Genomic DNA, 58,138 nt, shown 5'->3' with positions numbered 1-58,138 from the left:
AGCTTTAAAACTGTGAGGTTCCATAAGCATTGGTAAAACTTTCTGCAGCTGGTTTAGTTTAATGACAGAGCCCAATCCGGTCTATATTATTCACTTTCTGTTGGAGGACTTTCTATACTTGTGTAGAATCTCTGTGAAGTGCAGTACTTCTGCTGATGAAAAATCAGATGTTACTATATACACGATGTAAATTGGCAGTATGCACTCTTTGAAGGAATTCACCCTGGTGACTGTAATAATAGAATCATAGAATCATAGAATCGTTAAGGTTGGAAAAGACCCTTAAGATCATCGAGTCCAACCGTTAACCTATCACTGCCAAGTCCAGCACTAAACCATGTCCCTAAGCACCACATCTCCCCAGCTTTTAAATACCTCCAGGGATGGAGACTCAACCACTGCCCTGGGCAGTCTGTGCCAGGGCCTGACCACTCTCTCCATGAAGAAATTTTTCCCAATATCCAACCTAAACCTCCCCTAGCGCAGCTTGAGGCCGTTCCCTCTCGTCCCATCACTTGTTACTAGGGAGAATAGACCAACCCCCACCTCGCTACAGCCTCCTTTCAGGCAGTTGTAGAGAGCGATGAGGGTTCCCCTCAGCCTCCTCTTCTCCAGACTAAACAACCCCAGCTCCCCCAGCCGCTCCTCACCAGCCTTGTGCTCCAGACCCTTCAGCTTCATTGCCCTTCTCTGGCCACGCTCCAGCCCCTCCATGTCCTTCTTGGAGTGAGGGGCCCAAAACTGAACACAGCACTCGAGGTGTGGCCACACCAGTGTCAAGTACAGGGGCACCATCACCTCCCTGGTCCTGCTGGCCACACTATTCCTGATACAAGCCAGGATGCCATTAGCCCTCTTGGCCACCTGGGCACACTGCTGGCTCATGTTCAGCCGCTGTCAACCAACACCCCCAGGTCCTTTTCTGCCAAGCAGCTCTCCAGCCGCTCTTCCCCAAGCCTATAGCATTGCATGGGGTTGTTGCGACCCAAGTGCAGGACCTGGCCCTGAGCCTTGTTGAACCTCATACAGTTGGCCTGGGCCCATCGCCCCGGCCTGGCCAGGGCCCTCTGCAGGGCCTCCCTGCCCCCCAGCAGATCAACGCTCCTGCCCAACTGGGTGTCGCCTGCAAACTGACTGAGGGTGCCCTCCATCCCCTTGTCCAGATCATTGATAAAGATATTAAACAGAACTGGCCCCAGTACTGAGCCCTGGGGACACCACTTGTGACTGGACGCCAACTGGATTTGACTCCATTCACCACAACTCTCTGGGCTCGGCCATCAGCCAGTTTTTGACCCAGCGCAGAGTGCACCCATCCAAGCCGTGAGCAGTCAGTTTCTCCAGGAGAATGCTGTGGGAGACAGTGTCAAAGGCCTTACTGAAGTCCAGGTAGACGACATCCACAGTCTTCCCCTCATCCACTAAGCGCGTCGCCTTGTCACAGAAGGAGACCAGGTCAGTGAAGCAGGACCTCCCTTTCATAAACCCATGCTGCCTGGGCCTGATCCCCTGGGTGTCCCGCATGTGCCGTGTAATGGCACTCAAGATGATCTGCTCCAAATGAAGTAATAGTAGTGCTAATGCTACTAAATGGAATACTAGAGTGACTTCTCTTTTTGTGCTAGTTTAGAGCTCCTAATGTGGATCAGACAGAGGAGGAGACAACTTGACTGTGACTGAAGAAGGAGGGCAGTTAAGATCCTACTGCTAGAATATGGTGAAAGAATCATGTGGAATACCTAGTGTGGAAAGAGCAAGTGGGCAGAAAAGAAATGGTTTCAAGATAAAATTAAGGAATCCATTGAGAATAGTTAAAAGAACACAGGGAGATCACTTGCTGTCATTCTAGACTGTACCAGGTGTCTCTGGAAATAAGAGAAAATAAGACCTGTAGACGCTGAGCTGCTTTACTGTAGAACGGTGTTTGCATTCCTTTTCTCCAGACGTAATTTCACCATTCCAAAACGCAAAGTTTTCAGCCAGAGGACATGAGATGCAGTGAGAAAAGTTAATGTGTAATTGCCACAGAATTCCTGTTCCCTACCTTCTCCCTCGTCCTAACCACATATTCTTGCTGCTGATGTTGCCAAACCTGTTACACGCTGGAGCCCTCCCTGCTAACAAGGCATAAAACTAACAAAGTAAAGTAAAAAGGAAAAAAAGTGCTATTTTCTGTTGGGTTAGTGAACTAACAGTCATGAAAACATGCAGGAAGCGCCAGTATGGCCACAAGAGAGGAGAAAGGACCTCACGGCCTCTTTCTGTGCTAAAGAATAGGGGATGCCCTTGTCCTTTCAACAGCATTAGATGGTTTTGCTAGGGAACCACACCTGAAATATTTGGGAATTACCATCCAGCATTAAAATACAGCCTCCTTGGGTTGGAATTCAGTGACTATGCAACTCACTGTAATACTAAATACTAAAAGAAATTTTTTACGATGAGGGTGGTGAAACACTGGAAGGGGTTGCCCAGAGAGGTGGGAGATGCCCCATCCTTGGAAACATTCAAGGCCAGGCTGGATGGGGCTCTGAGCACCCTGATCTGGGTGAAGATGTATGTCCCTGCCCATGGCAGGGGCATTGGACCAGACGACCCTTAAAGGTCCCTTCCATCCCGAAGCATTCTGTGATTCTATTTTATGATAAATAACTGTGGACTGAAAAATAATAGGCATGAGAGGAGGAGAAAGAGGCTGAAATTACTGTCACAGAATGTAGCTTCTTGAGCAGGAATTTGGCATTGGTTGCTGTCACTGGTGGGACCCACAGCGTCTCTTCTTGAGGCGCTCTTATGTTCCCGTTGTATAATGTTGCACTTTCTTCAGATTTTTTCAGTAAATAGCGGGGTGGGAGAATGGGGGAGGTGTGCCAGGCAAAGAGCTCACTTAACTATTTTATTGATGAGCTGTGCTTCAGAGAAAAGAGTACACTGCCATGATTGGTACTGGTCACTCTTTGAGCGTTGTGCTTTATAGCAAATGCCGGGCAGAATCCCACGTGCTTCTCGGCTCCTGTTCCCAGCCTAAGGTGCTCATAGTCTAAAACAAGTGTGACAAAGCCACAGAGCAACAATTCAAGTATGGAAGGCCAGAGAGAGATAACTTAGTAAGAAAAGAAATACGAAAGAAAAAAAATTAGTAAAATAAAGGCCGTTTTTGCTTGAAAACTAGATCTATAACAGCGATCCTTTTTTTGCTTCATTAGATATTTCCTGTTCAAAGGCAACACTGTTTGTTTCAGTGCTAGTTTTAGTGCTAGTTTTAGCACTAGTTTTTGCTGCATGTTGCTCCAGCCGTGTGCCATAAAGGCAGCGCACCTCAGAGGGAGGAAGCTGGATGTGGTTCTTTTTTCTTCCTCGGGAAAAATGGGTGTTCGTTCCGGTTACATCCGTGCAGACAGGCATTCACAGGGGGCAGTAAAAGAGCATTTTCTTTGTTACTTTATGAAAGCAAATAGACACATGAGCTGAAAAGAACGTAGCTTTTATCTTGGCGTGGTTCCTCAATGTGTGAGCTGTCGGTTTATTTAGTGATACGTACAGGTTTTACCCAGTTCTGGCACGGATTTGCATTTCTAATGGACACTGCCAAATTAGCAAGAGCACGTGATAATGCATTTCTGGTATGTGCCATGATCATGCCCTGTAGTATTGCAGTTTGTATGGCATCTGAATTGTTATCCTGGTACATTCTAGCATGGCATTGTGAAGATGTTTTGGATGTTTTTTCCTGTGGGGTGAACTATGGTTTCCAAGGTCAGCCATCAGCTGCAGGAACAGTCTCATAAAGAGCACCGTGCCGCATCACTGCCAGACCAGGCTGCTGTTTCTAAGTCAGTGCTGGGAAAGCAATTCACCACTTTTGCTTTCTCCTGAGGCAGCAGCAGTAGTGATACTGCAACTCCTATTGTTTGTAAAGGGGAACTCTGTTTTATCAAGGCTTCTGTTGCTGAGAGATAGCTTTCTTGTTCACTGTAGGCAACAAAACAAAAGGACACGCAATATGTGGGATTAAGTGTATGTCTGGTTGAACTGATGGCTTTGAGAGAATTTATTAATGGTGATAACTGTCTGCTTGTTCCACATCATGTCTGTGCTCATGAGAAGTGATGACTGGTTGCAAAGGGTCTTTCTGTGAATATGAGAAGATTGCCCATGAAGGGAGAATTTCAGGATAGAACGGTCATAGTTCATGGACATCTGTGTTGGACAGAAGTCATATTTGATGCCAAAGATGATCCATGTGATGGTGCCACTGTTTCTTGAGAAGAGTTGTCAAGTCTACAGGCTACTGGCAACCTCTGATTCATAAGACTGTTCTGTGAAGTCCTTTGCAGTTGAAAGATGTCAGAGTGATTCAGGAGACAGTGTTTGAAAAGCTCGCATTGACACTTGGTGCATGGGAGATCGTAGTTTTGGCTGAAGAGACTTCTTTGAATATATTGGAACTACTGATGAGGTATATATTCTTGTCCACTGCCTCCTCTGTTCCTCCCTGCTTCCTCCAAATTTTGTCTTGCTCGATTAAAGAACAGGATAATAGTCTCTTGTCAGAATCACCGTTATGTGACCTTTTACTTCTCACACTTGCAAGTGTGGCAGTGTGTGACACCCAGATCTCTCACAAGTTTCCAGTCTACACCTGGTTGTAGATCCATTGTTATTGACAGTCTCCAAGTCTCCATTGATATTGATGAAGTTTCCAAGTCTTCGATACATGGTGGTCCTACTTTTACCCTGATTCTCCTGCTCATCAAGCTAATCAGCAACAACTTTGACCATCATTAAGAGCTCCTAAATTTCTGCTTCAGCCACTGCTATGGGATGTACGTTTGGCCATCTGAAGAGAAGATAAAGGGCCTTCACGATGACAACTGACTCCTCTGCTTCCTTGGCAATATCATGTTCACCTGCTGTTCTTGAAATGATAGTTTCCAAGTGGGCGATAGGGCAGACTGAGGAATGTGTTGAGGTGGAGAAGAATTGTAGCCTGTAGGTGATTTGTTCAGGTTCCTATGAGCACTGTAAAGGCCAAATGATGCACTGATCTTTGTTGATACAAAATCCCTGACAAGTGTTTGCTTATATCGAGTACTACAGCTTTCTGCATCTCTTGCTTCCGCTTGCTGCTTTGCCCTTGCAGCCCTACCCTGAAGTGTCCTTGCATGGCAGCCCAGCTCCAGTGAACGCTGTTAAGCCTGTCTCACAATTTCTGAAATTCCAAACCTCAAGTACATGACAGTGGCAACATGAGTTTCTACCAGATCAACACACTTCCCCGTGAGGCTGGAGAAGGCAGCAATATGTTCATTTCCATGCAAACTATGTATGGCTTATTTAATGTAATTAAGACCAAAATATGAGTCATTAAAACACTGCTAGAGATCTTCTCAGAGGTGATTTTTTAATGCTCCTATTTTATATTTTGTTAATTTGCAGGCTGAATGTTTTTCTTACAGGTTGTGTTGAAACTGGTAGGTCAAACAAGAAGTGTAGAATCTGACTGTAAACATCTTGCCAAACAAAACAAAGACAAAAGCAAAGCTTCTTGTGAATTGTGGCTCTCTTCGTGGAGAAGTTTTGGCGAGAAATTGCTATAGTAGGTTTTCGTGGTAGGTCGATAACAGACAACTGAAGTGGAACAGCTTGAAGAACATACAGAAAAAGATGAAAAATAAAACCTGATATTCTCCAAATCAACGCTGGATGTATGCCTTTGGATGGGTCAAGGGAAAATTATTACTGGTTTGAGGTGGTAGATGAAATACTGGTATTATCAACAAAGAGGCTGTGGTTAGCGGATTCCCCATGTCTGACATTGCCTAAGCAAAACTTTGCAGGATGCGAGAGTAATTGGTTTTGTTGCTGTTCCTAAAGTCTCTGGTTTAGCTGTTGTCCCTTCTGTGTTCTCTCCATAGCATTCACACCAAGCTAGCTGGGGCTGGAGCGCTAACACAGCATAAATATTTACTGCCTAACAAATCTAATTTTACTCATTTTGGTAGCGTCCCACTATTGATTATAGTTCCGCCTTTCATTCCACGAATATATTTGTATCAGTTATATCAGTATATTTAACAATTCTTAATATTCTTTGAGAAGGAAGTAAACATCTTGCCCTCCTTTCATTATATTTTAGTTTGTACAGCTCTACTTGCTGTTAGAAGATTGCTGGATTTTCCCTGTTCTCAGTTTTATGTGTCACTGAAGCATTGCTGGCATTCTTTATTTCAGGTCTACAATTTATAGCAGTTTCGAAATTGCTGGTTGTTTCTTATTCCAGCCAAATGGTCACTTGCTGTCTAAGAACAGCTGGATGCTTTTCATCCCGTACCGATTTCACTGCAGTCTACTAGGATTTTTTTGTTGTAGCAGTTCAGCTGCCTGCAGTCCAGGAATTTTATTGGATTCTTATGATCCATAGTGCTCGATGCAGGCTGATTTTCCAGTGGTGCTCAGTTTTTTTGTCCTCTTAGTGCTATCCAGGCCAGTGAGGTGCTTAACAAAATCATCCACAGAATCATTTTTCCTTAGTTGTTCTGTCATTAAGTTTGATATGGAAACGCTATTTTGTGAGACACGTTGTCTGACAGTACTCCAAAAGGTTTAGGGAGGACTTCTCTGTAATAAGTGAACTGTAAGCCATAGGTTCAGTTTTTACTGCAGGGCTGATAGAATATATTATGTACTTTATAAATATATCTGCACCTATACTGTACAGCCCGTACATGCCAATTGGAACTGTGTCCTACTGTGGTATGGACTGCACAAACACAGTAGGCTCTGTATCTAGCCATTCACGCAAGCAAAACGTCCCCCACATTCGTCATGAATAGATTTTCTGGGTATTTATAGCGTATGGTTCCTAAGGGGTAGACATTTTCTTACTGAATATCATGAAGTGATTCTTTTTCAGACGTTATATATGCTAAGTATTTGTCAAAGCAAGGATCAGCTGTTCTCTGCTGTCATACATACTTAAACTCTTAGACCCTCCTTCTTCTTTATGTGTCCTTAATGGTTAATGAAGAAATGACCCATTATTTTGTCTCCTAATGCACTTTCCTGGTGGCCCGTCAGTGTGGAATAACTGGTAGGTGCTTTTTGATGACGTTCTCCTGAGGCATTAATCGTGAACAGTCTGCATATTGTTTGTTTACTGTCCCGATTCGAGTAAGTAATCATGTCCTCCCCTTCCCATAAATCAAGAAAGACGCTGTATGTCATGCTTTTCTTCTGCTGAGGAGTAACAGCAAGGCAAGGGGCAGCAAGGAGGCTGCTCTTGTCACGGAGGAACTGAACTCCGATTCGGGTAATCCCAATTAAATTTGCTACAAACCTTTTAGCTGGGACTTTAAGGAAATCCCTTGGCTCATCACAGGTCTCTTGGAGAACGAATTGTTCCAGAATGGGGACTGACTTGTGCCTTGCAAATCGGGCCGAGATCTCACTGAGCTATCCTGCAGCCTCCGCCGATGAAAAAAAGAACAGAAATTCTTTGCTGCAAAAATGTAATTTCACATTTCAGGGAGTGATGAAGTCTGAGAAATTAGCAGCACCAACTCCCTGCCCCTGCCATGTATTGCTAAGTGAAGTTTCATACCTGGGGCTATAGGTCCCATAGGGTTTCCCTAGCATTTTTGGGGCGCAGCGGCTTGCGGAGGCTGCCGGCTCCCCGCACCGCAGTGGATCGTGCCCTCCACACTAATAAGCAGCGGCTCCCGCTCTTAAAGGGGCCGCGGCGCCTTTCTCATGTCCCGGCAACCCGCCAGCAGTGTGCCCAGGTGGCCAAGAAGGCCAATGGCATCCTGGCTTGTATCAGGAATAGTGTGGCCAGCAGGAGCAGGGAGGTGATAGTGCCCCTGTACTGGGCACTGGTGAGGCCGCACCTCGAGTGCTGTGTTCAGTGTTGGGCCCCTCACTCCAAGAAGGACATGGAGGGGCTGGAGCGTGGCCAGAGGAGGGCAACGAAGCTGGTGAAGGGTCTGGAGCACAAGTCTTACAAGGAGCGGCTGGGGGAGCTGGGGTTGTTTAACCTGGAGGAGAGGAGGCTGAGGGGAGCCCTCATCGCTCTCTGCAACGGCCTGAAAGGAGGCTGTAGCGAGGTGGGGCCCGGTCTCTTCTCCCCAGTAACAAGTGATGGGACGAGAGGGAACGGCCTCAAGCTGCGCCAGGGGAGGTTTGGGTTGGATATTGGGAAAAACTTCTTCACTGAAAGGGCTGTCAGGCCCTGGCCCAGGCTGCCCAGGGCAGGGGCTGAGTCCCCATCCCTGGAGGTATTTAAAAGACGGGTAGACGTGGTGCTCGAGGACATGGTTTAGTGGTGGCCTTGGCAGTGATAGGTTAACAGTTGGACTCGATGATCTTAAAGGTCTTTTCCAACGTTAATGATTCTATGGTTCTATGAAAAGGAGGGGACTCCTGCCAGGGGAGGGGGCTCTGGGCTGCTGGTGTCCTGCCGCCAGGGATCCCCCAGCCCGAGGTGGCCTGGCAGGGGCGGCTCCCTGCCACCCCTTGTACTGCAGGCCGCTTTAACCCCTTCTGCCCCCTTCAGAATTTCAGGCCGACAGGAGAAGTTTGTGGAGAACAATTCCCAGCTGATTCAGAGTAATTAAGAGCAGCTTTATCCCTAATTCTGAAAAAGAAACTTACTCATCTGATTGCCTTTCCGTCCAGGCATTCCTCCGTTGTCCTCAGCCACACTGCATCCCTCCAGGTCTGACCTCCCTTCCTCCCCATCCCATGCAATCTTTCCAGCAGTCCCAGCGCCAGTTTGGAAACTCGTGGGTACATACATAGCACAAAAACTTTGCACGTGCACCCTGTCCTTCTGTTTGGATTAGACCGCTATTATTCCCCTTGTTCGAATACCATTTCATTGCTGCAAACTGTTAAACGTGTTGACCCAACCCAGGCAAGGCCAGTATCTTCATCTATGTGCTCTTCAGCCCTTCCTCACTCTAATAACTTGCCTCCCTGCTGTCAAAAACGTCTGTCCATCCTTCTGTTTTAACATGACCCTGGGAATCCTTTCACTTCTCTGCCTTGATTTCACATGTAATTCATGGACATGAAGTGGCTTTGTATATCCATATGGTATGGCTTTTGAGGGACTCAGCTGACTGAGAGTATAAAGAAAGTTTTTCTTTGTTAAAATTATTAGTTAAAGCCAATTATGAAGTTAATTGTGCAATAAAGCCCAGGAACTAAGTCCTTTCTCTTACGCATGATTATCATATAGATAATGCACTACTGTTCACAAAATATGGGCTTATTAGAGGGCCTTCCTCTGCTAGAGCTGTCCTCATATCTCATGTTTTCCATCCGCCTGAGTTCTCCTCTTGTTGGGCACCTGAGGTAGACTTTCAGGGCAAGACCTGCTGGACGCTACAAAATCTCTCTGATTTTCAGAGTGCTCTGACGTTTGCCAAGAAAATATTTACCTGCTGAATTATTAGAAAACTTGGTGACTTCTGGGTGGAAACTGGTGGTGAAGAATTGCAACTTGGTCATGATCTGATACACTGCAGAGCTTGAAGCTCTTATGTTTTGACCTGAAATAATGAACTTCGAGCTTCTGAACATTTCATGCCGCAGGTGTTCTAACATGCAGTGAGTAAAATCATAGAATAAGTCAGGACGGAAAGTCTCGTTTAGGTCAACTACCCTGCACAAAATGGACAACTTCAAAGCTAGAACTGGTTGCTCAGGGCCTTGTCCATGCATCTTCTGAAGATCTCCAAGAATGGAGATTACTCAGCCTCTCTTGGCACTTCTTCCCAGTACTGAACCACCGTCATAGGAGGAACCAATTTTTCCTTCATGTAGCTGAAATTTTCCTTGATGCAACCTGAATGCTACCTCTTGTGCTGTGCACATATGTGAGAACCTAGAAGTTGCTTCTGTGGAGGAGCTGCTTCCTCTTTTCCGAAGTGTGGCCATTCCAGTCATCTCTGAAATTAGCAAGTCCATCATTTCCATCCATATGAATATTCCCTGTTGACAAATATCCAGAGTTATACTGCCAAAATCTCCCCCAATTCATACAGTACTGATGATAGTCAGATAAATTAATAAATATTTCTCATATCATCAGGTTCTACTAGCAGGCAACTTTGCTCAAGGCTTGAAAATAAACTGAGTTGTTATCTAGGGGCTCTGCCAGGAGATTGATGGTGCAGGTTCATGGGCCAGTTCAAAATACTGTTGCTTGCAAAAAAGAGAGTCCTGCCATGTTCCATTTCCATCCCTGGCCACGTATTCCAGTCCCCTTCATTGCACCAGCAGCAGCATTCAGGATGTCGCTCGGAGCAGCTGGCTGATCCGAGTGGGACTGTCCTGGCATCCGTGTGGCGTGCAGGCGTCTCAGGCTCTTTAGGCAGCTGTACCGACAGACTGCCAGCCTTGCTTTCTTTTCCTGGCCCTGGGTAACGGAGGGTTAAGTCTCTCTCTGGCAGTTTATCCGTATGTGGAACAGCGGTAATAATGGGAACCACTATCAATAACGTATTGTGAGATCTTCAGATAAAGGTGGCAAAGAAACGCAAAGTGTTAGTACTTATATGGAAACAATTTAGCTAGATTCCTTATAGACAAATGTGAAGACCCAGTCAGTGTATAGTCTGAGGGTGATTTAAAGGCTTGTAGAAATGGCAGGATGTTATAATTTTATTAATCAGGTTATGAATAATACTAATTTCAAATTGTAAGATACCAGAACAGTGACACAATAAGTCCGGTACGAGTCTAATATTCAGAATAAAACGCACAAATTTATGCTTCTATATCTGTAGGTAGATATACAGATACCGATAGCTGCTGTTCACTGAAAAGCCAAACATGACTGCTCTTCTAATATTTACAATGCCAGTTTTCTTACTTTTATTGAGTTTTACCGTACTTTGTTCTCAGCCTACTTTTCTGGAAACAAAACATACTGTAAACAGTCTGTGTGGGTGTGTCTGTACACCATTATCCCTTGGTAACCTTCGGAATAGTAGATTATCTTCTACCAAAATTAGGGAATCGAGGTCTCAAAGGTGATTTGTTCATTTGCTAATTTTCTCAAAATTATATTTTGATAATTTGATGATTATCTCTCTGGTATATCTTTGATAATTATCTCAAAGAGAATGTGGTCTCTTATCTCAGATAAAAGGTTCCTATAAACTTAATTAAAATGGTCAACCAGGAAAAAAACCTCCCCGTAAATATCCCAAAAGAGGGAAAGGTTGCAAAGTGAACCTCATCAAGGTGCTGACTTTTTCTTTTTTTTAAAATAAAGCATTTCTGGCGTGCGTAAGTGTGGAGAAAAGCTTGATAAAGCTTGGTCTATGGAGTTTTGCAAACAAGAACGTAATTAAAACCAATTGTAGATACAAACAATCGCCGTGCCCTCTTAAAAAGAGTTGCCAGTTTTCAGGAGTCTTACTCACAACTGAGGTTGCAACACCAACAATCTTTTATTACGCACTTTATTTTGAATCTAATTTCAGGAAACTCTTTATTATGGTAAAATTCCCACAGATTTTTTTTTCAAAATGTGGGAGAAGTTAAATAGGGAAGAGAAGCCAAGGATGACCTACTGTTTGAGCACCCTAGTATGCTTTTTTTCTGTCTCTGTTGTGCCTCTGCCATGGCTATGGTCATGGGAGGAATTAACAGAAGGAATTACTGTGATGTTTGAGGTGACGTAGTAGGAGGCCCCCCAGCAGACTGATGGGACCAGAATGAGTCAGGCTGAGTTACTCCAGTGCAAAATGGAGTGGGTAATTTGGCCTGGGAATTAAACCTAATTTTGCTCTGAGGCAGATCTAAAGCACTCACCCAGTTGTAGGTAGTAGCCCTCTACAAAGGCAAAATGCTTTTAACGCCTTCACCTAGGTCTGCCAGAACTCATTTTACCGTTGCCTAAGACTGCTACCACACAGAAAATTCTTTAATTATCTGCAAGAATTGCGAGGGAACACTCATTCCAATCCACAGGTCAGTCATGACTCAGGATTATTAAAAGCACTTGCAGAAAGCACCATGTCATCCTGTCCCCTCGGGTCATCTTCATTCAGTGCCTTTGCTATGGGACTAAATCAGTATTAAGTAAGAATTTTTCAGATTTTTCCGGTCGGCTACTTTCGCTTCCTACTCTGAGCTATACACATGAATCTGCATGACTCAGTTCACTGTCACCAAAGAACTGTCATTATACTTGAGAGGACTAGAAAAAAAAAAGTGCTTTTCTGTGGAAAAAAAAACCCCAACTCTCATTTTTAAAGGTCATCCCTGCAGGTCTGGGATTAGAAGTGCAGGGGAGCAGGATGTGGGTGTACAGAGCTGCCCGTGCTCCTCCACCTACGGAGCTGCCGGTCTGACCCCTTCCCCTAGGACCAAGCCTCTCTGCTGAAGCTGCTCCACAGGCTGGCTGCTCAATCCACACCGATCTCTAGTTTCAAGTATGACAGCACCGGCCTGCTCGCTCTCCATTCATCCGCAGGTGGGGGCAGCGGAAGAGAAAGGGAGGGAGGGAGAGGGAGGGAGGACACTGCAACCTACGTGAATAATTGATAGTGCGAGGAAGGGAGAGCAGCTGGGTTCCCTGTCTCCATCCGCTCACCAGCTGGGGATGAGAGATCCTGGCTCAGGTAGGGGATGAACGGCTTAGCTGCTTTTATTCTCATCTTGCCTGCAATGCCAATTAAATATATTTTGCATCTAGAAGGAATGGGAGCAAAGACAGCTGGGGGAGGGTGGATCCAGATCTTCTCTGCTGCTTGCGTGGCGTTGTGTAATGGATGGACCTCGGGGCAGTTTCAGCCTCAGCAGGGAAAGTGGCTGTATGCTTTTTAAAAGATTGTGCTATACTGCATTGTGTAGGGAAGCAGTTGGAGAGAGAGAGAGAGAAACGGTGGAGGGGGGGAGAGCAGACCTCTGTGTAGGAAATGAGACAAACTGACGAGATGGAGGGGCATGAAAGAGGCTCTGTCCAGGCTCAGAGGAATCCCACCCGGATTCTGTCAACCTTTGCCATAAGATGATGAGCCCAAGGGGGCAGCGGGAGGTGCTGGCTGTGCACACTCCGTACTATATTTAGAAGCTGCGTGCATAGATCTGTGGAAACAGCTGATGGGAAAACATGTATGCTTCTATCTGTGGGTGCATCTATGAGCTTGTGAGGACCAAGTGTAATATTGTAGTAATACATAAAAAAAAAAAGGCAGTTTCTGCCCTAACGAGTTTACCGTTGAAGGATATGCTGCTGTTTATGTAGTACTGCGCAGCTTCTGTGGAGCTTCTGATGTTCTTCCGATGACTCAAATAATTAATAAAATTGCAGACATCAGTTTCTGTGTTACAGCTAATACAGACTTTTCCTATGTGAGCAAGATAAAATGCTAATGCCGTTACAAGAACAAAAAAATTCCGTTAACAAAAACTGGGAGAACACATAGCAAAAGGTATAGACAGCAATTACTGTAACACATATATTAACATACCTACAAGAACAAAAACTTATGTGCCAGTCCCTAAAACACACAATAACTATAAAACGCATAATGCAAATACAGACAAATATATGGGTTACAACATGAAACTATAACTACACGTAATTAGTCATATAAGAATGCAAGTATCAATAGGAATTGGATCTACTTAGTGCAACGAAAGGCTTATATTAAGTGATGTTGTTGCATCAGCTGTGTAAATAGTAAAAACTGTTAGCTTGATTATAAGTTGAGGAACAGTAAGGGAAAAGGGGGCCTGTGATTTGCTTACATGTGGAAGTGATTTATTCGTATGATTCTTGCTAAAGAAGGCTAATTAGTACAGTAATTAGGGTATTTAATAATTGTTTGCTGGTGGGTCTTCAGGGCTTTGTACACAACTGGAGTTGCACAGGAGGTGAGGTAAAGCTGCGAGGCAGTTAAATGAAAGCTGAGCCCAGCGTGGTTTTGTATGTGAACAAAGTTGGCTCTTGTGTGTAGTGGCAAGCTGCCGAAGAATGGCAGAAAGACCTGGGCCTCTCTGGATACTTTGCTTTCACCATGGCCAGGCTTGCTATTGATGCTGATAATGACCCTGGGATGGGGGAGGGCAGTAGTTACTGCTGGCAGCCCTCTCCAACAGCAGAAAATAATGTCTCTTCCTCTTTCCTGGCTGCAGCAGAAGTGGCAAGCTTGGCTCTTTGCCTTGGCCCAGCCACATCTCTGCTCAGAGATTCACATGAATGAGTAAGAACTTGTGCAGAGAGCAGCTGCTGTATTCAGTGCCCTGGACCCATCTGGGAGGCATTTGGGTTGGAGCGAGGAGGTATGGAATCATAGAATCGTTAAGGTTGGAAAAGACCTTTAAGATCATCAAGTCCAACCGTTAACCCAGCGCTGCCAAGCCCACCACGAAACCATGTCCCCAGGCACCACAACTCCCCAGCTTTTAAATACCTCCAGGGATGGGGACTCAGCCCCTGCCCTGGGCAGCCTGGGCCAGGGCCTGACAGCCCTTTCGGTGAAGAAATTTTTCCCAATATCCAACCCAAACCTGCCCTGGCGCAGCTTGAGGCCATTCCCTCTCATCCTATCACTTGTTCCTGGGGAGAAGAGACCGACCCCCCCCGGCTCCAGCCTCCTTTCAGGCCATTGCAGAGAGCGATGAGGGCTCCCCTCAGCCTCCTCTTCTCCAGGCTGAGCCCCCCCCAGCTCCCCCAGCCGCTCCTCCCCAGCCTTGTGCTCCAGCCCCTGCCCCAGCCTCGCTGCCCTGCTCTGGCCACGCTCCAGCCCCTCCATGTCCTTCTTGTAGTGAGGGGCCCGACACCAAACACAGCATTCGAGGGGTGGCCTCACCAGTGCCGAGGGCAGGGAGACGATCCCTGCCCTGCTCCTGCTGGCCACACTATTCCTGATACAAGCCAGGATGCCATTGGCTTTCTTGGCCACCTGGGCACACTGCCGGCTGATATTCAGCCAGCTGTCAACCAACGCGCCCAGGCCCTTTTCTGCCGAGGTAGGCTGTATGAGTTAGCCCATACTCCAGCATTAGATCTGCTGGGGAAAAAGAGGAAGATAGTTGGTAGACAGGAGGAAATGGCAACACCTGGCCTCCATGCACGGTCCTAAAACCAGCAAGTGGATCCTTTCAAAGTTGTCACCTACCTTGATTGATTCCTTACAGTCTCTTTTCCCACCCACAAACCCTTGAAGCCCCCATAATAATTTCTACCCAGGTCTCTCATGAGTAGAATTTATAGGAAGCATTAGGATTAAATTGCTGTACTTTTATCCCTAAAACTTTGATGTAGCTGCTTGCTTTCTCTATTTTTCTTTTTGCCCATCTATATCAGGTAGCTCATATTTTCTGTCTGGTCTCTGCATTCTGCTTTCACTCTTCCTTCGCATCTTTTCCTAGCTCTCTGGCTCCCCTGTCAAATTCTGTCTCTCATTCCGTGTTTCCCACTGTCCCCTTCAGGAGTTAGAACAAACCCAGTGTGAGGCTGACGCTTGGTGTAAGGTTGTAGCTGCTGCCTTTATAGGCCTTGATGTAAAGAGGAAACATTACATCATCCTGTGGGATGAAATTGGGAATCACAAGGAAAAAAAAAACGTGTCCAGAAGAGGTCTGTGTTCTTATTTAAACACAAGTGTGTATATATATATATATAGTATATATTGCAAGTATATTCTCTTGCAATGGAAGATTGTGTTCTCATCCTCAGTTTTTATCAGAAATGATAATCTATTGATGAGTCAATGCAAGCGCGTGTGGTTAACGGGTTTCCGACCCCTCAAAATTTGAGCTTCCCTAGAGAACAGCTTACACGTTAGATCGGTGAGCTGTTTCATAAGGGGATGTAGAGCCAGATCTCTGTAGTACTTGATGTACATCACCTCCAAATACCAAAGGCTAGTGGGTTTGGTATCTTTTTAGCCTTCCCTTGAAGGGAACGGGAGGCTGTGGAGGATTGGCTTGATGCTCACTTTTCCCACTGGATACCGAGAGCTTGGGGAAGAGATCTTACTCTACAGCAGAGCTGGATAAGGGACGCCTCTGCTGTCCTTGGCCCACACCGCCTGTCTGACCACCGCTGACAGCCCGGGGTGCAGCCTCCCCGGCTCGGCGGCGCCGGCAGAGCGCTCCCGCGGGCTGCGCGCCGTCCCTGCGTCCCCCGGAACGGGGAGAGCTCGGGGGAAGCGATCCTCCCCAGCGAGGGGGGGCAGGAGCCATCACCCCCTCCCCCGTTGCCTCACCTTCCTCCATCCCCTCCTCCTCGGCTCCGGCTTTCCCTGCGCCGCCCCGGCCCCAGGGCGAGGGGCCCTGTGCTGTCTCCCCTTTGAAGCTCAGCTTGGGAGGAAGAGGAGGGGTGGGGGCGGGAGCCGGGGCTTTGCGGGGAGCCGGGAGGGAGCCTCTGCCCTTCTCCATGGCGAGGCAGGAGGAGAGGAGGCTCCCGAGGAGGGAAGCCGGCAGCTGACTCAGCGGAGCAGGCCGGCATGGTTTCCCGGGAGCACGGCTTCCCTGCCGGGGCCTGCGGAGGGTACGTACCGGTACCGGTACCGGGCGGCCCTGCCTGGCGCCCTGCCGTTCCCCCGGCAGCCCGCGGCCGGGGCAGAGGCCCGGCTGGAGGCGCCTGGGGCGAAGCGCTCCGTGTTGTGGGAGCAGGAGGAAGGGCCCTCGCGGGTTGCCCGGGAGGGCGGAGAGCCGAGGAGGGGGAAGGCGATGGCTGTGCCCCAGCCCGGCGCGTCCGGCCTCGCCTTTGGGGCCGACCCCGCTGCCCGCGGCCCGGCCGCGGTCCCGCCCTCTCGGGGCCCCGCTCCGGCCGGGAGGAGGCGGGCGAGGCCGGCGGGCGCTCCGCTTGCTGCGGGGAGGGCGAGGGGGCGGGCGAGGCTGGCTTTGCTCCGGCCTCCCCGGGAGCGGACGAGTTCTCCAGTTCGGGCTTCTCGGGAGCGGGGAGCGCGGCTGCGCGGCGGGATGACTTTCCCTCGGGAGCTCTCCGTCCTCCTGCCCTGCGGCAGTGAGAGCCAGCCGGGTTCTCCGCGCCTCGTCGGTACCCTGCCCTCCCCGTTTGTCGGGGCACGAAGAGGCAGGGGTAGTGCTGAGCAGAGCGGGGCTTGCCCGCATCTCGGAGCCGTGGCCCTCACGGGAGGGGCGGGAGCTCCCCGGCAGCCAGAAAGGGGAGTGCAGCTGCCGGGGAGGCTCCTGGCTGAAAGTCAGAGTCTATGGGCAAAAAAGTTGGTGACCAGCTGAGAGCAAACTGCATCTCGTCTGTAGTAGTTGGTTCCTTTTCCTAGTTTTGGCTTGGCAATTCCTTTTCTTGAGTTTTAGGAATCTGTGTGTGAGCAAAATTCAAAGCCGTAGTTTCTATGCACGCTGGTGTTAGTAGGGTAAGGCTATTTGTGTCATGTTTTCACCTGTCTTCACTGAACAGCTAAAAATCTTATTTGGTAGATCAAATATGCCTCTCTAAGGGAGAAACAAGGGAGTGAAAGAGCAGAAGCTGTCGCTCAAGGGAAGTGGTTGCCCAGAATTTTCCTTATGAGCATTTCAGCCCTGTTCTTGTTTCAGATTACCTTCAGTTCTTCTGAATTGCCTGTCCCTTCTAGTGAGTGATTTCAAAAACATGTCAGCATCTCATTGCAAGAATCACTCATCAGGCTGGCGCTCCGGTTGTTATACTGTCCTTCCATAATTAGCTGCAAATCGTGCCATATTGTTTCTCCTGCTGGAAGGCTTCCAGATTAGCAAAGGTTTTTACAACAGCTGTACACCCGCTTCCCTGTGAACTTCCAGGGAAATAGTTACCTGAGGATTTGGGGCACGTGGCTCTTGCGAGCGCAACAAATCCCCTTTACCTCTGGAATACTGAGGAAAGGATGTATGAAATCTGTCAAGGCCAATTTGTGTTTTTCTCGGAACAAATCTTTGCATTGACTTGGTTATTGAACTGGCTCAGCTATAGCAGATGAGAATGATTTTGAGAGCGCTGTATAGAGAGATCTCAGGACTGAAATAGCAGAGGATGCTGCCAGATGGGAATCCAGGACGTGAGCACAGCTCTGTGTGTGGAGATCGTGGCTTGGAGGTCTGCAAAGGTGCTTCTCGCACCGTTTCGGAATTGAGAGCGAAGTCTTTAGCAGTGGACCAGCAGTGCGTACTTTTAGTTTGGCTACCTGCTTTAAATTAATGTGCTGGTTAATGTCACTAGTAAAATCCTAGTTTAGTCTTTAGCATTTTTTAGGCCCTCTGCTTCCCCTTGTTGCCGTTTCCTAAAAATAAAGCTTCAGCAAGTATACGTATTCCTCTCCCAGTCTGCAGAATTGCTTTTCTTTTTCAGAAGGATGATATTCTGCTTTTCTGTGGTCAAAGAGTTTGAAGTTCCAGTTTGAAAAGAAGTATATTCTCCTTCTGTAAATAAAGCTTAGTGCTTTTCATTCCAGAAGTTCAAAATTCACAAGTGGACTTTCAAGCAATAGTTACAATGCCCCCAGATTTTTGTGATGTTTTGTAAAAGATAACGTAAAATCTAAGTAATTCTCCTGGATTTTGAGAGTCCCTCAGGACATTTGTAATTTGGGATAATTACAGAATTGAGACCATCTCTAAATGTATGATAAGGCTGGTGATTTTGGCATCTGCTGGAGTCATTTTGATGGTAAGGAGCAGTTGCTGCACAAAGTGCTTAGGTCAGTCCAAAGTGTAGAGATGACTTTATGGTGAGAGAACAGGGGCAGGACTGGCCACGCCGACCTCATGTCGGAACTGCCACGTTTCCCTGATGCAGGTGTGTATTTTACTCTTTACTGAATGCTTCAGGATTCAAACCAGTGACAGCCAAAGAAAAACACTATAGCATGCAACAAGGCCCCAGGGCATCCAGTTGCACAAAAGTTCTACTATTGCACTTCTCTGGAGATGGCTAGTTTCTGAAAATGAGAATTTATCAAATTAAGCTCTTACCTTTTTAGGGCTCACAGAACAGAAACATCAGCTTTCTAAAAGAAACAATTAAAATCTTTCACGTACTGACTTGCACATAAATTTTGTTAGTCCCAAACATGCTTCAAGTAAATGAATAAAATGATAAGAAAAGCATGTGTTGGTATAATATATTAATATTAACTTAAAATACATTCGCCATCTCACTATTCCAATATTTCTGTGAGGATGTCAAGACTAACTCCTAGATCTTCTCTCCTATGTATATTATGGATTTAATCTTTAGATGCGTTACACAGATCTCTCTCATTTGAGTTTTAGGAGAAAATTGTGGGACGGAAGCATTGTGTTACTTTGTGTCGATCAGCCTATATACAAGTTACATGATGCCATTGGGCTACCCAAATTTCGGAATTGTCAGGGAATTGGTGAGCACAGGGATTCTTGGAGCTTGTAATAGAGTATAGCTTCATCATTACAGAAATATGTTATGCTTCCATGCAACAGGGAATGTAGCCACTGGGTTCAAAGCAAGAGTCTGTGTGACTTGCAGATACCCATCTCTTAGCGTGGAAGCAGTAGGAGTCATGCATCTAACAGCCAGAGGATAACAATTCATGAGTGCGTTATATGAGCACATAACAAACAATTCATGAGTGCGTTGCAAAGTAGGTGAGCCTCATCTCTTGTATTAGAAACTCGAGCTTTGTTCCCAACCCCGCCTATGTGACCCTCACCATCACTTAAAGTTGTGAGGAAAATAGTGTGTGTGAACAGAGACGGAGCTGTCAGGTCCAGAAGATTTTTGCTGTTATATCCAAGATGTTTACCGGTGGCAAGTGGTAAGTTAAGACAGCGCAGGGAATCTCACAGGGAATGACAGCCTCCTCCTAGGCAAGAAATGGTCTGGGGAGAGGAAGAGTAAGCAGAAGGCAAAGGAGGCACTGCAGGCAAGCACTGGCATCTTGAGTTCTCCAAGAGTTAGAAGTTTTTCTTTTTCCCTTTTTTTTCCCCTCCCTTCTGCCTCTGTCTCTTGCAGGAGGTCTGAGGAGGGGGTGCGCTGCTTCAGTGATGTTATAGACTCTCCCACCCAAGGCTTTCCATGTGTTCTCGCTCCTGCTGTCCCCAACAAGGTAAAGGCAGTCCGCGTTCCCCTGGCTCCGGGTTGGAATGTGCCTTGAACCACTGAGCAGAAGAAATGACTGAAAGCGAGCTTGTGTGCATGCGTGTGTTATATGTGTACAGTTGCCCGCTTCTGTGAGAATCCTAAACTCGTTCATTTAATCATTTCTTATGCTGTACTGTATCAAGTCAGTAGTCTGACCCGCTGAAAGAGAGAAATTCCTGATACCTGTCCGATCAGGTGCCACGTCAAGCTTTTGCAGCACAAGCCGAAGACAATTTGGCCAGTTGTATTGTCCATGCTATCAGTTAAGGAAGAACGATTCCATCTTGTCTTCAGCGAGCAAGTAGTTTCTGTGCCAAAACATGGAAGGAGCTGTTGGCTCCTTCAATATCTGGCTTGCCACAGAAGATAACGTTAGCTTCTGCAAATGTTAAATCCTTGTCTTTTCCTTTTCACAGACTGCGGACTTGTTTGAGATGATTGAAAAAATGCAGGTAAGGAGGAGGTATTCTGTCAAACTTTGGGATCTCTTGATTTTTCACAGCCAAACAAATGATCAGCTGCTATTTGTCTTGTCACTTTGCTCCCGATACCCTTTAATTTGGGCTTGCAGAATATTTAGCTCTTCTAGACCCAAACTCCTATACCTACTCTTAAATGGAGTTTCAAAAGCGTTTTCCTGGGTTCATTCTTCCAGCCAGCATGATGGAAGGAATAGGCACAAATTATTATAATTCTGTCTGTTCTTTGCAGAAGTGTGATTCTGAGAGAAAAATCAAAGTTGCATTAAGGTATCTCTGGCATCTTCTTCAAGAAACTATGCTGGGTAGCAGCTGCTAATGACAGGTGATTAATGGGATGTTAACATAACTGCATTTAGCAAGGTCAAACAGTTTAATAAATAACTACTGTAGGCCCCGTCTTTAACTTGCACAAGAAAGAAGGACTCTGGCTTACTTCTCTTACGGAAATACATGCATTTAGTTGCATATATTACCTGATAACATTAAAATAGAGTAAAAGGGAAAAAACCAACCCTGCCTTACCAAATGAAGAGATAGTAATATTATGTTATATATGTTATATATCTAACAACAAAATCTTTAAATTTTTCAGATGATCTGTTCTCAGAGCATCCTTACAGACTACTAATATTTTCTCTGAGGGGGTACACCTTCTTTAAAATGCTGTGGTTAATTTGACCCAATGTAACATGGCACATAACGCCTGCCTTTTATTATGTGCAGGAATTAAACTTTTAAGAAACAATTAACTTCTTTTCTGGAATTTGGGTGATCAAATTATCGATATGAGGAAAATGCAAGACTTTGGTGGGACTATAAAGGTGAGGAGCTGGAAGAACTAGCAGAAGTCCTTTGCTGGAAGACTGTGTTGCTTAGGATTCTCCGTGTTTCACAGCTATGAAAACTCTGTCTCTCGCAGGATTTGGACCTCTTTAGTTAGAGATCTAACAGAGGGGGGTGATGAGAATTTCCAATATATGCAGACCACCTAATTTTGCATCTATATTGGTTTCTTAGGTGCCCATTGTTAAGGCTGTATAATGGTGTTTTTTTTTTAATTTAGCTTGTTTTGTCACCTAACTTGCACGAGGAGAATTAATGTATTAATTAATTATGACAGCAATTTTTTGAAAGAAGGGAAGAGAGGTGTTTTCCAAAAGGACACCCCCCAATATTTCTTTTTCTTATTTGTTGTGATCTTTCTTTATATGTTTACTAATTCTTTATTTATTCTTTTGTTTTGTTTGGTTTTTTCTTTCCCTTTCCTTCCATTTGACTCTGGCTATCCATTAGATTTATTGAATTATTCTTGAAAATTAAATCTGGGATTTTGATTAGCAGTCCAGCGAGTAAAAACCAAAATAGGAGACTTGGACATTTCTCCTGTAAAATTACAACAACAAAGCCACAGGTAGAATCAGTTTTTGAGTACTTTAACGCTCGGATTGGAGTATAATTGTTTGACTGAAAATTAACATAGCCATTTCACATTATGAGTGATGAATTAACAGGTAAAGTTGTGCTCTCTTTTTAAACTGAAACCTGTCCCCGAGATCTGGGAATGAAATTTGCCTTTTATTTATTTTTTTTTTTTTCCTCTTTTAAATCTTAATAATAATTACTTGAAGTAAATGGGCTGCTGGCCACATTGTTCTATGCATACAGATGTAGTGAAGTCACAGTAAATACTTTGTTAAGGTCACTTAGAAATACATTGTTCCTTGATTGCTCTGCAGCACAAGCAGTTGAAAAGCAAGCAAATCTTTCATCCAATAAACCCAGATGTTTTAGGTCTTCACATACTTGCTTAACCAACCCCTTTTTGCTTCTATGCTTTTGTCTTTTACAGCGTGATGTTCACTACCTCTATTCCGCATTTGTACAGTTTCAACACATCCTTCAGTCTTATTTTCTCACAACTACCTTAATGGTTTTTTTTTCCTGTCTCCCCTTTTATATCCAAGTTGTCTGTTTTGAACTAGTCCCCTCAAGGCACCGCTCTTTCCCCATAGAAAACGTGTTACCGTAGCGTTGTTACGCCATGTTGGACCCAACTGTGGGTTGGATGGCTTTTACCTCTGTCCTCCGTTCTTTCATCCTGCTCAGGCCAGGTGTTTCCCCTGTACAAGACCCTGGGAATATCAGACTCCCAGACCGATGCTGTCTCCGGTAAGCTACCCAGGGAGACAGGGAGGGAAAGTCTTTCCTTAAAGGCAGTGCTGCAAGCCAAACTGGACCAAACCAGAAGGGTGTCTCCACAGGTGGCTGAGACCGCTATAGTTTATGCCTCTCCCTTTTGAGGAATGACAGTGATCATCAACCAGTTGTTCTGCCCATGCTTTGACACGTCAACAACTTATGCTGGAAGTTCCTTGAGGTCCTGGTTACCCTCTAAAATAAAGCTTTGGACTATATGGCCCAGGGCTGCATTAGGTCTTTGCCAGTACCTTAAGCTTCACTCTAGAGGAGAGGTTGGTAGATTTAAGCCTACACCTTCCGCTCCCAGGCTACCGGGAGGTCCTTCAACAGTGCAGAGTCAAGGAATGTGCTGGCACATTCCTCTGCTCTCCGTAGAGGCTCCGATACAAACAGCAGCTCCTTTACAGCAGCCCAGGAAATTTTCCCTTAGGCCTCTCTGAGATACTGGTCTTCTACCAGGACCTCCTTTGAAACTGGAAAGTCTTTGCAGTTATCAGATCTGTCAAAAATGCCAAGGAAAGGAGAGAGATCTTACAAAATTGCAGTTTCCCAACCTCCATTTCTGTGTGCAGAAATCCCCTGGTGCATAGCAAGTTTGTCCTGGTACTTTCCACAGTTTGTTCCACAAGGCTGGGGCTGCTCTGTACCTGCATGTCTCTCCTGTCTCAATCCTATTTTGATAGAGCATAGGACTTTCTTGCCCCAAACAACTGTTCCCAAGACCCCAGTTTCCAAACCTAGCCTTCCTCATGGGCCCCAACGCACTAGGTTGACAAGTGAAACTTCAGATCACATCAACAAAACATCCATTTGCGCTTATATTTCATGCACTCCACTCTCTCAGCTTTATGACTTCCCCAAATGAAAAAGGGTTGGTACTACCTCTGCAAAAGGTAAAGATCACTTGTCAGTTCTGTCTCAGTTTCACAACCTACCATGTCCTGGTAATTTGTTGTTCATTTTGTCAGTGCTGCCTACTGATGTTGCAATTCGAAACGGATCTTCCGACGTTTTCCTATGAAGAATGGTTCTAAGCTGGTATTTGTTCAGGCTCCTCTGTTGAAAATACAAATGAAAAAACCCAATTTTTTAGGGGGGTAATTCTATCTAAGCTCAGCTTTTATAGTTTGATCCTGTGTCACCCTGTAGACATTTTCATAGAATCATAGAATCGTCAAGGTTGGAAAAGACCCTTAAGAACATTGAGTCCAACTGTTTTGGCAAGCTTCTTTCTCCTAATATAGTTAAGGAAAATATTTTTTTTGCTGTTATATTATCTGCAGATTGCTCCTCACTTGCTTTACTGAGTTTCTATATTTAACCAACTAAAATCTGTTGTTATTGCTATTTTTTGTGTTTGAACACCACTTCACACTTATGAAGAATGTCCTCATGCATCTACTACTAGTCTCCTTGCCCTGGACTTTAGCCATACTGGTTTACTTCTGGTGTTTCTAAGAGTTTTTTGAAGGTGTTATGCATTTGTTGTGAGCTCAAGATCTGGCTCCTCGTCATTTCATGAAGGTTTAGCTTTTTTATGGCTCATTTTTAGGTTCTTTCAATAAGCTTTCTTATTTTTCTATGACCTTGTTTTTATGTGTAATGGATGGCTTTTTTTTTTCTTTTTTTTTTTTTTTTTTTCCTTTTGTTGCTCCTGCAGGGAGCATCCTGATCATTATTAATCCTCAATCTAATGTTGCTATTGCCCAATGTTAATGTTGTTACTATACTAGAATTTTTTTCACCCTATATGACTGGAGCATTGGCCCCAAACTTTTGCTCTTGAGCCTCTTACATCTCCCCTGTAGAGCTCCACTCAGACGTACATATTTCTACCAGAGGCTAGTTTACAAGCTAGTTCCACTGTAGGATACTTGCATAGACATAGCTGTTATAAATCAGATCCTGCGTATTTTCAGAACAAAGTCAAGAGCTGCTTATCCTGTCTGGAATCCCTGCTTAGCCGCTCCATTAGGCAGGCACTGATGGTGTATAAAAATGTAGTCTCAGCATCATGTTCTGGTATGAGGGTTACAAGCTTTAGGTGGCAGTAGTTGAATACTTGGGTATAAGAGAAAGCTACAGCTTAAATCCTGGTCTTCAGCTTCCAATCTGACAATGCCAATTTTGCCTCTTCTCTCTGTATCGATGCCCACTTGGACTATGGCCATCATTTCATGGGAGCATGTTGGCCCCCATATCTTTTTGGCTTCTTTTGTTCCGGGCCTCTGCTCAGTCCTTGCTGGGGCTGTCCTCACTAAAATTCAGGAAGAAACTAGGCATCCAGTAGGCTTTTGCCCTGCCATTCCAACCCACCTCCAAGTAATGGTGCCTAGGAAAGCAGATGTGCAGGGCTTTGCTATGTGGCTCCTTGCTGCCTGCGGGAGTCTGTTGCGCTGGTCAGATGCATGGATGGAGAGCAGCTCTGATTTTCTGTCTTACCTCTAGGAGACAGATTTGTTCCCTTATGTGGATGGAAGCAAGGCACATAACCTGCTTAAAAGTCTTCTTGCCTAGCCCTAATCCTCAAACCAAGTGTTTGTCACTTCTCTTAACCCTACTCTGAGGTTCTCAATCCTGTGCCTGACAGCATCGTCAAGGGAGAGGGAAGAGTAGAACAGGGATGAGTGGTCTGAAATACTGTTCTTTTGTGTTCTGTCTTTACCTCTTCCTTTTTTTTATTGCTTGGGATAGGAAGTAAGCTAGAAGATGTTAGAGAATTAAATAAGAAAATCACTTTGGGAGATTGCTTTTGATTTCTGCCACCTTTCTGCTTTTGAAGAGTTGTAAGGTGGGGGGGCTTTTCAGTTTTAATGCCAAACTAAGGGACTGGCCAAGTTCTAGCTTTACTCCTTCTGTTTATTCCAAACTTGCATAAAATAGAAGATTGCAGAGAGAGACAAAATATGCATATTGGGGATATGGAGAAGGACACAGAGGGTAAGTGAAACAGGCATGCTAAACCATAGGATTCATTGTGACTTTCTGTTTCCAGGGGAGTCGCCTGGACGAACAAAGATGTTCCCTTCCAGCTCCTCTCAAGGTCAGGCCAAGTTGTTGTTGCCTCCTAAGTTGCTGAGAATGGCAGATAATAACTGATGTGGCTTGCAGTGTATTTTCATCTTGGAGTGAACAGGGAGCCTACTAACAGCCTAAGATATGCTTGTCTCTTTTTTTTTTGTTTGTTTGGTTGGTTTTTTTTAAGCTGCTGTACAAGAGGGTGAAACTGTGTGGCTGAAACGGAATCAATACTTCCCTTTTACAAATTTAAGTGGTTCCAATAAGTGTTTAATATTATTAACGATCTTAGTTTCAACTAAATAATTTCTTAAATTTTATTAAGAACTAGAATAATGTTTATGAAATGGCATTGTATTATTTCAGTAGTCTGCTTGGGGACTCACAGATGCTGCTAGAAAGCTGGTCTGTTTCCCTCAATGTTGGGCCAATGAGATTCCCATCTTTAAATTCTCAACTCTTCCTCTCCATTCTTTCAGTCTCAGCTCAGGCACAGTAACCTTAAAATCAACCTTGACCTTGAATTCAGTCTTGGAATGACCTTAAAAAAAAACCCCAAAAACCCAAAAAAAACCCCAAAAAACCCAAACAACAAAACAAACCACATAGAGAATTGATATAGCTCAATTCTGACAGAGATAGTGCTCTTTGTGGTGATGGAAGGGGCATCCAACTGGCATAAAGTGGCTCAGGTAGTCCTCCTATTCTTGCAGCCATGCCTCAGCACTGCTCAGTTGTATACCACAGATCTAGCTACGGAGATGACACAACTTTGATCTAGCTGTAAATACAGTACTATTTCTAACATCCCTACTGTCATCTCTGTCTGCAGCTGTCTTAACACTGGGTGGAAGGAAAGGAGGGAGGCTCTCGCTCCTAACCTCATCCAGTTTGCCTATAGTTTGACTGCCTCCTCATTTTGCTTGCCTGTATTCTGTGTAGTTTCAAGGAGGAAGGTGGGTGAAATCTGACTCCTAAATTTATTGTTCTCAAAGTTCTATATTATAATGCTGAGACCTGGGAAATGGAGTCTAACCTTAAATCCTAAAATAAAACTCTGAAGATGGGTTAGGGCAGAGTGGAAGCTGAGGGCACAGCTTGCGCCACCGTAAGGGCATGACACTTTAAACAATGTCACACATTTTTGCTAATGGTCTCTTCTGATTTCAGACGGAAGAGGAGTATATTCCTTACCCCAGCATCCATGAGGTGAGTTAGTACTGCTTTCCTCTGTTTTCCCTTGGACTTCATTGGCCTTTCAGCTTATTGGCCTTTCAGCTTATTGGCCTTTCAGCTTTCACGTTCCGTGTCCTTCTGAATAGGTATTACAGAAGGGGTGGCCATATCCTCTCATTATCTTACCCCAGTTTGGAGGCTACTGGATTGAAGGGACCAGCCACAACCTCTCCAGCTTGAGTCCAACTCTGTCTGACGTACCCTTTCCCTGGAGTGGTAAAGCGAAACTGGAGAGTGACCCTACAGCCAAGCTGTACCGCAAACATTTTCTAGGGAAGGTAAGGGTGATCTTCAGAGCCTTCTCTGCCCACTGAGCCTCAAGGCTGAAATGTATCTTGGGCTTTTTCTGACAGACTTAGAAATAACTGCACAGCCACTCCATTTCAATTCCTCATGATGCATTGAACGAATGTAAATGAGGTACATACTACCGTATGGCTGGTAGTGTGTTAGGTTGGTCCTGTCCCCTTGTGATGTGTGCATCATCCTGTGCATTCACAGAAGAGAAAGGTTTGCACAGGAAATGCTTATATTTGGTTAAGAAACTCTTTTGAGGCTCCTGGACAGATACCAACCTTGGGATGACAAGGGGAAAAAAGTGTAATAATATTGGAAATGGAGATGGTATTATTTTTAGAGGGGACTTCAGCACTGACAGTGCAAGCCCCTCAGTAGTAAGAAAAATCGTCCATTTTCCTCGCTGTAAATAAGCAGCAAGTATGGTCACCACAGAATGTGTATGAAGACACTGGACAATGTATTTTATAGTTGTTTGATTTAAGTAGGTTTGGTGCTAAGTGTTGCCTGACTTTAAAAATTTCAGTCTGACAGATAGGGAGACAGAGCTTGTCCTCATTAAGTGTATTTTTGTTGGCTGGCCATGGAGGTCCATCTGGGTTGGCCTGTTTAGGGAACTGATTGATTCCCAGGCTGAATCTCAGGATGGTATTAACCATCAAGAACAAGTGAGAACAAACCCATAATCTTTTATGAGATTCCGGTCATGGCATAAGGAGATAAGGAAGCCTGACAGGTATAGTCACTCTGCATCTTATTCATAGAATCATAGAATCATAGAATCGTTAAGGTTGGAAAAGACCCTTAAGATCATCAAGTCCAACCGTTAACCTCTCACTGCCAAGTCCACCACTAAACCGTGTCCTCGAGCACCACATCTACACATCTTTTAAATATCTCCAGGGATGGAGACTCAGCCCCCTTCCCTGGGCAGCCTGTTCCAATGCTTGACCGCCCTTTCAGTGAAGAAGTTTTTCCTAATATCCAACCTAAACCTGCCCTGGCGCAGCTTGAGGCCGTTTCCTCTTGTCCTATCGCTTGTTACTGGGGAGAAGAGACCGATCCCCACCTCGCTACAGCCTCCTTTCAGGCAGTTGTAGAGAGCAATAAGGTCTCCCCTCAGCCTCCTCTTCTCCAGGCTAAACACCCCCAGCTCCCTCAGTCGCGCCTTGTAAGACTTGTGCTCTAGACCCTTCACCAACTTCATTGCCCTTCTCTTGACACACCCGTGGTCTCCCTCTGCAACTGCTTAATAAGTTCAAAACCAGGAAGAGGTGGAGTTTTGGGCCGTGCTTGGGACCTGTTCTAGGGTAGCTGGACTTGTCTGAATGATCTTGTGTAGTACGCAACACTAGAAACCGATATTAATATAGTTTATACGTAAAGTACCCTTCCTGGAGGCTTCCTCTCTAGACTGACAGATCTGCTGTGCAATCTGCTAATGGACATTTAACCTGTGACATTCTGGAAGTCTTCAGTATGCCAACTGTAATTATTTTGCTGTCATGGTAAATTTAGGGTTGTGCTTGAAGGTTTCCAGAGCTGGCTGGGATGAGCGGCAAATTGGGATATGATTTTTTTCAGTCCGATTGTAGGATTCACTGCTGACCTGATATCACAGAATCACAGAATGGTTGAGGTTGGTAGGGACCTCTGGAGCTCATCTTGTCGATACCCCTGCTCAAGCAGGGCCCTATCATCATTTTTCCTTCCAAGTGAGATCCAGGAATTCCCATACCATCGGACTATTCATTTGCAAGTGCCCAACCATCAGCTGTGCAGTAGTTCAGAAAAACTCCTCTCACCTATATTCTTGCTTTTTACAGTGTCCAGTGTTTTATTCTTTGTCTTAATTGACATGAATGTGTGTCTATATTCCATTAAACGTTTTTGAGCAAGCCAGTGTCAGAAAAGAGCAAGGTGAACAGGACTCTTGTCACAGAAAACTCTACCCATGGGTAGAAAACTTTACCGATGGCTTAAAGGCTTAAGTGAGGAGAGAGCTCAGAGCTTTTCCACAAGGAGAGTATTTCTTCAGTTCGAAGACACCAGAGATTTTGATGCTGTGTGGATTGGGCCCTTTTCTTACTGATAACGTGGGAAGGTTATTTCAGAAAGGTAAAGAAAGGTCTCTTGCATGCTTTGAATAAGCACGAACAATTCTTAGCTGAAGAAGAGTCCATAAGCATCAGGTGATGGGAGAGGCTTAGCCAGTGGTTTAGGGAATAGCCTTTAAGCAAGGTGGGAGATTAGGGTATGTGTGGTATTACAAACTTAAAATGCATGTCTGTGTTGTGGTTGTGCATACGCTGGATCACTCAAACTCGGACAATTCTTTTGACGCCTTTTGCAGAACACCTTGTAGCAGATCCTATAAAACAGCCACAAAGAAAAGTGCTAGGACATACAAGCAATAGCTCAGTTCCTTTTCTTTGTTTCATGGTTTATATTTTATATGATGATTACACAGTAAGATTCATTTTGCCTCTAGGAAGAAGGCTGTAAAACCTTATGTCTTATACTGTGGGAATTATTAAATGTCTATGTTGTTTTTCAAGACTGTAATAAAGAGAAGTAGCCTGAAGCCAGGAAGGATTTAATAAAGGTATACATTGGAAATGTCAGTCAAAGAATCTCAGGGTGCAGTTTCAGAAGCACTTGAAGCTGGCAGTGCTGATGAGAGAAGCTTTCTTGCCATACATTCATATGTGGGCATGTATTCCTCCATTATGCTGCTTAAAGTATTGTTGCTGCAGTGCTGTGAACCGTTGGGGAACTGACCCAGTGGAGTCCTCTCAGCGGAAAGAACGATGTCTGAAGTTATTAGCGTGAAATTCTAGCTTAACCTAGGGCAAAGAGGTGGAAACTATTTGAAGCAGTCAAAGGACATTTTTATTATTAGCTATAATTGTAATGATCTCTTTTGTTATTTTAAAGTCTCTCTAATTTTGTTTCATTACTACAAGTCTACGATTTTAGTAAACATGTTCTCTGACTTGCTGAGACCGCAGGTCTTCTCATAGTCAGGATCATTTTTCTCTGGTATGCAAGTACATGTGTTTTGAAGCTTGTTACGGTTTTCCTGTCATGATAAGCTGGCATCAGCCCAAGATTATTTGTTTGTTTGTTTGTTTTTTTAGTTTTCTCCAAGCAGAGATGCAGGGAGGGCCTGCAAGGAGACAAACTTATCAGGTATTATTTCAGTACCAGCTCAGCCTTAGTGGTTCTGTGTTCTGCAGTTGCCAACAATGGCAGTAGCTTCTAGGTCCTTGTTGTCATCTGACTGGCAAACACCACCTTACAGTTTTACGAAAAGAAGGCTTGCTGGACTAATCATGCTGCCTACTCAGTACTGTAAGTTTTTTAAGTTATCTATCACTGTTGATAGGCTCGGTTGTTCAGGTATCATTATCTTCCTGTAGGTCATCACATGGTCATTTGGCCACCAAAGCTGCTTTTCTTTCTTCTTCAGGGATGAAATCATCCCAGTATTTTACCAGGTGACCAGAGGTTGCCAAGTTTTTTCACAGTTAATTGGTTTTTTTATTTTCAGTTGTCTTGAAGGAAGAGAATGGGCTAATGAACCCATTTTGAATCCGGTAAAGATCTTGTAGTGTTCCCTGGCTTCCTATGCTCCTGTTGATAAAAGAACTGACGAAACATGCCAGGTCCCATGGGGAAGACATCTTTTGTCTGGTTTGTTCATCTTTGGTGCAATTGCTACTGAGTAGTGAAAAATAATTCTATTTCATCAAAAAGAACCCAAGCGGCTAAGAACATGGCAGATTTCTTACTAGCTTTATAACTTCTCAGGCAAATTGTCAGCACTCCTGGTGTATTCTGTTAGTCTTTTCCCTTGGTCCCATGGAAGATACTTAATTGCTTTTACAGAGATCCATTTGAAATCCAGAACTTCCTTTCAGACTGCCTTAAATGTTACAGAAACTGCTTCTATGGCTGAACAAATTTGTACCTACACATAGGTCATCTCAGCACCAGGATATCTTGTCACTGCTGAGCTGCAATCTTCAGTATTAACCATAAAGCCTTTTGACAGTTCATCTCTAACTTCAGGAGAGCTAATGATAAATGCTGTTGTATGTTGAAGGACTCTCAGTCTGCCTTCTGTTGCCTGTGTGTTTTTACAGCGAAAGAAAATCACAGAGGAAAAAAAGTCATAGCAAGGAAAGTATAGTTTTGTTCATACATATGATTACTCAGATGTCAGTTTAAAACCCAGGCTTACATTCAGGATCAAGCTAGGCAGCCAGAGTAGCTTTGACAAAAATTCAGTTATTTTAAGACCTCCGCTAATTCTGGTGCCTGTTCCCCTGTGAAGACTGCACCCCTTTGCGCAGCTCTGCCCGGTTATGCTGGCTGCAGAGCTGGTAGCCCAGTCTCCAAAGCAGCTGAGATCCCAATGTGTCAGACCTGCTGGGGTCTGGCTTAGAAGTCTCATCAAAAGGCATTCTGTTTTCTGGTCTTTGCAGCTCAGTGTTACTTTTGGCTGCAGCTAACCTCAGGCTTTGGCTCCTATTCCTTTGTTCTGCCTTCTAGACCTGACTTTTGTTGGCATTGTGCCATCTTTTTCCTTAACAGCCTGTCATGGGCATCCACCCTAGCATATGACTTTTGGTTTATGGACTGCTTTGATTCTAGACTTCAACTGACCATTGAGCATGCTCTTGTTTTGCTCCTTGAATCTGTCTGTTCCTCAGCTGCTCTGTCTTTCTGCCCTTGGTCAAAATGACTACTGCACCCGATTCTTGTTCACATCCCCAAAATCTATTAGTATCCTGAAAGTCATGGTCAGGAGAAACTGTTCTCTCAGCCTTTGTGGCTTCCTTTGATTTCAGCTTTTCTTCCTATGTATAAATAAGTTCAGTCACTACTACTGACCTGTGTGACATCATACTGAACTTCTGAGATTTGAGGACTGCAGCTAGAGGTACATTATTCTGTTTGCCTGTTTGCTGCTCTTTTCTTATACCTTATCTTTTTCAGGACCCACTCATTCGGTCTGCTTCAGCAGAAGGTAGATTATGCTAGCACCAGAAGCCCTGAAACTTTTTCCCTGTAAGTCAGTAGCAGGGCAGTTCTGGGTGTTGTTTTTTTTTCTGTCTCAGAGAGCAAGTGAGGACAATGATATCTCTAACACTTAAAGAAGTTCAATAGCTTCATCTTCTCATCCAGGTTCAGCGTAGTGACTGTAGTCTTAGTTATTCCTTTTTTTTTCAAAGAGGGGATTGGGTTATGTCTGACTTCAAGATGCCTACGTCCACATAGATATCAGAGTATTTCACTAGATGTATCTTTATTTCACAGTGAGTCAGAACTATGACAAATACAAAAAATTGTTTAGATTTTTTCCACGGCAAAAGGCAACCTCACCAGTGTGTTGAGAGAGGTTGCAATCCACCAGAGACAGAACAGACTTTCTGTAATTTCTAGGCAAAAGGCTGAGGAAGGAACTCCCAGATTAGCAACTCTTTTTGATCAAATTGCACACTTTGCTCCCATTGACTCCTTATTAATTAACTGTGTCTGGAGTATTCCTCTCACAGAACACATTCCAAATTGCACAAGTTCTGACTGTACAACTGGACGCTTAACTTGCTGTCCCAGTGCATAACACTTTTGTGTCATGCACAAGGATGCATTTATACGGTGCTTCCCGTGATGCTCCCTCCAAGTCTTGCAATCCTGGTTACTGACTTCATGCTCCCTGGCCGTCTTCTCAGGTTGCAAGTCTTTGATTTGAGATGACTGCTCTTCTGGTGGTAGAACAGCCCGTTTGTTATTTTCCAGGGAATGGTGTTTTATCTCTCTCCTCCATTTAATTTGACCATGACAAATGCTGCATTTAGGCTGAGGAGATCATTTCTACAACCAAACAGCATAAAACCGCTGGTGTACATTGGAACAGAATCTGTACACGCTAAAATATATGCAGAGTACTTTGATTATACCTTTCAAGTAAGTTGGCGATGGGCAACAGTATCATTAGAAAATATATCAACAAACAAGACAGCAGTTGGTACATCTTCTCTGTGAAACAATTGACAAGGGGAATTTGAGAATCAAGCTCTCCATTAAAGTGTGTGCATTTTATCTCCTGGGAGCATCTGACTTCTCAGCAAGTGGACAGAGCTGCTTTTTCCTACAGAACCATGGGTGGGGAATCCAGCTGGATATCTCGAGGTACATCAACTGGGATTTGGGAAATCCCAGGATTTGTCTACAAAAGATACCAAAAGAAAGCCTTGATTTTTTTCTTTTTTTTTTTTTTTTTTTTTTTTCCCTGTTGCCTGAACTGTTCTGCACTGAAGATCTCTGTGGACACGTTCCTGATGTTCCTGATTCCACCATCAGCAGATTGCTGTATGACTTTCTTCTGATTCTCATGGTCCCAAGGCATAAGGAGGCACTGATAATTCTGCCTGCTATAGGGTAGCTGAGACAATTTTGGTTTTGGGATTCTTCATTTTGTTTTATTTTGGTTTATTTATTACTATTTTGCTTTGCTGAGAAGGAGTCTTACCCCAACTTCCATCATTGCTAGCTCAGAAGTACCATACTAATCTCGCTATATTCTCCTGGGTTGGAAGCTAAATACTGGAATGCACTACTGCCCCTTTCAACAGAAGTTCTCATTAGCAGCAAGAGATTAAGATATTAATCTAATCAAATCTAATCCAAAGAGAATCGGATCCCCTGCCTGACATTCTCATTGGTCTCTCTCTCCTGGTTATACCTCAAACGCTATGATTTTGGACTGTTTGCTGAAAGCTTGAGTTCAGTCTCAACTCTTTGTTTGGTCAGAGTTTATGTAGCAGCCAGCTCCAAAAACTGGCCATAAAGTGGTTTTCCACTAGGAAGATGGGAGCGATCTGAGCATTTCTGGATGATTCCACCTATGTAGCATTCTCATTGTGCTAGAGGTTTCTGTTCACATCCCTTGTCAAAAGGCTTTAACCTTTTGAGGTTAGAGGTTATATATATCAATATATATGTTATATATATAAAATATATATCAATATATAAAATATATGTTGATATACCCAAGGCATTGGAACATGGCTGTATACCCAGGAGAAATGTATGGCCACAGCCACTTCTATATAGTGCCTGTGAAAATGTTTGCATTATGGTTCATTGTTTGACTGAGTGACTCTCTCTGTTCGAGGCACACTCCACTAAAGCTCAAGCAGTGTTACTGGCGCTGCTGGGAACAGTCTTCATCTGCAAAGTAGTTACCTGGAGCTCTGACTGCATCCTCCCTGAGATGTGTGTGCTCCTAGAGACCAACCATTTGGTATAATGATCCTGCCATTACTGTTTGTATAGAAAATTCCCATGACCACATCCAGTTGAATGTGCTGGAGTCCACTACTTTGTCATGCAGACTCTGAACAGATACGACAAAAGTCGTGAAAGATATGAATTTATTTACAAGAAACTCGATTTCTTCAAAATGTGTTGCTGAATGTTCTCATCCTATTCCTTCTCAGGAGCCCTTCTGATGATGGATAGCTGAGGAGGAACTGAACAGACAGTGGATGAACTTTGACTCATGCATTGATCACCAAGGGGGCTGGGAGACAGCATATGCATGTCTTCAAGCATGCCGTTGCTAGTTAAAGAAAAAAAGTAGCTAATCTTGAGTGACAGGTTGTATGCAAAAAATCTGGTAAACTTCTCTGCGAAGCCTCTTGGCAATAATGCATTTTGGCTTTCTGTTTTCAGGAGCACCAGAACTTTTACTCCAGTGACATGTCCTTGGGCTACCTGGTACTTTCTGTGAAGTATGAACAGATCGAGAAACAGGAAAATCTTCGCCTGTTGCTGAGGTAACAGTGCCTGTTGTTGAAGTGTATGTTACTGTGCTGTGTCTCTCCTCTTACCTTGAGCTTCCTCTGCACAGATATGGGTGTGAATCTCGTCTTTCTCCTGGAGAGGACTGCAAAGGAACCTTTGAGCCTTCTTGCCTTCCCCTCCGAGTTTCTCTCAGCAGTTTCCTTCAGGAAGGAACTGTTTTTTGCAGGCACATCTTTATAGTTTCTGTGTGAAAAACGTCTGTTCTTCCCTCAAAAAGAAAGGTTTTCTGTTTATTCTGTTTACTTAGAGACATGTGAGTACTTTCTAGGAGAATATGGATTCCCCAGTGGAGGGCAGCCTAGCCCAGGCCTGTACTTGGACTTTGTACTTGAGACTAAGGCTCCCTTGAAGGTGAGCTAGAACATTCCTTAGCTTCCCAGGGCAGCCTACAAAGTGCCATAACCTTTAGGGCTTCCACAGAGAGCCATTACTCAGAGAGAGCTGCTGAATGAACTAGAGGAAGAAGAGAGATGGATCTTACATAGGTGAGAAGCATGCTGCAGAAAAGCTTTTTACCACAGTGTGTGCTGGGTGCAGTTCCAGTAGGCAATATGCTACTGCGAGCAACTGAGGTACAGTTGCTGCTGACAAGGACTGATCCAGGACTGAGGGAAAATACTGCTTGTGTAGGAGTCAGGTAGAAGAGAATCGCTGATGGGTTTCCTCCATCATAAGCGGAGAACACTTCAGAGTGCCAGGCGGAGCAATAATCTAGGGGGGAAAAAAGAAAGAGCTTATCTGTGAGCTGTGCCAGGGAACGTTTATATGAGCCCAGAAACCTTCCTACATGGAAGAGACAGGTGAAGAAAAAAGGGTAGTAATTTCCCTATTAAGATATTGTATTATATGCAGCACCATTTGCTCAATAGCTTGTTTATAATGGTTTGAAGAGGACTTAACAGCCCAGTATTTCTTCTCCCCTAGAAAGACATCTCTCCTTTAATATATATAGAGAGAGAAAGGAAGCTTTTCTCCATCAGCTTTCTGGAACAATGCTACACCGGTTCCTATCTCTTATACTTTGCATAGATCTGCTTTCCTAGGTTGCCTCTAACAGACCTTTTAACAGTCTTTCAAACCCTCATTGTATGATCTTATGAATCTATTATAATACTGTGTCCATGAATTGTATTTCAACATTTAGATTTCTGTGAAATAAAATGGCGGAGGGGGGAATAGCAGAATATTTCTTCAAGCAAGAAGGAGCAAGAGACTAAGCATCCCTGTTTTGTCTTCCTCTGCTCCCCACAACAAGTGATGAGCAACGAGAAGTGTAAATACCTCCCTTTTCCAGTGATTTTATGCACCAGGCTTAAAATTAATCCTCTGGAATTAACTGCTTTAAGGATAATCTGAAGGAATGGCTACTCTTTCTTTAAAGAGCCAGTGTTGCTTATGTCTCCCTTCAGCTTTTGCTCTAATGCCTTTTTTGGTTTGTGTCAGGACTAGGACTGGCACCAAACATGACCTGATCCCCATTTCCTGTCTGAATGAGTTTCCCAACGCTGTCCAGATGGCGAAGGTGAGATTCGTGCTTGCCTGTTTGCTCTTACAGCCTCATTCTTCAAGTTATTTTCACCTCTGTCCTCCCGTTTCCTTCTTTCCTACTATTCCCCAATAGTACTGTCATCTACTTCCCTTCTACACTTCCATTTAGCTTCTCTTCTTTCTTTTCTAATTTTACCTCAGAATTTTTGCCTGAAGGGACTCGTGTCAGATAATTATAAAGAGTGCCTACACTCTCATGCCTGCAGCAAGCTATGGCACATGATAATCACACTTCTGTTTCCCTCTCTCTCTCTCACTCGGCAGCTACTGTGTGAGGATGTGAATGTTGAACGCTTCTTTCCTGTCCTCTACCCCAAGGTATAATGTTCTGATATGTCTGTATGTCCCTTTTCCATCAAGGTCTGGCTAATGACATCCAATTGATAACTTGTGTTTTCATTACCTCAGGCTTCGCAGCTTATTGTTGCATTTGATGAACATGTCATAAGCAATAACTTCAAATTTGGGGTCATCTACCAGAAACCTGGCCAGGTAAGCTCCCTCAGATCCCACAATACTTGAAGCAAAACACAAAGAGTCAGTTCTCAGCTTAAATGTAATAACAAGGTCTGTACTATCCTGTGAAAAATACAGATGCCATAAAGTTGATTGATGCCCTAAGTTGATTGATTTGTTTGTGCAGGTCCTCAAAGTTGGTTGAACTGTGTATAGAAATTACTGCTTGTTCTTTGTATTGCTTGTGCTCCTTATGGCTTCTCCCTTCCTTTTGAAGACGACCGAAGAAGAAGTCTTCAGTAACACAGAAGAGAGTCTGGGTTTCCTGGAGTTCCTGGATTTCCTTGGTGACAAGATTCAGCTGCAGGATTTCCGTGGGTGCGTACCCAGCGCTGTTGGAAAGCCAGATTGAGTTAGGGAATACCGCGTGTTCAGAGGCTGCAACTCTGTTAGAGCCCTCCTTTCAGAAAAGTGCTGTGTCCTCTGAATCCCAGTGCAGGTGGAGAAGCTCAGAATGCTTTTGTCAACCATCCTGTCTGGGAACCAGCTGGAGCTTAGGTGTCTGCTGGTATTTTCATTTAAAGGTCTCCTGGTATCTCAATCTGACCCACAGTATCAGTAAAGAATAATTTTATTTGACTGTGGGAATGCAAGTTTGTTTCACAATGGTAGGGGTCAGTATTGTTTTAGTCTCTCTCTGTGGGGCAGCCTGTCCTTTCTCTAGTTCTAAAATATGGATTGTGTTTCTCAGAAGAATGCCAGAGAAAGTAGCTCCTTTGAGGATCCCTGGTTTTTAGCTTCATAGCTTTTAGCAAGCAAGCATGTTCATCAGCAGAAACATCGTGCAGCTTCAGTCAGTGCGTTTGTTTTGGGAAGATTTCGTGTCCCACTATTGCTAATTTCTTAAAAATCACCTTTGATAATATCGATGTACCAAGCTACTGTTACTGATATCTTCTTTCTTCTTTCCACTTTCTTGTCTCTGTCCTGCCTGCCTGATGGCGTGGTATGGATTTGCTCAGGTTCCGGGGAGGCTTGGATGTCACTAGAGGTCAAACAGGCACTGAGTCAGTCTACACAAATTTCCGGGGCAAGGAGATCATGTTTCATGTGTCTACAAAGCTGCCCTTCACAGAGGGAGATTCCCAGCAGGTACTGGAAGGAGAACTAAGGAATCCAACAGTGCGGCTAAGAGGGGAGGGGTATGTGATAAAAGGCTAATTAGAGGGGAGAGTGCCTAATTAGGTAATGTTGGGAGTTATGGCTGGAGTAATGGTGAAAGTAGTGATGAGGGGTTTGGTTGGACAGATGGGTTGGAGATGCTAGACAGCCTGGTGTTTGAGGCCTCATCATACTGTTCTACTCTTTTTCACCTGCTTTCTCGCGTTATTTTTTTTCCTCTCCAGCTTCAGCGGAAGCGTCACATTGGGAACGACATTGTAGCCATCATCTTCCAGGATGAAAGCACGCCTTTTGTCCCTGATATGATTGCTTCTAATTTCCTACACGCCTATGTGGTAGTTCAGCTCACTCACGGCACCGCTGGGGACACTCTCTACAAGGTAAACAGAGCCAATAGATTCCCCTGTACTGATTTACTGATATTGATCCCTGAAGTGGAAACCAAGCCTTTGGGAGAGGTACAGGTTCAGCCAGCTGTCATCCTAGCAGCTTTGCTTGCTCCGTTAGTAAACTTGATCAATGTTTTCAGTGAAAGGCAATAATTAGATCTATTACCAGTAAACCTAGAAATCCAGTAGCTGCCACCAGCTCTCCTTCCTCTTCACCCGCTCTTCGATCTCTGACCAGGAGTCTCCGTCCTGCTATGTTGTTCTCTCTTCTACAGGTTTGCGGAGTCCTCTCTGTTTGGTGTGATTGCTACTTTTTAGCAATCTGTGTTCATGTTTGTTGAGTATTCAGATTTCATAAAGATATTGATAAGCTGGACAGGGCTAGGAGGTGAGGCTGAGAATGACTGAAATTCTGGAACACAAGTATTTTACTGAAAGGGGTCCAGGACTGCTTACTGCCTCTACCTAGCAAATAGAAGGTTAAAGAATAATTTGATCCATTTGTTGAGTACCTACACGGGAAACTAGAATGTGCTTGTGTGTTTTTCAAAGTAGCTGATGAATTTCTGAAGCTTAAAGCCTGGGAATTGAAGCAGGACGAATTCAGATAAAAAGTCTTTGTTTACATCAAAAAGCACAACAAGCAAGTGATGCCATTTGGGGAGATGTCTTGCTTGCATTGTAGAAGTCAGGTAAAATGGATTCACCTGACTGACAGCCATGTCTGCATTGCTCATGCTGCAGAGCACAGCGCTGAGAGCTTGCACTGCCTGAGGCTGCAGGTCAGGTACAGGTGGTTGGCCTAATCTATGGAATCCGAACCAGCTACATCTGCTTTGGGGGATCCCAGGACTGATGCCCATCTGGCAGGGAAGCGCTACCTGTTAGGGCCCTCCAGTTGAAAGAAGCCTTGCTAGAACACGAATTCCCTATCTGCAGCCTTTGGACGCAGCTCTTTCTCTGTCACATGACTCCCTATGGATGCCTATATAACTTTACGTTCAACTTTCAGTCCTGCTGAGAGAGCAGAAAATATATAGAAGCTTGCATTCTGTGATGGATTTTCCATTGTAGAAACATTTTAATCAAAGCGCTATGTCTCATATTATGTAGGAATTCTGATTTGGTGATGATGAGTCCTTATGCCTTGGAGGTCTACAAGAACACCAAGAATATCAAAATTAGGACAGGATCCCCATCTCCTCTCCCACCAAAGAGGGTGCTCGGGGTGGAACAACCACTTTCCACTGTTCCCTATGCTATGGGCAGCCAGGTCTGTAGTGACACGATGGCCTCATGTTGATCAGGGGCATGGGGTTCCAGTTCTCCTCTCGCTCTTCTGTTTTGTAGGGCACAGAAATTCACTGGGCTTTTTTTAATGACAAGAGAAAGAGCTGGGGAAGCTTGCTATTTGTCTTGTCTCTTCCTACTATTGTTTTCATCTTTGCCTGTCTGCAGTGGCGTTGTTTTTGTCAGTGTAATAAGGTTGCCTGTATCATTTCATGAAAAAGAAATAGTACCAGTCAGGATCCTAGAGCCAATGTTTTCTGTAAAGGCTTTGCCAAAGAGATTTTAACTTATTCTGCCTTGAGAGCATTCTAGTACCGAAGAGACTGCAGTTTGGGAAGATTTTTTTTCCATTCATTGTTCCATTTACTTAAGCTTTAGTGCCTAGTGGTTAATTTGGAATATTAAGGGAATTTATTTCTTTGAATCAATTTTTGCAATCAGAAAACTAAAAAGGCAAAGCAGGACTTCAACTGGTAGATATCTGTTGGGAGGGAGAGGGAGGCCTTGCAATTAGGGGAGCTGGCCTACAGTCTGAGAAATCTGAATTAAATGGAGGGCCCCTTTCCTTCCTCCTCTCATTAAGCTCATGCCTCTCAGTGACATTTACACTGGAGTGTTATTTTGAGGCAGTTGCTGTTAAGTTGTTCTGACGTTGTTCCCTGTTGTGTGAAATGGCAAATAATGGTATTGTTCCATCTCAGACATGACGAAAAAAATAACTGTGAAATATTCTTAAATGCTATATGTATCTGGTAAGATAGCTGCATGTAATTATAGGTAAGTGCTGTGAAGAGCCGAGTGACAGTGTGTAAAAACTGGACTGCGTTACAGTTACTTTTTTTGGCATTGGTGTGTCAGGTAGGAGCATGTTTAAAAAAAAAAAAAAGCATGGATTTCTTTATCTCTTACTGGGAAAGTGCTTTTGTATGCTTACCACATGTGACTGGGAGAGGTGGTGTCACCGAGATACTCCCCTCAGTGTGCAGTGTATCTCCACTGAGGATTCTCTTTCAAAAATACAGGTCAGTACAACCATATTGACAAAGGTTCTTCTAGTGGAGGTAAATCTTGCAGGCTGAGTAGAAGCACCTTATTTTGTTGTTTTAAATACATCGGTTATTATTAAAAATATTTATTAAAAATATTTTTTAAAAAAGCAATCTGTTCAGTTGGGTTTTGTTGCTCTTACTGTGTGGACATCTAGCTGGCTGAATTTCAGGGAGATAAATCAGCGCCTCTTTTCACTGAGTACAGAAACAGATGGGTACACGGGACAGCATGTTAGCTCTCTTTTGGATATGTAAATGATTCAGGAGGATCAGATGTATCATAATAGTTTGAAGGCTTTGATAGTCTCACTTGTGTTATGAGACTTATTTTTTTCCCCTTATATTGTTTCAGGTTTCAGTCACAGCCCGAGATGATGTCCCCTTCTTTGGACCCCCTCTGCCAAATCCAGCCATATTTAGAAAGGTTTGTTTCTCTGGTCCCGTGTTAGATGGCAGGGGGATACGGTACATACCCTTGTGTCTGCGTCAGTATTGTCAGTCTGGCTAGATGACTTTGGAGGTCTAAAGAGTAGTAAGGCAGAGCTTTTCTCATGTGATGTTTTTATTACTGTTTTCATCTCTAGTCTTCATCTTGTCTTGTAGAGTGCAGAGTTTCGTGAATTCCTCCTGGTCAAGCTCATCAATGCTGAGTACAGCTGCTATCGAGCGGAGAAATTTGCTAAATTAGAGGTGGGTCTATAACCTGTTCCTTCCATTAAAAATTATAAAACTATATTACTGCCAGATTAAGAAAATACAGTATTATTTTTTACTTTCTTCTGCTTCTAATTTTATGTTGCTTAAAAAAGGAAGATAAAATGTGATTATACTGAGCTATGTGATGCTTCCTTTGTATTTCACAGCAGGCATGATAGAATATGAACACATACGTTCTAATGTAAAGATCTAATAATCCTCAAGTAAGAATGGGGATACAATGCATACATTTTGCTGGAGGAAATTCTGCATTAGCTGAAACTCAGTATTGTGCTACAGGATGCGTACCGATATCACTGATTTTGGTTCAAGGTACCAAAATTCTGTTCCAGACTCTGCTGCTTGCCTGATCTAGGAAAAACTGCCCCCAATCCATGCCTCTGTACCTTCACCTGTAAAAAAGCACTGATGTCCTTTATGACTTGCTTTAGAAAGAGTTTAAAAGGGCTGGGTATTACTGTAATATATTCCATAACTATACAGTTAAAACACTTCATACTGTTTAAATTAATTTTCTTTTTTTTTTTTTTTCTTTAAGGAGGATGTGAAACATTGCAAAAACAGGGGGAAAAAAATTAAATTCCCTCCACTCCCAATAATAGCTTTGTCTTCCTTCCCAATGTTGATGCAGGAAAGAACCCGGAGCGCCCTCTTGGAGAGCCTTTTTGAGGAGCTGCAGCTGCGCAGCCGCAGTATGATGGGATTGCCCATAGGGGAGGATGACAAGATAGAGAACGGCAGCGGGGGCTTCCTCGAGAATTTCAAGGTGAGCCATAGTGGATCGATTCCTTACCCAGTTGCTCACGCTTTTCTCAAGCTCCTTGAGAAAATACTCCTCCAAGGAGTATTGACCCTGCTGATCAGCTGTGCTTAGGGTGAGACAGAAAAAAAAGTCTTTCCCTCCAGCAGCCTTTCTTTAGAGCATCTTCAACTGTGCTTTACCGTATCTCTCAAGAAAAGACATTTTTCCCCTTCCTATTCTCCTTTCTACAGAGCTACAGTGTGGTTCAGGGTAGAATTCCATACTGTCCCTGAGAAGTCAAACTCTTTAGGCTTCATGCTGGTGTCAGATAGGCTTTCACTCCATGACTTACAGAAAAAGGAGAGAGTGTTTGCAAGAGGAATTTTAATAACTAGTAGCAAGCAGCTTTCAGTTCCTACAGCAGATCTCTTCCAGTTCCTTTTCATTATAACCGAAAGAGTTGCAAGAGCCACTGCAAGAGAGTTTCTAACATATCTGTGAGTGTACTGTCTAGAAAAACTGTGATGCTTTACTTACTTACCCTCTAAAAGCCAGAGTTAATTTACCTTTGTTCAGTGTAGATGATAATTTTTTTCTTTATTTTTTTTTTTTAATAACTCAGGATCAGGTGACAGAACTTACTTTCAAAAGTGATCAAGATAATATGAGAAAGCAAAGGTTTTGTACAAACAGGCAAACTGAGTTTTGAATTGATTATGTAGAGAGAATCTTATATCACTTTCCTATCTAATTCCCCTTTCCCACTTCTGTGGGGAGTGCCTCACCCATTCTTTTGTATTATAAGTTACCTGTCTGGACAGAGAGGCATGTTATAAATAGCATTTCTTCAGATGATCTCCACCTGCTCTGTATGATGGGCTGGTTAGAGTTGTTCAGGGCTATGCAACTAACCCATTCACACACAGGTTTAGTAGCTATATGCGTAGCTTTGGTCAGAGCTGGGATGCTTTGGTGAGGTGTATTTTTACGTACAATCAGTCTACCCCGCCTTTGCTGCTAACCAGGAATTTCATACCCATCCATCTCTTACACTAGTTATCCCAAAGTGTCCTTTCCTGACTTCTAGCAGATGCTGTGATTTGCACGTCGTGTACACAGATGACCTTTGGAAAAGGCTGGAAAAGGCTGAGTAAACTCAGAAAAAGGCTTTTTCAAATGCTGCAGATTTTGATATGGCTGCTTTCCCCTTGGAACCAGCACTCAAGTTCATGCGAGATTGAACTTTACAGTCTTGAACAGGAGTTTGATTTCGTGTTTTGTAGCCTGTACTGGGTAGGACTGTTCCAGATTATGCTGTCTTATCCAGTATGCTGGGATACTGGTAGGGAATCTCTATTTACTGCAAGAGGACAAGGGGAGGAAAGTAGAGAATGTAATTGGTTCTTCCCTGGCAGTGAGCTCCATGAAATGGCTAGGACTAAAAATGGGTAATATCTAAGATGCTGCCTCCTAGGAGTTAGGATTTCTGTGGTTCTGGTGTTGGTCTGTCACAACTTTCCACCCAATCTGTGGTGCTTTTTGTGCTGCCCTACCGTGTGCATGTCTATATGTGTATCTGTGTTTGTCTGTTTCCCTGCCTCCCTTCTGTCAGCGGGTGATCAGAGGCCGCAGCCAGAGCCTGGATACCATGGGGATATCCATGAGAAAGCAGCAGCCAGCCACCCTGCCCAGCCGCCCAACTACAGCTGGCCTTGCCCTCAGCCAGAGTGTCGCCGAGGGCCCTAAGGCCATTGCTGCGGTAAGGTATTTGGGTGGGCTGTAAGAAGAAACCTGGCCTACCTTTGTGACCCACCCATGCATTTTATTTCTCTTCCCCTATTAGTTTGTCCTCTTGTCCTTCTGTGAATCTCTTTTTGTTGAATCATCCCATTTCACAAGCGGTGACAGCATGTGTTGCAGCCTAGTTTGTCTGTGCCCCAGTTCATCTGTACACTAGAGCAGAGATAGATGGCTGATGTAGAATCATGTTTGGCTTTCTTCTCCCGGTCTGCATCGATCTCTGCTATCCTGGATTAGATCCTGTACGCTGCCATACCTTAAAAAAATGCATGCACTGTGGGTTGACCAGAATGGTACTGTATTGTCACATGGCACGAGCTGAGAACATAAGGACACTAGATCTGTTTTCTTCAATTTCACCAATCAGATTCTTTTCTGTAATATAAACAGGTGCACAATATTTATCGAAGGTGTGCTGCTTTGCTGTAAATAGAACCTGCATGTTGAGAACAAAGAGCAGAATTAAAGTTTGGGGTGAGAAAAAAAGAGTGAATATTTCTAGTCACTATTAAAGCCTTTCTTATACGATAGGGATACTAAACATACGTGATCAGTGTGAGCATAATAAATCCATGACAAATGGATTTTTCCAGAAAAGGATCCAAGTTTCTGATATTGGAAATATGGTTACCTTGGCCAAAGTGCATCCAGCTGATTGTGGTCTCTGCCCTAGTGATGTCAATACAGGCAAAGTACAAAAAACCGTCTCTGAGTAAGCCGAGAAGGTGCCTTTCAGTGTAGAAATTTCTTGGTGACAGTTTACTCAGTTGTATGCATTCTTTATGTCAGCACAACAGAGACTTGAGTTTGCTGCCTCCTCTCCTTTAACTTCTTGTCTTCTCTACCTTTCTGATTCTGCCTCTCCTCTCATCATATGGGGATACCTCCCTTCCTGAGCTGCTTTTTCCGTATACTGGCTGTGTATCTTGTTCTGCCTTTGTTTCTATATCTCTGTCTCTTTCTCATGCCACCTCTGTAAGCCCTAGCTTCTCTTTCTCACTGACAGAAAGTGCTCCTTCTTGCATCGGTGGAGCTGGGCCACGCTATTGTATTGCAGAGTAAAGGAGAGGATCTGGATCCACATCGCAAACTCCCTCTCCCGTGCTTCCAGTTCTCCCGTTTTTCCTGTCTTGTTCCCCTCCCTCCTTTCTGTCACGCTTTCCTTTTTTCTAGTCTTTTGCCTTGCCTGGTAGGAGCCCATCACGTACTCGAGCCAGCCGCTTCCATGGGCGACGGAGTAGTGCCATTGGCATTGAGAACATACAGGAGGAAAAGAGGTATGAGCCGTGGGAATAGAGAAAAAAACAGGAGGAGATGAGAAAAGGGAGATAGAAAGGCACATGTAAGGACAGGAAGGAAGTCAACAGGAATGAGAACTGAAATGGAAATGGTTGGAATGGGAAGAAAAGCCTGATTATCAGCTAACGGAGAAATGGACAAATGACAGAAACAAAATAAAAAAGGACATTTGGAAATAGGGAGAATCGATATTTGAGGAAGGAGGGAGGAGATGGGTGGAGGAACATGGTAAGATCACTCTTAAACGTTGTGCAGTATGATCCACGACTCTTGGTTCTCCTGTTCTGTCTTCGCCACTTTGAGATAAGAGTCAGATGAAAAGCTTTTACTTGGGAAGGGGGAATTGGGTGCTTTCTCCCTTGTTTGTTTGTTTTCATGTTTAAAAGTTCAAATAGACAGAACTCCTGAGATCTTAAAGGTTTTTTTTTAAAAAAAGCTTTAAGTCAGAATGACTAGCATTTAAGTTAGATGGTCTGAGAAATAATTAAGGGGTAGCACACAGGCTTAAGGAGTGATTTGGCATATTTGATGGAATTATAACCATTCGAAAGTTGTCTACTGGTCACGAGAGATTATTTAGTTAAATCAATAAATTTGTAAGATTGTACAGAGTCTCGAAAGTCACATGAGTGCTTTGCATCTAATATACAGTTTTCCCAGTTGCAAGAATTCCAGGGAACAGCTTAAAGACTCAGTGTAAAAGGGGAAAAGCCATCTTTAATGTGGAAACTAGTGATTTCACAACAGGAAGAATTACTACGTTTTCCCTTCTTTCCAGTTATTCTCTTAGACCTTTCCTTAATGAGGTGCCCATGACCTAATCTGAATAAAAATAGTATAGAACTTTCTTTGAGAAAAATAAAATCTTCTGAGACAGCTTCCCTGTAACAGTCTAAGCCAACACAGTAGCCACAGCTCCTCACTACTTTAGATCGTTTTGTACCTTATGCAGCAGTGGCCCTCAGTCCATTACTTTGTGTACAACATCCTTCACTATCCCCTTAAAAGGTCTGTAAAAGTTTTCTACAACAAGGAAAAACCCTGAATTTATTTTCTTTTCTTTTCTGCTCTTTGCTAGGAGGGAATTGGTAAGCTATTGCGTTTGTTTAGCTTTCCTTTTGCTTGTTTGTAGTCTTAGATACGAGGAAGAGTGAGCCTTATCTTGTGTTTTGTGAAAGACTTTTTGGGTGATTCTTGAAGGTACAGTTTCACTAGCAACTGGTCTGTTCTAACAGTTCATTGCTACTGAAAAGCAGATATCGTACTTTCCCTCTCTCAGTGTCTCCTTCAACTACCCGGTCCTGTCCCATTCCTTGCGATGGCTCAGATGCTTAGTGGACCCTTCGTGGAACTGATTCAGCCCGTTAATCTAACAGAAGAAGTATCAACTTTCTTTCGTTGGATTAATTGTCTGCCAGGTTCTGCCATGACCTGGCTCATGGAGAAGTCTGATGGGTACCAGGACTGATGGAAAGTACGCTCAGCAAGAGCGGAGGAGGCTGGAGCGGGCTCTCTCTGGCAACAGTGAGCTCAACACGTCATGTGTGACTTCACCCTGAAGCTGTAGTTTAATGATCTGCAGGCTTTGATGAGAGAGCTGACCCAGTCCGTCCCGCTTGTTCATGTGTCAGAGAAGTTTCAGAGTTGTTTTAGTTTCAGGATCGTTTTTTGTCAGGATGACTTCCAGTCTCACAAGCAGTTGTATCAGCCCAAGTGAGGGCGTGAGGAACTGTGATGTGAGGAGTACAGGTAGAATCAACTGACCAAGAGAGCAGAGGAGGAACTTTGTGAACTCCATCACTGAAGCCACAAAAAAACCCCAACAAAACCCTGAGTTTTCCAATCCTTAATTAAACATAACCCACTTTTCAGCTACTCACACAGACAGCTTTCTTCAGAAGTATCTTGACAAATACTAGTAGCAATAAAACGGTTGTAACCATCCTGAAACGGGAATTTGCTGAATCCTTTTTCTTTACGCAATAAATATATAAGCTCTCTAATCAATCCTAAAGCTTCTTACGACGAATGAAATGGGGAGAGTAGAAGAAAAAGTTGAAGAACTAAAGGAGAATACTGAAATTAGTTTAGGCTTTTATATCAATTCAAAAGGAGCTTAAAGTTGGCCATTTCTGATATATTGCCCTCAACAGGTCACATCTAAGGAGTGTGCTTTTTTCAACACAACTGCATTTGCTTCCCTTTCATGTGTATACCAGAGATCCAGCTTTGTATTGTGGCTGGTAAGGAGGTGTTAGAATAGGTAGTGGTTAACTCTGGCCCTGGGGTATAGCTGGTTTCTCTTTTGTCCCAGCAGAGACACTGCAGAGAGGATACAGAAGGTGCTGGACAGTCCAGGAACTTTCTTTGACCTGAAGTCTGATGGATCATCCAGTCCCAGCTCCCCAGAGTTCCCCAGCAGGAAGAGCAAGTGAGTTGAAAATGATTTTAATATTTGAAAGACGCTCACTGTGTCTGGTATTGGCTTAAGTGTGGTGCATGTCTTGCTCTGTTGGAGGCTTTTCTGAGATTGTCCACATCAGGCACTGCAGCATCTTAAAAGTTAGATGTCTGGCCGTGGCACAGTAATTCAGAGCATGTAAGTAAGGAACTCAGCTTTCTTAAACAGCCAGTGAAGAAAGATTGGACCACTTAAAAGTGATTTTGGCTATATCTTTACTGTAATGTTAGCTTGCATCCAACAGGATACACAAAGCCCTAGCTGTCCAATTATCCATGCTTACTCATCTATATGTTTCCTCTATAGTTTGCTCTGGAGTGATTTTGGAGCTTCATGGAGAAGCTTGGACAAGGGTATGTTGGGATGTTGGGTTGTACTCAAATTCTGCCCCTTTAAGCAGGATTCATGCTGCTGCTCCCAACCAGCGTGAGCTAGCCTGTCGTCAGTCCTCCCAAAGCGTTACAGCAGGGTCTCATGTGTTGCACCTATGTTTCATTGCTAAAGCACGCCATACCGCACCCAGCGTTCTCCTGCAAAACACTTCATGCAGTAGTCTGCAAAATAGTTCTCCAGTTTCTGGTGGTCAAAAACTGGAAAAATGCACTTTCCTGGTAGTGCAGCTTTGCTGTTGCTAAGCTGTATTATGCTGGGATGTGATCCTGTCTAGGGTACTTAGGGCTTCACGGAAACCACACGTGTACATTTCCAAGGCTCCGGAGCAGCCTGTCTCTGAATCCAAGACTGCAGCTGACTTTCTGGAACAGCTTGCCACACCTGGTTTTGTTCATGAGACCTTGGATGAGACCTGTGGCCAAAAGGGCACTGAGTGCTTTGTAGTAGGGCCTGTCCCTTTCTCAGGACTGGGGCTACTCTAAGAAAATTTCAGGAGGTGCCCCAGAGCGAGGCCTCTATGGTTGTAGTTGCTCCAGGTGCCAAGTCTGACAAGGAAGGGCCTGCCTTCAACTAGATGCAGTGCTCCCTAAGAATTACAGGCTGGTGACTATCTGCAGTAGTTCAGCTACCAAACTGTATGCTGCAGAACTGTCCAAAATATTGGTGGGGAGGAGGATGGGAGCACAGCTAGGAGATAAAGACCGTTTTAAGATGCTAGCTCTGGCAGGCAAGGACAAGAGAGAATGCAGGACAGGGAACCACCGATTGGTCAGCAACTCCCATCTTCCAGTATTACCACATCATTCCACCTCCCCTTCCTCATCCTGCCTGGGACCTTGTTAGTGAACTAGAAATTCCTGGCTAGGCACACGCGAAGGACTCTTGCTCTGATTAGGTAGCTGAAGTAACCTTGCAAAATCAGCAAGAATTCTGCCTAGTAAGAAACCATCTCATAGCTCGGCTAGTCCTGGTTATCCTACTGTAGAATGTGTGCATGTCCTGGAAAAAAAAGGGATGAAGCTTTCTTGACATCTGTTCCTGATTTCTGCCTTTGATTGCGGGCTTCCCCACTTCCCAACCCCCATTCTCCATTAATCAGCTGCGGAGGTGAGCCAGCTGCAATGGCTGTTTCAAACTGATATCACATGCTTTCAGAGAGCAAACATAGCATGGGATTTCACTAACACTACTTGCATGAATATTGTTTGTGCACATGAGGCATGACCTGTATGATTTGGCAGTCTGTCTACTTCTGTCCCCAGGGTTCTCTCTATGCATCTTTTTCCAGTCATGGACTCAAAACCACTTGTACGATCACCAGAAAAAGTCTCTTCACAGTTGTGGTGGTTTAGCCCATTCCTGGACAGTTTGTTTACAAGGTGGGATGTAGCATGGAGTTTTGCACAATTGGTGATTAGCTGGAGTTAGAGTTGTGATTCCAGAGTTGGGGACCAGCCCACATGCAGTCATACCTTCTGCATCATATCCGGGACAGGGAATCAAGGATATGCAATTCCACCGTGTAAAGCACACCACTTTCACCGAGCCCGTATGAGCACAGTATTGCAGGAACAGGCTAGGAGTGTAATTCTAACAGTCTGTCTCAGAAGACAGTTCTACTGAAGTTCTACTGAAATAGTCTATTTATTGTTCATTAATTGTGGAACCACAAATCAGGATCATGATATAGGCATATTACTAATGCAAAAAGAGTTCCAGCTGGTTCTAGAGTAATTTATGCAGCCCGTATTAAAAATGTTATCCCTGGTAGTATGTCATCGATCCACTCCTGGTTCTCTCCGGGGAGTAGCGTCACAGGAAATTTCTGTATTGCAAAAATGTCCAGCATGTTGCTGCTGGTCTTAAATAATCATTTCAGATTCCAGACTTGAATGATCAAACTCTTCATCTATGTTCCACTAAAACCAACCTGGAAATAAATACAAAGGGAACCCATAAATAATAGATGAGTTCTTTTACAGTAGAGACAAACCAGCACTTTCTCTCCTCGCATGCTGATTTCCAACATGCCCTTCTGCAGTGATCAGCCTGCAATCCATGAAACCGCATTGTTCGCTTGGGCTAACGGTGTCTTCTCTCCCACATACAGGGGCAATTGTCCTTAGTTTTTCTGTTCCACTGCCCAGGTAGCCTTCCAAATAATCCTTCTTCCGAAGGGACAGACTCAAAAGAATGAACCCAGCCTAAGTAACCAGGTAGCGAAACTCCTCAGGATCAGATGGCTTTCTGGGTTGCATCTGAAAAATCAAGAACTGTACTGTCTGTGTCCAAATCCTAGGAAAAGTACATGGGTTTTTTGTGTGTGTGTTTTCCCTCCTCAGACACATCTGAGTGGGGACATCAAGCCAATCAGGAGTGGACCGGATGCTACTCAGTCATTGGTTACCTCACAGAAGATACTGGCAAGACTTTTGGGGTGAAATGAGAGTCCTGGCTAAGAGGAGCATGAACTTACTTAGAGGACCTCAAGGACTGTGGAGAGACCAAGTGGCACCAAGTAACGCTCCGCTGGCAGTTCCTGGAGCAGGAATCCTGGGAAAGGGAGATGGACAGATAGCTCCTATTGGAGCATTTTGGCTCTATGCCCTTCCCATTGCCCAGTCAGCAGCCACTGAACCAGCCTCTACTAATGATGGGGGAAGGAGGCCACCTTGAGTGCCTCCCCTTCTCTTCCCCTCCCCTCAGATGAGCGAGAAGAGAACAGCTTGGCCTGCAGAAGGCGAGAGCAGAAGAACGTTTCCACCTCTGTCTCTCGTGCCTTTGGATGGCATAGGTCAGGAAGTGCAGTGCAGAGAATGAGGATGGAGAAACCTGCTGAGGAAGGATGCTGAGAAGGAGATACTTTGGGGAAATCTAGGTCCCAGCTCACTTAAATTTGTGTTATTTGATTTGCTCTGCCAAGGGAGAAGCATGTTGGCCTTCACTTCCTCTAAAATATATTTCCTAATCTCCTGAGGAAATATCTTTGGCCTATATTGGCCCTACCATTACTGTTCTCCCTGTTGCATGCTGGCATGTCATATGCCTGGGACTTTAGGTTTCATTACTGCTTGTAGGTCAAGACTGGCCACATTTTGCAGTGTTTCTGAAGGAATAAATATATTTAGTATGTTAAAGGTGTCTTATCTTTCTTGCCTCTCTTAGCTTTTTCGGGTTTCTTAACATTTTTAAGCACTTCATCTCTCTCTTATTGGCTGGTCTCTTGTGCAGGCAGTGAGTATTTCACCATAAATGTTAGGCTTGCATGCACAGTGCACCTTCCACCATGTAAGCACATCAGCCTCATGGACTGCTCTTTCTCCTAGATGACTGCAATCAGCGGATCCAAAATTCTGAGCTGGGAGAAGCTAACCTTAAGGGTCTTTCTTGACAGAAATGAAACATGCACCAGGCTACCTCGGTGTGCATGACATTTGAGAGAGTGGTGGTCAAGTGTTCCTGTGCAGTTTGCTTTGAATGTTCCCTTTGTAATGACCCTGTGGGAGCTAAAAGTCTAGCGGGCTGAACCTACAGGAGCCAGTCTCCTGGCAACTGGGCACATGTAAAATCACCAGGCTGGGCATCCTGACCTAGGTGTGTTCCTATCTGTAAGCAGGAGGAGGGCTCTGACCTGTCTGTGCAAGAGCTTGGCACTTGATCCTAATGGTTTGGCACTGAGACATCCTAAAATAATGCAGATCTCAAGTAATTTGTTTCTACCTCCCCATTGCTTCCTTAAACTTTCTTAGTTAACCATGCTATAGTACTGGTTAATGTCTGTATGCTTTCCTGACTCCTCCTGTTACAACTGTCCAGAAACACAGCAGTGACAGTTTATAAGCTCTATGACATGAAAAAAAAGTGCTTTTATAGTCCCCTTGTACTGTCTGGAATTTCACCTGAGACCAAACATGGTAGGCTGAGAGTGGCTGTGGGAATGGCTGGCCTAGGCTGGGTAGTGCCTTCCCTTTATACTCAGTTTAACACCTCACCATGTTGTATGTAAGATCCTAAAATCTCTGATCTCCAAAGTGAAGGCATCTGTTGATTTTAATGAATGTCTAGAGGTAACCAGTGCTTAAAGGCAGGTGGTTTGGCTCACTCTGCTTTAAGACACTTAGGTCTGTGACTTAAAAATTTAGTCTTGTCCTTTCATGCAGTTATCCAGAATGGAAACAAGAAGTGGTGTTTCTACTAAATGAAGTAGCAACCAGAAATTAAGGAATGCAAGCCAGTTCGCCTGAATTCTGTTCCTAGGTAGAAAAACTAGCTGTGGATGAATAATTTCTTCTTACTGTTTCTGACTGCTGTATAATAAAGCTATGTCACAAAAAGCACAACAATAAGCATGATGATGTTGAATGCTTGCATTTCACAGAATGCTCAGGAGTCAGACTTCAGGATACTGCGTGATGCAGCCATTCTCACGTTCTTCATCCAGTGTAAGCAGTTGTTGTAGTGGTTTGAGGGAAAATGAAACATCCGAGGAAGAGGAGAATGACAGGGTGGGTGTATGATCTCTAACAAACAGGCTACCTCCCTGGTTTTACCAAGTGCATTATTAAAACACGTCTTCTTTGCCCTCTCCAGGAGCTGATGGGCTCTCTTGAGGGCCCTCCAAAACAGGATTCAATGGTTCAGAGTATGTGGCTGGATGACAGTGACTGCACACCCAGTACTTCCAGCTCACCAGGTAAAAAAGAAAGAAAACCAGAAAAAATCCTCTGCTTATGCTTCCAGAAGCATATGTCAGGTTGAGCCGCATTCATTTGGCAAAATCTTTTGTATAGCTACGCTTAAGATTTGAGAAGTGTAGGTGGTGATAGGCTCAGAGAAGTGGGGAGAGAAACTAGCATGCAAACTGTAATGGGGAGAGAATGGGAAGGGGAGGTGCGTTTCGGTAGCATGAATAAATAGTGCTGTACTCACTGCAGAAGGAGTTACAGTAGATTGCAAAGAATTAATGGGTTTCTGTGTTTCTGTGGAGAGCGTGTATCTCAATGGTTGCTTTTCTGAATGCAGTGCCCCTTTATAAACTAGATAGTTTGGATATGGGAATTACAGAAACAGTGCTTCCTGAAGGAAACAGCGTGCTCCTGAGAAGGTGGGTAATCAGGTAGCTAACCTGCGCTGCGCTTTTTGAATGCCTAGGCCGGGCTCAGTGTAGTACTTGATTAAAGTTGAAGTAGTTGATTTAAGTCAGCGTGGATCCATTTGCAGTGCAGAGATGATTAAAGTCATTGTAAGTTCTCTGGAGTCCCACAGCAGGCAGAACTATTGCAGTATCTGTTGTCGAGGTTGTATCAGCTGCCCTGATCTCAGACCCTGTTTGCAGTTGTGTTTCACTTTGTTAAAATGAACTGGTTTATATTGAAGCATTTCTTGTTGAGCATCAACCTAAAGCTAAAATTATGGAAAATTGAAATCAGTTTCAGTCTGTTTTTGAGAACAAGGCTGAAGGAACTGTGTAAGATTTTTGGAAAATATGATTGAAAAGACTAAGCTTTTGAGGTTGGGAACTGTGGAAGGCAAAACTTAACATTTGTTGCTAAAAGATTCTGGAACAGGAGCCGGTTGAGATGGTAAGATACTAGGGATTATGTGGATGGCAAGAGAGTTGGTTGGAAGAAACAGTGAAATCTTTACAGGAATTGTGTGAAAGGGGGTTGTTGAAAAAGATGTCAAGGGTCAGAAAGTGGAGCCAATTTACTTTGAAGACAGAGTTAGGTCTCTCAACCTCTGCAGCAGCCTCTGAGATATCAAGAGTGGCCATCAGATCCCTGCTTAAAATTGCCTGTATCATAGCAACAGCAATGAGGATGTGATGCTGTGAGATGTTCTGCAGAGACCTCTGTTCTGTGAGATGGTCGGTAAGATTTCTCCGCTTCTCCAGAACAACTCACAGCGTGAGTGCTTGTATACTTAAAGGCACAAGAGAACCCAAGGGGCTTGTATTGAAACTCTGGAAGAACAGGAAAAACAAGTGGAGTTACTGATTGTGCAGAGGAAGGAGAGAGCCATGCCGTATACTATGATTAGGAAGTGGGGTGCTATATCCAGAGCCTGCCTGTCGTCAGGAAGAGACGTAAAGGTGTTAAATGTGGTGATATGAAAAAGCAGCATGTCAGGAGCCTTCACAGCAGAAGACAGCTGAGGAGCTGCTGTTAAGAGGCAGAAGTTGGGAATGCGCTTCTGTAGATCCTTGTGTTGAAGGCTAGGAAGAAAGAGTTCAGTGTCATCAGCTCAGAGCAAGAGCGGTAAATAAATACTGTAAGGCCAGGAGGCCCAACACCATGAAATTGTCTCTTTTTGAAGGGATCTGGAAATGGCACCATAAAGGCAATAGCTGCTTTCTGCCTGGTGGTGTGAGGGTTTTCACTGTATCACCATGGCATTGTCCAGGCTGCCATTTCCACAGGTCTGGGATCATCCTGAGCAGGTCACAGCTCTTGTGGCAAATATTTGAGCTTTATTCACTCCTGTTGCCTTTTGTGGCATTGCACTGAGACCAAGCAGGTGTGAAAGGTGGTTCTCTGTCAAAAGTGAACGAACAGCTTGTGTTTACTCGTGATGAGAAATACTAATGGGAGCAGAAAAGGAGTTTGTTTTGCTTGAGTGTCAGAAATTGTCTGTTGTCATCAAGTAAAAGATTTCACATTGCTTTTGACCTTGTGGGTAACTGCAGTTCCTCTTGCCCTCCACTTATCCGAGAGCGCTCCCAGGCGCAGACACAACGCAGTGCTGCTTTTAACAGTGCTGTTGCCTCCCCTGCCACGGCCCATAGTTTAATCCAACTGTGATCTTTCCACAAATCCACTTATCGCTCCCATCTACCTCCATCGTGTAAAGCCCAGTGGAAGTGATCCACTATAAACTTTTATTATATTGGCTGGGGTTCTCTCTCCTTTTACCCCTTTACTCGCTTGTGCAACATTTTCCTTTCTGCATTCTTTTTCTTGCCAGAAAATCCCACTGGGTCCTAGAGCTGTTGCTGAGCTATAAAAGTTCAGATCCAGATCCAAGCGCTAGGTTGCCAGTACAGGCCCAGCTGACACTGAGCTCCCAGCTTGCCGCCTTGGGGAAAAGCTGCTGACTCAATATACTCGCCAGTAGAAGAGTGCTAGGTTATTCAGCCTAGTTGTTCCCCTTTTGTTATGGATATTGGAAGCAGGGATGCTTTCCAGTGGCCTCTGCTGCTCTTCCTGGATAGTTTCCCTGTCTGCTGACTCCTTATTGTCCCACAGATATATACATCATTAACATACATCACTGAGAATAATCATTACAGAGAACGTGATGTAAAGTTCCACATAAGTTTTAGGTTTTATACGCTCTGTTGTCAATGGCAGTGATCTGATACTGACCCTGCACAACTTTCACTGTGGTTTCTCGGGTGGTTTCTCTCTTACCCTGGGCATGGTAAGAGAGCTGCAGCCTGCAGGAGCGGTGATTTTTAGCCGTACCATATCTCCTCTTAGATCTTCAGTGCAGAGATTTAAAAAAAAAAAAAGCATTTAAAGGTACACCAACAAACATACAGGTTTGTATATGGACTTCTGATTTATGCCAGGAGAGCCATGGTTTAAAAGAGATAAATGCGTCAGATGATAGATACGTTTCTGACTAGTTGAAATCAGCTCGCCTAATCAGGAGGCCGCAGAGATGTAGAGAGTGCCATTGCTGACTGCAGTAAGAAGGCTTGATGATGTCGCCATCCACACCATTTAGAATGTGTTTCTGGTAATAGATGAAGGGGCAGAGAGGAAGGAAATAAAAGGTTACGTGTGTGTTTGAGGTACGTGAGGTAGCAGAGCTGAGCCTGCATTTTCTAAGCACAAAGTGAAATCTGGCCCTTAGGAATTTCAAAGTTGTTGAAATTTTATTTTCCAGAAATTCTGACAGTTCTTGAGCTAGAAGAAGATAGGATTAAGAGCAATTTGTTGTGCTAAAAAAATTAGGAAAAAAACCCCTGGGATTATATATTTATTTTGATTTTTTTGCAAATACTAAAAAGTTTTCTATTTATGTACTGCAGCCAGTCCTGACAGAAGACTAATTACCAAAAGATCAAGTGTGGCAATACATGTTAATATTCCTAGACAAAATTACATTTAAATGAACATTGATAATTTGGTTTAATCTATGCAACAGGGAAGAACTGTAATTATCCGTAACCAAGCACAATAAACTGAAGAAATGCCAGCGTTAAGCTAAACTGAAAGCAAAGAAAACACCTTGGGACACAGAGAGGCATCCAGGTGTTTTAGTTTTGCCCTTTAGTGAGCTATACAATAACTGCTCAGCCACAGTTAATGTACTGTGTAAAATCAGACCAAACTGATTTTTTATGAAGAAACATAAGTCATTTTGGATGCCCACTGTAAGTCTCGATCTTATGCTGAATGATTCTAGAATTCCTAACCCGTGTAGACATTCTTGGATTCTCCAATTTCCCATTCAGATTGAGAAGGCGGAGGAGCGGCATTTGAGGAGCGGCTGAGGGAGCTGGGGGGGCTCAGCCTGGAGAAGAGGAGGCTGAGGGGAGCCCTCATCGCTCTCTGCAACGGCCTGAAAGGAGGCTGGAGCCGGGGGGGTCGGTCTCTGCTCCCCAGGAACAAGCGATAGGACAAGAGGAAACGGCCTCAAGTGGCGCCAGGGCAGGGTTGGGTTGGGTATTGGGAAAAACTTCTTCACCGAAAGGGCTGTCAGGCCCTGGCGCAGGCTGCCCAGGGAAGGGGTTGAGTCCCCATCCCTGGGGGGATTTAAAGGATGGGTAGATGTGGTGCTCGAGGACATGGTTTAGTGGTGGCCTTGGCAGTGCTGGGTTAACGGTTGGACTCGATGATCTTAAGGGTCTTTTCCAACCTTAACAATTCTATGATTCTATGAAAATTACAAAAAAGAAAACAGAAAATGGTAGCAGTCTGTGGTCATTATGCTACGAGAGCTAGATAAAGACATAGAGAACTGCCATTGCCAAAACCACTATTTTCTGAGTTGGCTTTAAAGCACCAACATGTCTCGTATGCGAGTGCATATCACATGAGGCAGAGGTGACTTTCCCCCTAACCTCAAGGCCAGGATATAAATTCAGCTATAACCCTCCCTAACTCTTTATTTAAGACACTTCTAGGTTAGTTAATATGCATAGTTGATTTAGATGCGGTTTTATTCAGTTACTTGGTCTGTTAGTCACTACCTACAAACATACATCATGATTAAAGTTCTGGAGTTAAAGTTCTGGATTAAAGTTCTGGAGCTGGGATATATACAAAATGGAGAAGAACCCTGGTACTGGAAATTCATGTTGTTTAAAGGCACAGTTTAGCAACAAATGGCAGCGATTTACCAGTTTTGTTTTTAAAACCTCAGAGTTTTCAGTTACATCATGAAACTGGGAAGGCGGATAGTCTACCTTAAAAAAACTGCTAAAACACAGTTGCATCTCGTCTGTTCCCTAGAAAATATTGGTATGGTCATGTACAGTTCAAGAAGAAAAAAATGTTCATGCGGAGAACATCTTGGCTTACCATCTTATTGCAGGAATCCCTCATTAGCTGAATTTTACAGCTTGCTTAACTTTCCTGATTGAATGGTGGATAGGTATGCCATCAAA

General features: G+C 44.1%; 1 protein-coding gene across 1 annotated transcript; it reads left to right on the top strand.

Moving 5' to 3' along the window:
• Positions 1-20,520: 20,520 nt before the first annotated feature.
• LOC309602378 (rap1 GTPase-activating protein 1-like) lies at positions 20,521-48,103 on the top strand (the record flags this gene model as incomplete). The annotated part of the gene is made up of 17 exons (XM_082335904.1): positions 20,521-20,538; positions 25,763-25,810; positions 26,956-26,994; positions 27,108-27,299; positions 35,065-35,168; positions 36,640-36,718; positions 37,009-37,062; positions 37,153-37,236; positions 37,478-37,578; positions 38,223-38,352; positions 38,607-38,762; positions 41,463-41,534; positions 41,714-41,800; positions 42,459-42,593; positions 44,182-44,328; positions 45,543-45,646; positions 47,983-48,103. 17 exons carry the CDS (start codon positions 20,521-20,523, stop codon positions 48,101-48,103), a joined length of 1,671 nt encoding a protein of 556 aa, XP_082192030.1.
• Positions 48,104-58,138: the final 10,035 nt, after the last annotated feature.

This window comes from Platalea leucorodia (assembly GCF_965183815.1).
Source record: "Platalea leucorodia genome assembly, chromosome: 2".
Taxonomy (NCBI): Eukaryota; Metazoa; Chordata; class Aves; order Pelecaniformes; family Threskiornithidae; genus Platalea; species Platalea leucorodia.
The sequence above is the reverse complement of the archived record's forward strand: the minus strand, read 5'-3'. Positions and strand labels throughout refer to the sequence as shown.